Here is a 72089-nt window from a genome sequence, read left to right as displayed (position 1 = left end):
TTGTCAGTGCATCTGCATGCATAGTGAGGCGAATGCTTTTGGAGGCTGTCCTGGTGTCAAGAAGGGTATCAAAGAATTCACTTCTCTCCAAGAATGGAATCAAGGAGAGACTGTCATTCTGCAAGAAATACTGGGATTGGAATGCAGAAGACTGGGGTAAGACTTAGGTGAACGATAAAATGCGCCTTTTGATATGCTAACAGTGATTCATTGTGGAGTTTAATTTCATCCAATGGAGTGGGTGCACTTATAATTTTGCCTATGAAACACTTATAATACAATTAAATTGAATGATCTTAACATCCTCCAGCAGCTACTTTTCCCAACCATCCATGAGCAATTTGGTGATGATGAGCAATGCTTTTTTCAGCATGATGGAGACCATGTCATAAGGCAAAGTGATAACTAAGTGTCTTGGTGAACAAAACATTGAAATTTTGGTTCTATGATCGGGAAACTCCTCAGATCTCAACCCAATGGAGAATTTGTGGCTAATCCTCAAAAAGAAAGTGAACAAACAAAAGCACAGAAATTGTGACACACTCCAGACTTTGGTTAGGTAAGAGTGGGTTGCCATTGTTAAGAATTTGGCTCAGAAGCTATCCATCATGCCAGGGTGAATTGCAAACGTCCTGAAAAATAAGTGTCAACACTGTAAATATCGAGCCTTTAAATAAACTTGATGTATTTATTAATAAAAATGTAAAACCTTATGAAATGCTTATAATTGTCATGCAGAAATCATAAAAACAGAATCCAAAAGATCCAAAAACATTGCAACAGCAAACTTTGTGTAAGTTTCAAAACTTTTATCCACAACTGTACACAAATTCTAGATAAGGACACAAATAACATTCAGATTTGTCAGTTTCTAAAAAACTTTTCACATCATGGTTCTTGCTCTATTATATGTGAGAACCTGCATAAGAGTCCCTTCTCTCACAGACCATAAGACCATGCTTATACTTTGTGGCTTTTATCCATAAATTATGACAGAATGTTCTAACTTTCTGCCAATAATTTGTGTGAATTTTATGAAGCATTTGAGTCACCCGCCAGGGCCGTGGGGTACTCGGTACAGGGTCCGGTTCTTAAAGGGATGTGTCATGGCGGCGACAACCTGGTCCGTGGCCCTGGGCGCCATGTTAAAGGGAAAGTCTTTTTAAAGGGGTTTTTGAAATAAAGAAAGTTTGTGATGCCACCTGTGGTATTCGGTCAGGGATGACCAACGCTGCCCAACGGGGTCCTCTGGGGTGATGTTATGCAGCCAGATGGTATAACTTCCCACAGGTGAAGTAGGTCCCCAGGGCTCCCAGTGAATAGATGGAAGATGGTGAGTGGTGCAGTAAAGAACGATGGATGCAGTTGTGCAGTCTTTTTACCTGGTTTACTGATGGTAGCAGTCAGCCACAGTCCAGGGCACCAGATCACAGGTACAGGCAGGGTCCAGCCTGCTTGGAAGTGAGTTCAGAGTCCATCTTTACAAGGTGGAGTTAAAAGCCTTCCTTCTAGTGCTGTTATTGTAGTCCCTTACTGCCTATGGCTTCTTAGCAAGGTCCTCTCAGTTATCTCTGTCCTTTAGTGAAGTGGGACACAAACCCATATGATAGGTGACTCAAGCCTTTTTACAGGGTCTCTATCATGACCCGGGCTCTATGTGTCACTGTGTCTCCTGGGCATTAGGGCAGATAGGTTACGTGTAGTCTAGCTGTCCTACCGGTTTCTGCTGTGCCTCCTAGAGTATGACACAACCTCGGTCTTCCGGTTACTGGTATCTGCGCTTTATCAGTGAGGTAGCCCAGTCGCAACTATTCTCCCATGTTGTCACTCTCCTGTGCTTCGCTCTCCGGCACGTTAGCTAAAGGATGTTCTTCCTTCTGTATCTCGCTATCTAGGAGCTACAGCACCTCAGGCTGCATGGCCCCTCACCCGTCCTTCTGCCTCAGACTGCTCAAGTCTGCTGTCCGGCACCAACTGACCAACTCTTTCTAACTGCCTAGCAACTGCCTAGCAACTAATTCCTCCTCCTGACCAGAGAGAGCAGCTCCCCTGAAGTTGGGTGTAGAGCTCCCCCTTCTGGCCTGGAGTCAGAACGGTGTTGTATGTGCTTTGTGGTTACCTGATAAAAGGAATCTTCCAATGCTTCCAAGTGTGATATCACTCTCCCCATGAGGAAAGCAATGCAACTGTGACAACCAGGACCCTGGGGCATCACACTTTCACACATTTAGGAAAATAACAGTATAACAGTAATAACAAGTAGCAGATTTCAAAAGCCACAATATAATTATTTTTGTAGTGGAGTCCATAGGGAAAAGCCACAAATTACCAAAACTAGATGAGAATGTAGTTGGTCCAACTGTGGATCCACAGCAGAAGTTTCAAAATAAAAAGTAAATAACTTTTTACTCCTACGATTGTGCGCTTATAGTATTTAGCGTGTTACATCATGGTCCTCCCTGTTGAAAGCAGCTGTTATTCTTTTCTCCGAATAGAATTTCTCCTGATGTTGGTTGTTGGATGTTCCTGACATTCACTTCCTCTATTTTCCACTCATAATGAACTTTAACATTTCCTTTCCGCTGCACTGACAGTCAAACTATCAATGCTGGGAAATCAAGGATGGCATGATGGAGAATAATGGTATAATTTACAAGTTTATTTTTTTTTGTACATGTGAATGAGGTTTCTGCAGGAGCAATGGAGGTGTGATTGACAAATTGGACACCTATACTTCATTACCTCCTTGATGTCTGGGTGGATTTATACATGTTCAACCTCCTACACACTTTCTAGGTACTTGAGTCTCAGGTGTTTCCTGTTTGAGTTCCTAATATTTCATGCCACCATCATTGCAAGATCATGGGTCAAGTGTGAAGGTTTTAGAGCCAGAACAAAATCTCATTTGAGGTATCACACAATTGCACTTGTCAGTTATGATGACAGAAAGTGATAACCACAAAAATGAAATATGGAATAATAAAGTTCTGATTTTCCCTCCTCCACACTCATACAATTGTGCTCAAAAGTTTACATACCCCACCAGAATTTTGCTTTCTTGGCCTTTTTTCAGCAAATATGAATTATAACACCAAAACTTTTTCTTCACTCATGGTTAGTAGAAGCCATTTATTGTCAAACTACTGTGTTTTCTCTTTTTAAATCATAATAACAACCCAAAACATCCAAATAACCCTGATCAAAATTTCATATGCCCTGGGGATATTGGCCTGATAACATGCAGAGAAGTTGACAAAAATGGGTTTGAATGGTTACTAAAGGTAACATCCTCACCTGTGATCTGTTTGCTTGGAATCAGTGTCTGTGCATAAAAGCTAAGTGAGTTTCAGGGATCCAGACAGACTCTTGCTTCTTTCATCTAGCCACTGACATTTCTGGATTGTGAGTCACGGGGAAAGCAAAAGAATTTTCAATGGATCTACTGGAAAAGGTAGTTGAACTGTGTAAGGAGGAGAGACGGCCTCGGCGAGCCTTGTCCTGGACAAGTCCAGAACCACCGGTGTTGTCACCCGAGTTGCAGGGGGGGAGTTTAGTTCCCCGAGCAGATCTTTGAACTTGAGACCAGGGGGTGTGGAGGACATAAAAGGGCCACAGTGCGCAGGAATGAGTTCATTGTGGGTGGGAAGCTATATTGTGCAGGGACTGGATGTGGTGGTGCCCGCCAAGGCCGTTTGACAGATCCGAAGGTGACTGTATCTCGTTCTGGGTTCCTGTCAAAATTTGGTCAGCTCGCTACACCACTAACGAACCAAGACAAGTGCGAGAATGTTGTGGGTTGGATGGCAGACAAAGGCTCCAATGTATTGACAAGCAGCACCATGAAGTCTTTCACACAGTCCAGTCTCAGTAGCCAAGAGGCTAGGCCTCTGAATCCACAACCTGGTCCTTCTTCCTCCCACCATGAAGAGTCCCAGGAGATATATGACCCCAACGCTGGCCACTCTGAGGAACTGTTTACGTTCCCTTGTAATTTGTCAGGCCTCTCAACGTGCACCATTATAGAGGGTCATGAGGAGGTGGAGTGCAGTGATGCCCAAACATTTGAGCACCAATGGCCATGAGAAAGGCACGTTGGGGAAGGTCAATTGATATTGGAAGAGGTGGAGGATAGTCATGAGGCAGAGTTGAGATCCGGTCAGCCTCAAACAGTAGCTCAGAAGAAGGATCAGATTGAGGAACTGGAAGACGACATGGTCGATGATGAGGCCACTGATCCAACCTGGCACGGTGGCATGCCTAGCGAGCACAGCAGAACAGAGAGGGATGGATCCGTAGCAAGAAAACAGGCAAGAAGAGGTAGTGGTTTGCCCAGAGGTAGAATTCGGTCAACTGTCCCACAGAGCCCCCCCCACTAGGCTAGATAACAGGTCAAGGGTGTGTTGTTCCCTTGTATGGCAGTTTTTTTCTGAAAGTCCTTTAGATAAAACAACTATAATTTGCAGCATCTGCCAAACCAAGCTAAAAAGAGGCAAGAACACTGCCAACCTCAGCAATGCCAGCATGCAAAAGCACATGGCAGCCAAGCACCCCAGTAGGTGGGCGGAATGCCTGGGTACCAAATCTGTGTTTGAGGGTGAAACCACTGCCCCTTCCTCTGTGTTATGGCCTACCCAATCTGCTGTCCATGAAGCAGGCACTGATGACTCCTACCCACAACCAGCGGTTGCACACACACAACAGTCAGCTATCACGTCCACTTTGCTTTCCCAGGGCAGTGTTCAGTTGTCACTGCTCCAGATATTTACTAGAAAGCAGAAATATATAGCCACCCACTCACAGGCTCAAATGCTAAACACCCACATTGCCAGATTGCTAGCTCTGGAACTGTTACCATTTTGACTTGTGGGAACTGAGTCTTTCTATGACCTCTTGGTGGTGGCAGCCCCACGGTACTGGATTCCCAGCAGACACTATTTTACCCAGTGTGCCGTCCCCGCGTTACATAAGCACGTGTTACACAATATCAGCAGTGCTCTGGCCAACGCAGTCACAGGGAAGGTCCACCTAACCACAGACACACAGACAAGTTCTTGTGGACAGGTACGATACATTTCCTTGATCACACACTGTGTTAAGATGGTGCAGTCTGGGACAGAGTCAGAGGCTGGGACATCACACATCTTACCCATACCAAGAATAGCGGTTCCAAATTCTGTCAGGCTTTCAGTCTTCTCATATTCCACTTCTTGTCTCTCCTCCCCCTCCTTCTTATCCTCAGCAGAACTAGCCTACCCATCACTCCTCAGCTGGGAAATCTGCAGCACTGCCTTGGGGAAGCGGCAGCACACTCTGCTGAAGCTCATCTGTTTAGGTGATAAAGCTCACAACGCAGCCGAGCTGTTGAAAGGGATAAAAGAACAAACTGATCAGTGGATCTCCCCGCTGAACCTCCAACCAGGTCTGATTCTGTGCGATAATGGGTGGAACTTGGTGGTGAGTTGGTAAGCTCTGCAAGCTGGTATGCATTCCATGCATGGCCCGCTGTTATGGACCTGGTGGTTAGGAGCACCTGGAATGACCTGATGAGTAAACTAGTAATCGGAACAAGCTCTGGGAAAGTGGGATCTCTGCTGACCGCAAACTCTACTCCTATCACACACACTAGAAATAGCCGTGGAGCGTACCTAACTCTCCCTAGACGCCTCTTCACAGCTTAAGAGCTAACTACCCCTAAAGATAGAAATAAAGCCTAACCTTGCCTCAGAGAAATTCCCCAAAGGTAAAGGCAGCCCCCCACATATATTGACTGTGAGTTAAGAGGAAAGTCACAAACACAGGAATTAAACAGGTTTTAGCAAAAGAGGCCAGACTTCACTAAATAGTCAGAGGATAGAAAAGGGAACTATGCGGTCAGCACAAAAGACTACAAAAACCCACGCAGAGTAAGCAAAAAGACTCCCCACACCGACTGACGGTGTGGAGGTGCCACTCTGCACCCCAGAGCTTCCAGCTAGCAAGGGAATATCATGATAGCAAGCTGGACTAGAAATTAGAAGTACTAAGAACTATATTCAGGAAGCAATAACAACAAATAAACTAGAAAAGACTTAGCTTCTGCTGGAGTAGACAGGTCCTCAGAGAAGTCCAAGAGAGATCTGAACCAATACTGATACATTGACAGCTGGCATGAAGTAATGATCTGAGTAGAGTTAAATAGGGAAGCCAGCCTAACAGTAAACGAGGTCAGCTGAGAAAGCAAACCTCAGAGACCAGCAGTTCCGCTCAAAGCCACCAGAGGGAGTCCAAGAGCAGAACTAACCAAAGTACCATTCATGACCACAGGAGGGAGTCCGAGAACGGAATTCACAACAGTACCCCCCCCTTGAGGAGGGGTCACCGAACCCTCACCAGGGCCCCCAGGCCGATCAGGACGAGCCAAATGAAAAGCACAAACTAAATCGGCAGCGTGGACATCGGAGGCAACAACCCAGGAATTATCCTCCTGACCATAGCCCTTCCACTTAACCAGGTACTGAAGCTTCCGTCTCGAAATACGAGAATCCAAAATTTTTTCCACCACATACTCCAACTCCCCCTCAACCAACACCAGGGCAGGAGGATCAACGGAGGGAACCATAGGCGCCACGTACCTCCGCAACAACGACCTATGGAACACATTATGGATGGCAAAAGAAGCTGGAAGGACCAAACGAAATGAGACAGGGTTGAGAATTTTAGAAATCTTATAAGGACCAATGAAACGAGGCTTAAACTTAGGAGAAGAAACCTTCATAGGAACATAACGAGAAGACAACCAAACCAAATCCCCAACACGAAGTCGGGGACCAACGCAACGACGGTGGTTAGCGAAACGTTGAGCCTTCTCCTGGGACAACGTCAGATTGTCCACTACGTGAGTCCAAATTTGCTGCAACCTGTCCACCACAGAATCCACACCAGGACAGTCAGAAGGCTCAACCTGCCCCGAAGAAAAACGAGGATGAAAACCAGAATTGCAAAAAAAAGGCGAAACCAAAGTAGCCGAACTAGCCCGATTATTAAGGGTGAACTCAGCCAATGGCAAGAAGGTCACCCAATCATCCTGATCAGCAGAAACAAAGCATCTCAGATAGGTTTCCAAAGTCTGGTTGGTTCGTTCGGTTTGGCCATTTGTTTGAGGATGGAAAGCCGAAGAAAAAGACAAATCAATGCCCATCTTAGCAAAAAAGGACCGCCAAAACCTAGAGACAAACTGGGAACCTCTGTCCGACACAATGTTCTCCAGAATACCATGCAAACGAACCACATGTTGAAAAAATAATGGCACCAAATCAGAGGAGGAAGGTAATTTAGGCAAGGGTACCAAATGGACCATCTTAGAAAAGCGATCACAAACCACCCAGATGACAGACATCCTTTGAGAGACCGGAAGATCGGAAATAAAATCCATGGAAACATGCGTCCAAGGCCTTTTCGGGACTGGCAAGGGCAAAAGCAACCCACTGGCACGAGAACAGCAGGGCTTAGCCCGAGCACAAGTCCCACAGGACTGCACAAAAGAACGCACATCCCGAGACAAGGAAGGCCACCAAAAGGACCTAGCCACCAAATCTCTGGTCCCAAAAATCCCAGGATGACCAGCCAACACTGAGCAATGAACCTCAGAAATAACTCTGCTAGTCCATCTATCAGGGACAAATAGTTTCTCCGCTCGACAACGGTCAGGTCTATCAGCCTGAAACTCCTGCAGCACCCGCCGCAAATCAGGGGAGATGGCAGACAGAATTACCCCCTCTTTGAGAATACCAGCCGACTCAGGGACTCCTGGAGAATCAGGCACAAAACTCCTAGAAAGGGCATCCGCCTTCACATTCTTAGAACCTGGAAGGTATGAGACCACAAAATCGAAACGGGAGAAAAACAGCGACCATCGAGCCTGTCTAGGATTCAACCGCTTGGCAGACTCGAGATAAGTCAGATTTTTGTGATCCGTCAAGACCACCACGCGGTGCTTGGCTCCCTCAAGCCAATGTAGCCACTCCTCGAATGCCCACTTCATAGCTAGCAGCCGATTGCTCCCGATTGCCAACATCATAATTACGCTCAGCAGGCGAAAACTTTCTAGAAAAGAAGGCACATGGCTTCATCACAGAGCCATCAGAACTTCTTTGAGACAAAACAGCCCCTGCTCCAATCTCAGAAGCATCAACCTCGACCTGAAAAGGGAGCGAAACATCTGGCTGACGCAACACAGGGGCCGAAGAAAAACGACGTTTCAGCTCCTGAAAAGCCTCAACGGCCGCAGGCTCTTCACAGATGTAGGTTGAGTCCAATCATAAATGGCCTGAACTTTAACAGGGTCCATCTCGATAGTAGAAGGGGAAAAAATGAAGCCCAAAAAGGAAACCTTCTGAACTCCGAAGAGACATTTAGACCCCTTCACAAACAAGGAATTAGCACGAAGGACCTGGAATACCATTCTGACCTGTTTCACATGAGACTCCCAATCATCCGAAAAGACCAAAATATCATCCAAATATACAATCATGAATCTATCCAGATACTTTCGGAAGATGTCATGCATAAAGGACTGAAACACAGATGGAGCATTTGAAAGCCCGAATGGCATTACCAGGTACTCAAAATGGCCCTCGGCGTATTAAATGCTGTTTTCCATTCATCGCCCTGTTTAATACGCACAAGGTTATACGCCCCTCGAAGATCTATCTTGGTGAACCAACTAACCCCCTTAATCCGAGCAAACAAATCAGACAGCAGAGGCAAAGGGTACTGAAATTTGACCGTGATCTTATTGAGAAGGCGGTAATCTATACAGGGTCTCAGAGAACCATCCTTCTTGGCCACAAAAAAGAACCCTGCTCCCAACGGTGATGAAGACGGGCGAATATGCCCTTTCTCCAAGGACTCCTTTATATAACTCCGCATAGCGGCGTGCTCTGGCACAGATAAATTGAAAAGTCGGCCCTTAGGAAACTTACTACCAGGAATCAAATTTATAGCACAATCACAATCCCTATGAGGGGGTAGGACACTGGATTTGGGCTCATCAAATACATCCTGGTAATCCGACAGAAACTCAGGGACTTCAGAAGGAGTGGAAGCAGAAATTGACACCAACGGAACATCACCATGTACCCCTTGACAAACCCAACTAGACACAGACATTGATTTCCAATCCAATACTGGATTATGAACCTGTAACCAAGGCAAACCCAACACGACCACATTATGCAAATTATGCAACACCAAAAAGCGAATATCTTCCTGATGTGCAGGAGCCATGCACATGGTCAACTGAGTCCAATACTGAGGTTTATTCTTGGCCAACGGCGTGGCATCAATTCCCCTTAATGGAATAGGATACTGCAAAGGCTCCAAGAAAAAACCACAGCGCCTGGCAAACTCCAAGTCCATCAAATTCAGGGCAGCGCCTGAATCCACAAATGCCATAACCGAGTAGGATGACAAAGAGCAAATCAGAGTAACAGACAAAAGAAATTTAGCTGTACAGTACCAATGGTGGCAGACCTAGCGAACCGCTTAGTGCGCTTAGGACTATCAGAGATAGCATGAGTGGGGTCACCACAGTAAAAACACAGCCTATTCTGACGTCTGTGTTCTTGCCGTTCAGTTCTGGTCAAAGTTCTATCACATTGCATAAGCTCAGGCCTCTGCTCAGAGGACACCGCCAAATGGTGCACAATTTTGCGCTCACGCAAACGCCGATCAATTTGGATGGCCAAGGACATTGATTCATTCAGACCAGCAGGCGTAGGGAATCCCACCATAACATCCTTAAGGGCTTCAGAAAGACACTTTCTAAAAATTGCTGCCAGGGCACCCTCATTCCATTGAGTAAGCACAGACCATTTTCTAAACTTCTGACAATATATCTCTGCTTCATCCTGACCCTGACACAAAGCTAGCAAGATTTTCTCTGCCTGATCCACTGAATTCGGTTCGTCATAAAGCAATCCAAGCGCCAGAAAAAACGCATCTACATTAAGCAATGCAGGATCTCCTGGCGCAAGGGAGAATGCCCAGTCTTGAGGGTCGCCACGCAACAAAGAAATAATAATTTTTACTTGCTGAATGGGGTCACCAGAGGAGCGGGGTTTCAAAGCAAGGAACAGTTTACAATTATTTTTGAAATTCAGAAACTTAGATCTATCCCCAGAAAACAAATCAGGAATTGGAATTCTAGGCTCTAACATCGGATTCTGAACTACATAATCTTGAATGCTTTGTACTCTTGCAGTGAGATGATCCACACAAGAGGACAGACCTTGAATATCCATATCTACACCTGAGTCCTGAACCACCCAGAGATTAAGGGGAAAAGAGAGACAAAACACACTGCAAAGAAAAAAAAATGGGTTCAGAACTTCTCTTATCCCTCTTTTGAGATGCATTAACACTTTGTTGGCCAGCTGTACTGTTATGGACCTGGTGGTTAGGAGCACCTGGAATGACCTGATGAGTAAACTAGTAATCGGAACAAGCTCTGGGAAAGTGGGATCTCTGCTGACCGCAAACTCTACTCCTATCACACACACTAGAAATAGCCGTGGAGCGTACCTAACTCTCCCTAGACGCCTCTTCACAGCCTAAGAGCTAACTACCCCTAAAGATAGAAATAAAGCCTAACCTTGCCTCAGAGAAATTCCCCAAAGGTAAAGGCAGCCCCCCACATATATTGACTGTGAGTTAAGAGGAAAGTCACAAACACAGGAATGAAACAGGTTTTAGCAAAAGAGGCCAGACTTCACTAAATAGTCAGAGGATAGAAAAGGGAACTATGCGGTCAGCACAAAAGACTACAAAAAAACACGCAGAGTAAGCAAAAAGACTCCCCACACCGACTCACGGTGTGGAGGTGCCACTCTGCTCCCCAGAGCTTCCAGCTAGCAAGGGAATATCATGATAGCAAGCTGGACTAGAAATTAGCAGTACTAAGAACTATATTCAGGAAGCAATAACAACAAATAAACTAGCAAAGACTTAGCTTCTGCTGGAGTAGACAGGTCCTCAGAGAAGTCCAAGAGAGATCTGAACCAATACTGATACATTGACAGCTGGCATGAAGTAACGATCTGAGTAGAGTTAAATAGGGAAGCCAGCCTAACAATAAATGAGGTCAGCTGAGAAAGCAAACCTCAGAGACCAGCAGTTCCGCTCAAAGCCACCAGAGGGAGTCCAAGAGCAGAACTAACCAAAGTACCATTCATGACCACAGGAGGGAGTCCGAGAACGGAATTCACAACAGCCCGCATGCTGAACATGTTTGTACAGCGATTTTTAAAAACATACCCTGGCTTGTCTGACCTACTTGCCAAGGTATGCCGTGTCAGCGCACATTTCTGAAAGTCACCTTAGGCTTTCGCCAGTCTAGCTTCGCTGCAGCAGCTCTTTAATTTGCCTCTCACAGTGGAATTCGACCTTCCATATGTTGGCAAGGCTTAGTGAGCAGCAGGGGGCAGTCTCTGAATTCCAGCTTCTCAATGCCCATCAGAGTAACACTCAGCCCCCACACATAACAACTGCCAAGTGGATGTGGATCACTGACCTGTGTGAGGTTCTTCAAAACTTTGAGTACTGCACCAAGATGGTGAGCCCTGATGATGCTATTATGAGAATAACCATCCCGAAGCTCTGTCAATTGAAACATTCTCTGCAGAATATGAAATAGGAAGCTTTGAATGCTGTGCAGGTGGCTATGAAACAAGATAGTACAGTGGCTGATACCACACAGTCCAGCCTCACACAGTATTCTCAGGCCACATTGGGTGATGACGAGGAACAAGAGGAGGAGGATGAGGAGGAACAGGAGTTTTTGCTCTGTGTTACAGAGGGGACTCCCAATCCCAGATTCATGCCTTCATCGTCAAGCATGGATCACCTGAAGAGGAGGAGGAGGCTATGCATCGTGAGGAGAAGAGGATGGTTAATGTTCTTCCTGGTGAGGACACTGAATGTTTGATTTTTTGTAGTCTGCCACACATGACAGAGTTCATATCCAGATGCCTTTCCCAAGACCCTCGCATAAAAGACATTTTGTCCACCATGAAACACTGACTGTGCACCTTTCTTGACCCAAGGTACAAGGAGAAATTTGCTTCTCTGATTTCGGAGGCAGACATTCCATTTTTAGTGAATGCATGCCAGTGGGCTGTAGTGGAAGACTTGCTCAAAAGATTACCCTCAGACAACACTGGTGGCAAAGGTACCGGCTCTTTTCGCCCACAAGGATTACAGGGGAGGGCCACAAACACTAGGTGCAACTTGGAGGGGGAGAAATGTCCACCAACTGGGCCATTTTCATGAGACTGTCCCATCATCACAGGAAGTCAGAGACAGAAGGATCACTAGGGTATATGGATCAGCTGCTCTAGCCAAGGACCAGAACTATCACTGACAAAGGCTACTAGAAATAGCACCAATAAATAGCCACCCAAAAACCAAAGACAGGCAGTAAAGGTTAACCCCTCCATGACCAGGCTGGGGAAAGAGAAGCAAGAAGCAAACCCCGACCTGGATCATAACACAAGGGCTGGATTTCCTCCAACTTAGTAGGGATCAGTGACTTGTCAGCAGTCTGCATTATGAATATCTAATCAGAGCACCACATACACCTTAGGGCACGAGAATCTCATTAACTGCAAACTGAAAATAAAGATTAAAGAACAAACACAAGATGGATTTCATCAACCAAGGTATCATTTTAATCAGTATAACAGCGCCGACCTGACACTGTGTGTAGGTTACCATGTACAATCCTTCCTACAGGTTCCCTTTAAAAAATAGTCCCTATGACACTGGAAGGCCTGTCAATCACAGTAATGCCACACCAAAGATGGCGCCGGCATTACTGTGATTGGCAAGCCAGCCCAGCATGTTCATTGGCTGCAAATATAGCACCAAACATGCTGAGCGGGTCACTCAAATATACTGAGGTGAATCCCTAATTACTCGCCAAGTAACGAATAGCGTACTATTCGTGCGAGTAATGAATAGTGCCGAATGTATTTGTTCATCACTAGTCACCCGTTCAATACAGTAAAGATACATAATAAATAGTATACATTATTAAAGGATGTGCATTTTATCCTTCTCTCAACTGTTCTTCCACAATGCGTATTGTGATTTTCAGATTATATTTTGTATATAGATACTTTCTGGTCACTATGAATGGCACAACATCTAGGGTCTACCTTAAAAGCCAAACGGAATAGTTCAAGGTAACTAGATGTTCTCAACACCTTTCTATATGGTTAAAATCCACTTCAGGGACATTTAAACACATCACTATTTGCTACATTTTACTATGTAGGTCATAGAAAAGTGACACATATAAAGCAGAGAGGTGCAGGAAATTACCATTTCCTGTACTAGCTGTATATGAAAGCAGCTTTCCTAGAGGTTCAACTGATACTAAGCACAGCAGAGATATTCTACAGAAAAGAAAAGACTCGGAGCAGCTGTGACACATTATAATGCTGCTTCACACTAGAATCGGCATTCCACAGCACAAGCAGAAATGATTATCTAGGTTGCATATATTCAATCTGCTATCTCAGTTTTTAGATCTGTTGGGAATTTGTACTGAATTTTTTTGCAGCCTTTATTTTTTTACTCTATTCTACGATAAAAATGTTTCTTACATAATGGCTAATAACTTTTAGAGCTTGTATGACTATTGCCTACTGCTAGCACCACCATTTTCTTTCATTCTGCAGCCAGGTGGGTTCAAACTTTTGCTAATATGTTCAGTTCCTTGTAAAAACAAACTGAGCTTTAAGATTAAAGCACCCCCTGTGGGTCCAGCACGGTGTCTCTGCCACTCTTCCCAGTCTGTGTTGTTTGGCTGACATCATGTCGACAATGCTTCAGCCAATCATTGAGCTCAGTAGTTCATGCTGTCTACTTCTGCTGAGCTTAGTGATAGGCTACAGTGTTATCAATGGGATGTCAGTGCTACAGACAAAAGATAGAGACCGGTTCAGTGGCAGAGACACAGCACTGGACCCATGAATGTTAAGTAAAGCTCAGTTCATTTTTTTTAAAAGTACCCGAGCATATCAGCAAAACTTTGTTCATGTTATGAGCCTTGTGGCTTCATACATTCTTCATATGGTTTTATATAGGAGTTGTAGGATTAGATTCCTTCAGAAGAATTCACCAAAAAAGTTCCCTTAAAAATGTTTCAATTGTTTGTATCCAGTCCTGTTTTGGCACAAAATATATGGCTCTCACAGAAAAATATACCGGTAATATAGATATATGAAGTTAGGGGGTTTTCCAGGACAGGATGATGTATCCTTAGGGTTATTCATCAACATTATCTCTACAGAGGTCTGCACCCCCCCCCAACCAATCAGATGAATGAAAGTGCTGTGGCACACAAGTAAACAGGAGAGCTCCTGTATTACCACCAAGGGCCACTACAAAATATATCAAACTGTGTCAGTTTTGCTGTGCCGCAACTGGAGTGCCCGCCAGGGCCGTGGGGTACACGGAACCGGGCCGGTTCTTAAAGGGATGTGTCACGGTGGCAGTGACCGGGTCCATGGCCCTGGGTGTTGGGAATCCCCTTAGCCAGGTGGGGTTGGAAGTCTTCCTCTCTGCGCTGTGTTGTAGTCCCTTGCTGCCTTAGGCCTCACACAATGTCCTCACTCTCTCTCTCTGTCCCCCTTTAGATAGGACACTACCCGCATGGCAGGTAATGCAAGCCTTTTTACAGGGTCTCTCAGATGACGCCAGGCTCTATGTGTTACTGTGCCTTCGGATATTAATGGTGGAGAGGTGACTTGCAATCAGCTATCCGCCGATTTCTGCTGTGGCATGAAGTTACCCCACAACCTCGGACTTCTGGCTACTGGTATCTGTGCTTCAGCATGGAGGAAGCTCAGTCGCAGCTTCCTTCCAGCTTTTCACTTCGCCTTTGCTCCTTCCTCCTTCACACTCTCTACAAACTGTTCCGTTCCTTGCTTTCCTTTCCAGGAGCTGCAGAACATGGTCTGCACAGCCCCAGCTGTCCTCACAGGAGCTGCAGATCCTCTCGTCTGCACGGCCCCTACTGTTTTCCTGACTGCTTTCAGTCCCTGTCTCTGGCAGACTACACTCACTTTCCCTCCAGCCAGAACATATATAGGGTAGCCACCCACAAACTGGATCAGAACTTCCCCTTCTGGCCTGGAGTAAAAACATGTTGCACGTTTGTGATACCTGTTAAAGGGATCCTTCCTCGCTTCCAAGCATGGCATCACCCTCCTCATGAGGAAGTCAATACCACTGTAATAAACAGGAACCTGGGGTGTTACACAACACATTTAATAAGCTAATTGGAAGATGTGCCCACCATACATATTAAATGAGTGTTGGCCAAATGATGGTTCAACCAATCATTCGGCTGGCAGCCATATCAGCAGGCTCGCCTGTACACAAGAGCGCTCGTGCAGTCGATCGCTCCAATTTTCTCTATGAGAGAGTTGCCTCCAGACATGTATGTCAGTGTCTTATCCCTGGGAGATAATACAATCAGCAGTCTGAAATTGGATCGATATTTCCCATGAAATATGAGCTCATGTACTTATTACACTGTCGGCTGAACCAGATGACATTACACTCCCTGACAAAAGTTATGTTGCTTATCCATGTTATGTAAAAAAAAGCTTATAACCTGATGTTAAATTCATCCATTGGTATAATAAATTATTCTTTTGAAAGCTGAAACCCTCCGAAATGTGGTTTAGGTTAAGAAAATAAATTGGCATCAATGCAGAAATATTGATCAGTTAATGGACACAGAATGGTCAGATTTTGGCAAGACAATTGTTTTGTCGCCCACAGAAAGTAATGTGATATTCAAACAAATAATTAACTTAAAATACAAATATATGTTGCATAACATTGGTGAATTAAGTTGTGGTGCTATTAGAGTCATATTTAATATTTTGTGTGACTTCCATGAGCTTGAAGGACTGCATCCATGCGGTTCAACAATGATTCATACAATTTATTAATGAAGTCATCAGGAATAGCAAAGAATGCAGTCTTACATGCCTCCCAGAGTTCATCTAGATTCTTTGGTTTTGTCTTCCAAGCTTCCTCTTTCATCCTACCCCAAACATGCTCAATGATACTCATGTCTGGAGACTGGGCTGCCCAGTCCTTGAGCACCTTGATCTTTTTTGCCTAGAGGAACTTTGTTGTAGAGATGGATGTATAGATGGAGCACCATCCTGCTGCAGAATTTGACCCCTTTTATGATTTGGAATATAAGAGGTAGCTAATAGCTCTTGATATTTTAGGCTATTGATATTGCCTTCCACCTTGCAAATGTTTCACACACCCCCATACTGAATGTAACCCCAGACCATGATCTTTCCACCACCAAATTTAACTGTTTTCTGGGTGTATTTTGGAACCATACGGTTCCAGTAGGTCTCCTGCAGTATTTGCGGCGGCTATGGTGTAATTCTACTGAAGATTAATCAGAGAAATCCACCTTCTGCCACTTTTCCAGCGTCCATCTGTTTAGCAGGCTGTGGGACTTTGCAAATGCCACACGGTTTTTTATTTGCCTTTTGTTTAGTGCTGGCTTGTGGGCACTGATTCAACCATAGAAGTCATTTCGAGACAGAATCCTACGAACTGTTCTAGTTGACACAGGGACTTGAGGTGACCAGGCCTGTTGGAGCTCTGCTGCAGTGGAAGAGGGGCTTGCTTTGGATTTTCTAACCAACAAACGTTCCTTCTGAGCAGTTGTCTTGCGGGGTCTGCCGGACCTGGGCTTGTCAAACACATCTCCAGTCTCTTCAAATCTTTTTTTAAATCTTTGTACTTGACGCTGAGACACATTAAAAATGCCAGCCACCTCTGCAGTGGATCTGGTCTTCAGCCTCTTGATAATCCAGGCTTTGGTCGCAGGGTGGATTTTTGGCATGTTGTCAGAGCTCAAGTTGCAGTTCAAGTGAAGGTCTGGGGTGCTGAGTTTCTTTTTTATACACACACTAATTAACCGATCATTTACTGAGCACAGGTGAGGATGTAAACTAGGATTGGATGCATTATATGACCAGGCGACAAAACTTTTGTCTTGCCAAAATCTGACCATTCTGTGTCCATTAACTGATCAATATTTTTGCATTAATGCCAATTTATTTTCTTAACCTAAACCACATTTCGGAGGGATTCACCTTTTAAAAGAATAATTTATAACCAATGGATGAATTTAACGTCAGGTTATAAGCTTTTATTTACATAACATAGATAAGCGACATAACTTCAGTCAGGGAGTGTAGACTAATGTGAATGGAGACTTTAGATCTACATTGATCTGATATTGATTTATCACAATAACAGACCGTCAATATTAGGTCCTAGAGAACCCCCTTCAAATTTATCAGTACTTAAAAATATTGGAATCTATGTGAACACATAACACTTTGGCCTTGATTCATCATAAATTTTGGGCCATTTTTAGGTTTGTCTCTTTCAATCCTCATCATTTTTGAGTTTGCTCGACAAAGTGGGAGCGGTTTTCAAAATCCAGATGTTTTTCCTAATGTATTATTTGAGACATTTCCAGAAAATGTTACATTTTTGAGCAATCATAGTCCAGCACCCCAGTGGAGCACAAAATCTGTCTTGTTGAAGACTAACATGCAACATTTTGAAGCCTGAAAGAGTCATGCAGCATTTCACTAAAAAAAGATGTGAGTGAAACAAAAGGGTGAAATAGAAGTTTTAGTTTAGTTATAGACGAGTTCTTGAGGAGACCTTGAACAAACTGCTCCTCTGCGTTTTTCTAAAGTTAGGGTGGGAGGGCACTCATGTCCTGTGGTTTTACCCACATGGTGCTATCAAGAGCTGTAGAAGATGTTGCTTCCTTCACTGTTGAAAAAGCAATTTAATTAGCTACTAACTTGAAGAATACACAATATATCTTCCCAGACGCAGCCCTATTTGTTTTGAAATAGCTGTGGGGTGTTGTCAGGGATAATGCAAGTTCTAATGAATGTTTCCTACATCTCAGTCACCATGCCCCGATAAGTGGACCACAAAATGTTTCAGGAAACTGACATTTTATGACAGACGCTAAAATTAAAACATCAACTGTGACATTAGTAAAAGCTTTCTTTTAACATAGCTACAAATGATAGTTTAACCAAAGCCTTCTGCTTTGCTAGTTTTTTTTATTATGCTAATGCCTATTGCTTTAGTATTTTCGCTCAGCTAATCCAACCTTTATAAGTTATTCCACGCTATCGATGCTAATACTCTATACAATATTACAATCGTTTTTTAACCCCTTACCAATGGCTGGTAGCAGGTGTGTGGAGCAGGCTCATGGAGTGAGCCCGACCCATATTTGGGAGGTGATGGCTGTGATCTTCTGATGGCTGGGAGATCTTCTGAAACCTGGCCTGTGGCCGGGCTTCACAGGAGACTGTGATTTTTTACTATATGCCACAATACTGTGGTATTGCTGCATATAGCACAAGTGATCAGACAGTTGCAGGTTCAAGTCCCCCAAGAGAACTAATATAGAGTGTAAAAAAAAATTTTATACAAAAATATGAAAAAAAATTCTAATAAAGACATTCAAATCAACCCCTTTATCCTCTATTACAAATAATGAAAATAGAAAAGATTTACAAAAATAGCGGTATTGCTGCATCCTGAAAAGTCTGGTCTATCAAAGCCCATTCTTCACCAATTGAAAGCAATGGGTAGTGCAAAAAAACACTGCAAAAACTTACAGTAGGTGTCAGATTTTGCTGTGTTTTTGCTGCCAAAACCTGATAAAGTTGAATAAAATTATTTTTAAATGCTCTAAACTTTATGAACATGCACAAGAGACAAATGTACACTGACAAAAACACAGCAATAAAAGCACAGAAAAAACTAAGCAAAACCTTCTTTTTGTAAGCAGCTTAAACTTTGCATAAAAAAAGCAGCAAAAACGCAATGTGTGAACATAACCTTAGCGCAAGTTCCACGCAGACCTCCCGCAGCGCATGTGCAACAGAGATATCTGTAGGGGAATTTAGGCTATGTGCACACGTTGCTGATTTTGATTAGTTTCCGCAGCGTTTTTGGACTCACAGAATTGCATCAAATCCGCATTGTAGTGCACAAGCAATGTTAGTCAATGGGAAATTGAGAATTGGTGTGCACATGCTGCGGAAAAATACGCGTGGATTTGCAGTGGTTTATTTTCCGCAGCATGTTAATTCTTTTTGCAAATCTGTGGTGTTTCTGCACCCATTGACTACCATTGAGTCAGGCAAATCCACAGCAAATCCACAGGCTTAAAAAGATCTGTGGTTTTGCTGCAGAGTTGTCGAAGAGAACCGCTGCAGATTGGGAGGAGGAAGAGTGTGTGGGCGGAGACTATGTGTTTGGGCGGAGAAGATGTGTGTGTGTGCGGGTGTCTGTGTGTATCTGCGTCTATCTGTGTGTGTGCGGGGGTCTGCGGGGGTCGGCGGGGCTGTGTGTGTCTGTGTGCGGGTGTCTGTGTGTATCTGTGTGTATGTGTGATGGGGTCTGCGGGTGTGTTCGGGGCTGTCTGTGTGTGTGTGGGTCTGTATGTAGGCAGGCATCGTCCGATGAGACTACTAGTCCCATCCGGCTATGCCTGCTACAGTGACAGCTAACCTATGATGGGACAGTAGTAATCCAATTATCCGACTACTGTGTTCAAATGTAAAAAGAAAACACATATACACATACAGTACATACACATACACATACAGTACATACAATTACACATACAGTACACACATTTACACATACAGTACATACATATACACATACAGTACATACTCACCATACAGTTAATCCCCGATGAGACCGCTCTCCAGGGGCCTCCAGTGATACAATGATGGCTGGTATCCTCCCGCAGTGGATCACTCAGCTGTCAGAGGTCACTGGAGTTCAAGCTGTCACTTGTGGCAGCGCTGCTTGGGAAAATTCTCACTCAGCAGTGCCGTAAAGTGAGAACATGAACTCCAGTAAACCCTCGGTGATAACACTGCAGAAGCCATTGTCTCCTGTCAGTGCATCACTGGAGGCCCTGTAGAGCGGTCACATCTCCTGATGTGACAGCTCTATAGGGAAGATTTAGAAAATAGGAGAACCTGAGCCTTCATATATTAAAAAATAGAATTTATTAGTACATAAAACATAAAATAAATACTCAATACAATTTCTATAAATATTACATTTCTATGGATAAAAATGTGAGCCTCAATGGTGAAAAAATTGAGTAGCTGCTATCCTGGACCCAAATGGTGCAGCACCAGAGACAATGTCCTAGTGGACATATGTACACTACTATTCAAAAGTTTAGGGTCACCCAGACAATTTTGTGTTTTCCATGAAAACTCATACTTTTATTAATCAAATGAGTTGCCAAATGAATTGAATATCTAGTCCACACATTGACAAGGTTCGAAAAAAAGATTTTTATTTGAAATAATAATTTTGTCCTTCAAACTTTGCTTTCTTCAAAGAATGCTCCCTTTGCAGCAATTACAGCATTTCAGACCTTTGGCATTCTAGCAGTTAATTTTCTGAGGTAATCTGGAGAAATTTCACCCCATGCTTCCAGAAGCCCCTCCCACAAGTTGGTTTGGCTTGATGGGCACTTTTTACGTACCATATGGTCAAGCTGCTCCCACAACAGCTCAATGGGGTCGAGATCTGGTGACTGCGCTGGCCACTCCATTACAGATAGAATACCATCTGCCACAAATCAGACGGGCTTTGTTGCGGGTAGAGAGGGAAAGGACAATGCTTATAAAGTACTACACCTTATGCACTATGCAAAGGAAAGAAAGCTCCCCTTAGTTTTACTCGGGACTGATGCGGAGAAAGCCTTTGACAGGGTGGACTGGACCTATTTAGAGGAGACTCTGGTTGGTTTCGGCTTTCCACAACAACTAACTTCATCAATAATGGAAATGTATAGGGACCCCACGGCCCGTATCAGAATTAATGGCTCACTGACCAATACATTTTCAATTAAAAATGGCACACGTCAGGGCTGCCCCCTGTTGCCGATTCTTTTTGTGTTGGCAATGGAGCCCCTGCTGAGAGCCATACAGCAGAACCCAGAAATTGAAGGCATCAAAATAGGTAAAACCCATTACAAAACAGCGGCCTTCGCCGATGACCTTCTCGTACTGATGACAAAACCACTCAGGAGCCTTCCTGCCTTGATGAAGGTTTTAGAAGACTATAGCACCCTTACAAATTTTAAAGTAAATCTGTCTAAATCGGAGGCTCTGGACCTCAACGTTCCCCCACATACACTCACTAAGTTAAAGACACTCACTAAGTTAAAGACACTATATCCTTACTCATGGCCTAAACAATTTATTTTGTATCTAGGAATTAAAATATGTAGAAACCATAAAAAGCTATTTGCACTTAACTACTACCCTCTATTCAAAAAGGTTAAATCTACCATAAAATCTTGGAGAGACCAATATCTATCATGGACAGGGAGGAAAAACCTCCTAAAAAGTTTAATACTCCCCAAATGTATTTATCTGTTCCAAATGCTACCCATACATGTACCAGACTCCTACCTCGTTAAGATAAACTCTTTATTCCTTTAATATATATGGAAAAATATTAAACCACAAATAGGTTACCGCACGCTAACACTATCTAAATCAAACGGTGGTAAGGGTGCTCCTGACATAAGGAAATATTATTATGCTGCAGTACTGTCACGGGCAGTTGACCTAATCTGAGACACTCAAAGCAAACAGTGGTTGGCGGTGGAGGGAGAACTTTCGCCTTCACCCATCAGACCACTTTTGTTGACTTATGCTAAGGAGCAGCCACCTCCTGCACACCCCAATCCGCTTACTCGAACCCTTTTTAAAATCTGGGCAAAATTATACAATATTCTTCTCTCACCCTCATCCCCATTACTTACACTTTTGGATATTTTGACACACACAATTAAAACAATAGCCAAAAGGGATATGGTATACCTATTGACCAACTAATGGCAGATGGATTACTCCTTCCATTATCAGAAATTAGTAAACTAACAGGCCTTTCGAACATTAACTTTATTCAATACTCCACTCTCAAAAACTCATTGAAGCAACTACACTATAATTCGGAGTATACTCGAAATCTTACGCCTTTTGAAACTCTGTGTGCTAAAACGTCTAGACCCTCAAAAATGCTTTCCACAATATATCAATCTCTGTTAACCGAAAATCTCTGCTTAAAAAGGGCCTACATAACAAAATGGGATATAACGCGGAAAGAAAAAAGATGACAAATGGTCACACACAATAAATAGAAATACTATAAACTTTATTAATAGCATACCACAATATTAAAACCAGGTGAAAGGAGGGAAGGTAGTAACAGCACAAAAACCTCTGTTATAGAGTTAACAGGAAGGGTGCCACCAGGAATAACAGTCCTACAGGCTTATACATTATCAGAATAGAAAAAATAAGCAAAAATAGGAAACAAATAGTAAAAAACTAAATAAACAAAAATAATAATTTGATCCTACTGCAGTCAGGAATACCAAGCCAAATAACAACAGTTCACATATAAGATAGGTAAATACAAGAACCGCTATAGTGCTAACCTAATTGAAGTCCCATAGCCTATCAAACAAACATAGTAGATATTATTAGAGCAAGGTACTCACCGCACAGAGGACTGTAGTACTGGAGGCACGCTTCCACCCCAACGCGCGTTTCGGCGATCACACCTTCATCAGGGGGCAAAGACAGTGAGTGCACATGGGTTTAAAAAGCTCCCGGACCGGAAATGAGCGGGTGCAACGACCAAAATAGTCCGTACGGCAACAGGAAAGAAAGAAACAGTGACCGCATATACCGGAAGTATAGGGGCGTGGCTATCAAAGTGATTACGCAGTACCGTGGAAACCATGACGCAGAAGCGTCAAAAATAAAACGCTGTAACATGGCAATCAAAACGCAGCAGCGTCAGGAAAGAACGTAACTCCGTGGAAACCACAACGCTAAATAGTTGCGAAATTTCATGAACACCATAGCGCCAGCGACGTCCAATGGGGGCCAAAGGAAGCCGGAGACCACTGGGGCCCCAAGTGATCCGTAGCATCCAAAGGCCACCACAAGAACGCACCGGCGTATAGGATTCACTAAAGCAGCACCCAAAGATGTAATAATTACTGCTAGATGGAATCACTAAGAATGGCCCCATTCAATTGTACATAGACATAAACATAGAATATAAGAACATAAAATAAAAGGACAAATACCAAATAGATACCTATGACACCGACCACAAACTATATATTACTTAATCACCTCTAATCCTACAGAAATACAAGAAGCTCATCCCACAGTTAATGAGAGATTAATACAACGGATTTAACATACAATCTATACATTGCAAATGCAATAAAAGTGATAACAATCACATATATAAATAGCAATAATAGATATAGAGAAAGCATATATATATATATAGAAAACTGTGGTTGTAATAACTGTGGCCGTAGTCAATTGCTCATTTCTGCCTTCTAAATCCTTTTCTTTCTTTTTTCTTCTTTTTAAACTCTTTTTTTTCTTCTCAATTTTTCTTTTTTTCTTTCTTTTTTTCTTTTTTCTTTTTTCTCATAGAACAAAAATCTGGGATATGCCGCAGGGTACTACCAGGTCAACATGTGCTAAAAACAACGAAGTAAGTAAAAAACAAGATTAAAAACAAAGAACTAACAGCGTAAACGTGCAGATACTACCAGCAGGACCGATAACAGCATATACACTTGGAAGAGGAGCAGTTGTATTAATGCCAATCTTACAAAAAGGGAGCATAGCTAATATTGTCATTAAGGCCAGTCGGCTGAACCGTGCCCAGAGTCCATATCCATCTTGACTCGACGCGGGCCAGCCTCTGAAAGGTACCACCCCCACGGATCCCTACTTCAAGTAAATCAATCCCTCTAGCCCTGAGAAGATCAGGGTTACAGTCATGAAAGGTCTTGAAGTGGCGTGGTATTGTTTTGAGGGTGGATGTGTCTTCCACAGTAGCCGCTGCGCCGATGCCCAATACATGTTCCCGGATACGTGTTTTAAGTTGGCGGGTGGTCATACCTACGTACATTTTGTCACAAGGACATGTGACAACATAGATCACATTGGTACTAGTACAGGTAATTTTTTTCTTTATTTTAAATTCGCGTGATCTATCCCAGTTGGCAAATACGCCAATTCTCTCAATGTTTGGGCATGCGACACAGCGGCCACACGGAACACACCCCACCCGAACCGCCATACTATCAAGAAATGTGGTAATCCTCTCACCAGTATAATGGCTATGCACCAGGGTATCTCTGAGATTCCTGGACCGTCTGACTGCAATCCCAGCCCTCTCAGGGAGATATCGTGCAATAACAGGGTCAGCCCTCAATACATGCCATGATTTTTGTAATATATTTTTCATCATCGGAAATTGGGAGTGGTACCTAGTAACAAATCTGACAATATCATGCTCTTGTTTAACATTGCTCTTATATAGTAGTGAATCCCTCGAGGAGTATTTCGCTCTATTGAACGCTTTTTTGATACTGCGTTTACTGTGGCCTCTGGACACTAATCTGTTTTTTAAATCTTCAGCCTGCTCACAGAAGTCCGTCTCAGTAGAACAAAGTCTACGCAGACGGAGGAATTGCCCCGTGGGAACTGATTGGATGACATGATCCGGGTGTGAGGAGGAGGCGTGCAACAAGAGATTGGTAGAGGTAGGTTTCCTGTAAATCACTGTCTGCAGGTCACCACGAACATCCCGTTTAGTCATGACATCTAGAAACTCGATGGCATTACCATCGAATTTGTATGTCAATTTAATATTACTGGTGTTATCATTAAGGGATGTCATGAATTCCTGCAGACTGATAGAAGAACCCCGCCAGATCATAAAAATGTCATCAATGTACCGTGTCCACAGAAGGACACGGCACATTGACTCCGGATGATCTGGCAGGGAGAGGCCCCTCTCCCACAGCCCCAAGAACAGATTGGCGTAAGCAGGGGCAAAGGGGGCACCCATTGCTGTTCCTTGGAGCTGCAGGAAGAAGGACCCCTTAAAAACAAAAAAATTGTGAGTTAAAGAAAATTCCAGGAGATCACAAATAAGTTTTATGATTTCAATTGAGGAGTTGGATGCATCTAAGAAAAACTTGACCGCTCGAAGGCCATCGGAGTGTCGAATACTAGTGTACAACGACTCGACGTCGGCTGTAACTAACAATTCCTCATCCCCGAGACTGACCCCATCCATAAGTCTCAGGAATTCACCCGTATCCTTAAGATACGACGGAAGACTTATAACCAATGGCTGCAACTTAGAGTCGATCCATTGATTTACCTTCTCGAGGTAATTACCTCTGCCAGATATTATAGGACGCCCAGGGGGCTTCTGTCGTATCTTAAGGATACGGGTGAATTCCTGAGACTTATGGATGGGGTCAGTCTCACAATTTTTTTGTTTTTAAGGGGTCCTTCTTCCTGCAGCTCCAAGGAACAGCAATGGGTGCCCCCTTTGCCCCTGCTTACGCCAATCTGTTCTTGGGGCTGTGGGAGAGGGGCCTCTCCCTGCCAGATCATCCGGAGTCAATGTGCCGTGTCCTTCTGTGGACACGGTACATTGATGACATTTTTATGATCTGGCGGGGTTCTTCTATCAGTCTGCAGGAATTCATGACATCCCTTAATGATAACACCAGTAATATTAAATTGACATACAAATTCGATGGTAATGCCATCGAGTTTCTAGATGTCATGACTAAACGGGATGTTCGTGGTGACCTGCAGACAGTGATTTACAGGAAACCTACCTCTACCAATCTCTTGTTGCACGCCTCCTCCTCACACCCGGATCATGTCATCCAATCAGTTCCCACGGGGCAATTCCTCCGTCTGCGTAGACTTTGTTCTACTGAGACGGACTTCTGTGAGCAGGCTGAAGATTTAAAAAACAGATTAGTGTCCAGAGGCCACAGTAAACGCAGTATCAAAAAAGCGTTCAATAGAGCGAAATACTCCTCGAGGGATTCACTACTATATAAGAGCAATGTTAAACAAGAGCATGATATTGTCAGATTTGTTACTAGGTACCACTCCCAATTTCCGATGATGAAAAATATATTACAAAAATCATGGCATGTATTGAGGGCTGACCCTGTTATTGCACGATATCTCCCTGAGAGGGCTGGGATTGCAGTCAGACGGTCCAGGAATCTCAGAGATACCCTGGTGCATAGCCATTATACTGGTGAGAGGATTACCACATTTCTTGATAGTATGGCGGTTCGGGTGGGGTGTGTTCCGTGTGGCCGCTGTGTCGCATGCCCAAACATTGAGAGAATTGGCGTATTTGCCAACTGGGATAGATCACGCGAATTTAAAATAAAGAAAAAAATTACCTGTACTAGTACCAATGTGATCTATGTTGTCACATGTCCTTGTGACAAAATGTACGTAGGTATGACCACCCGCCAACTTAAAACACGTATCCGGGAACATGTATTGGGCATCGGCGCAGCGGCTACTGTGGAAGACACATCCACCCTCAAAACAATACCACGCCACTTCAAGACCTTTCATGACTGTAACCCTGATCTTCTCAGGGCTAGAGGGATTGATTTACTTGAAGTAGGGATCCGTGGGGGTGGTACCTTTCAGAGGCTGGCCCGCGTCGAGTCAAGATGGATATGGACTCTGGGCACGGTTCAGCCGACTGGCCTTAATGACAATATTAGCTATGCTCCCTTTTTGTAAGATTGGCATTAATACAACTGCTCCTCTTCCAAGTGTATATGCTGTTATCGGTCCTGCTGGTAGTATCTGCACGTTTACGCTGTTAGTTCTTTGTTTTTAATCTTGTTTTTTACTTACTTCGTTGTTTTTAGCACATGTTGACCTGGTAGTACCCTGCGGCATATCCCAGATTTTTGTTCTATGAGAAAAAAGAAAAAAGAAAAAAAGAAAGAAAAAAAGAAAAATTGAGAAGAAAAAAAAGAGTTTAAAAAGAAGAAAAAAGAAAGAAAAGGATTTAGAAGGCAGAAATGAGCAATTGACTACGGCCACAGTTATTACAACCACAGTTTTCTATATATATATATATGCTTTCTCTATATCTATTATTGCTATTTATATATGTGATTGTTATCACTTTTATTGCATTTGCAATGTATAGATTGTATGTTAAATCCGTTGTATTAATCTCTCATTAACTGTGGGATGAGCTTCTTGTATTTCTGTAGGATTAGAGGTGATTAAGTAATATATAGTTTGTGGTCGGTGTCATAGGTATCTATTTGGTATTTGTCCTTTTATTTTATGTTCTTATATTCTATGTTTATGTCTATGTACAATTGAATGGGGCCATTCTTAGTGATTCCATCTAGCAGTAATTATTACATCTTTGGGTGCTGCTTTAGTGAATCCTATACGCCGGTGCGTTCTTGTGGTGGCCTTTGGATGCTACGGATCACTTGGGGCCCCAGTGGTCTCCGGCTTCCTTTGGCCCCCATTGGACGTCGCTGGCGCTATGGTGTTCATGAAATTTCGCAACTATTTAGCGTTGTGGTTTCCACGGAGTTACGTTCTTTCCTGACGCTGCTGCGTTTTGATTGCCATGTTACAGCGTTTTATTTTTGACGCTTCTGCGTCATGGTTTCCACGGTACTGCGTAATCACTTTGATAGCCACGCCCCTATACTTCCGGTATATGCGGTCACTGTTTCTTTCTTTCCTGTTGCCGTACGGACTATTTTGGTCGTTGCACCCGCTCATTTCCGGTCCGGGAGCTTTTTAAACCCATGTGCACTCACTGTCTTTGCCCCCTGATGAAGGTGTGATCGCCGAAACGCGCGTTGGGGTGGAAGCGTGCCTCCAGTACTACAGTCCTCTGTGCGGTGAGTACCTTGCTCTAATAATATCTACTATGTTTGTTTGATAGGCTATGGGACTTCAATTAGGTTAGCACTATAGCGGTTCTTGTATTTACCTATCTTATATGTGAACTGTTGTTATTTGGCTTGGTATTCCTGACTGCAGTAGGATCAAATTATTATTTTTGTTTATTTAGTTTTTTACTATTTGTTTCCTATTTTTGCTTATTTTTTCTATTCTGATAATGTATAAGCCTGTAGGACTGTTATTCCTGGTGGCACCCTTCCTGTTAACTCTATAACAGAGGTTTTTGTGCTGTTACTACCTTCCCTCCTTTCACCTGGTTTTAATATTGTGGTATGCTATTAATAAAGTTTATAGTATTTCTATTTATTGTGTGTGACCATTTGTCATCTTTTTTCTTTCCGCGTTATGTGCTTATCGTGATGATAGGTCTTGTTGGTCCTTTTTCACCTATGGTACAGATTTTTGTCAAATTATGAGTTACCATGGTGTTTAGTCATATAAGTTGTTATTCATAACAAAATGGGAGAAGGACCTGGGCCATTTATTTTTTAAAGCACAAGTGCTACATATCTACAAACATTCACATGGTCCTACAAGCTGTGTGAAAACTCAGGAAAACTCCTCTAAAATAATATCTAGGTGGTATATATCACAGATGCAAATTAGGTCCTGGAAAGCAAACACTCCAATCACATGCTGGAGATGTGAAAAAGGAGATTACATACACTTATGGTGGTCATGCCCAATTATAAAATCTTTTTGGTCATCAGTGGAGTCAGTCATTTGAGATATTACTGGGAAAAAACTGAAGCTAACTCCTGAGATTGCACTATTAAACTTCCCTATAGGGCCTGACTACCCTCGCTCCCCTATTCTAGCCTACAATATCATAGCGGCTGCTAAACTGCTGATTCCGACATGTTGGAAATCAACAAACGTACCTTCACACTCCCAGTTGCTGTCGAAAATAGACCAACTATACCGAATGGCTGAGCTAGTTGCCGCAGTAGATCACTCGCAGCCAACATTCGTGGAGATATGGCGTCCATGGGTACTTTATAGGCAGGGCCGTATTTGCCACTAGGCAATAGAGGGCACGTGCCTAGGGCGGCGGGATGCGGGGGGCGCATTTGAGCTAGGTTTTATTCTTTTTTTTTTTTTTTTATAAAACTCCAGGGTCAAGTGCCCGCCCCCCTCCTCCCTCCCTCCTTTCCGCCCCTGTTGTGAAATTGGATTCTGGGCTCCCCCGGTGGCCACTTGTGGAATTGTACTTGTGTGCATCATCCCCTCTGTTCACCTGCTCCTATCAGGATGTGGGAGTCGCTATATAACCTTGCTCCTCTGTCAGTTTCATGCCGGTCAACAATGTAATCAGAAGCCTTTCTGTGCATGTTCCTGCTACTAGACAACTCCCAGCTAAGTTGGACTTTTGTCCTTGTGTGTTTTTGCATTTTGTTCCTGTTCACAGCTGCTGTTTCGTTACTGTGTCTGGAAAGCTCTTGTGAGCGGAAATTGCCACTCTGGTGTTATGAGTTAATGCTAGAGTCTTAAAGTAATTTCTGGATGGTGTTTTGATAGGGTTTTCTGCTGACCATGAAAGTGCCCTTTCTGTCTTCTTTCTATCTAGTAAGCGGACCTCGATTTTTGCTAAACCTATTTTCATACTACGTTTGTCATTTCATCTAAAATCACCGCCAATATATGTGGGGGCCTCTGTCTGCCTTTTGGGAAAATTTCTCTAGAGGTGAGCCAGGACTGTCTTTTCCTCTGCTAGGATTAGGTAGTTCTCCGGCTGGCGCTGGGCATCTAGGGATAAAAAAACGTAGGCATGCTACCCGGCCACTTCTAGTTGTGCGGCAGGTTTAGTTCATGGTCAGTATAGTTTCCATCTTCCAAGAGCTAGTTCTCATATATGCTGGGCTATGTTCTCTCGCCATAGAGAATCATGACAGTTTGACCGGCCCAAAAAAAAGGGTTAAATTACTGGCTGAGAAAGGAGAGAAAAAAGAAGTCTGCTACAATTTTTTTTTTTTTTTTTTTTCCCTCTAGTTCTGAGTGTGCTCTTAATTGAATCACTTGCTAGTCTGCCTATACTGCAGCCTTCCTCTCTTTCTCTCCTTCTTATCCTTGAATGGCTCTGTGTTCACCTGTTTCAAATGGATCTTCAGAGTGTAGCTACAGGTTTGAATAATCTCGCCACAAAGGTACAAAATTTGCAAGATTTCGTTGTTCATGCACCTATGTCTGAGCCTAGAATTCCTTTGCCTGAATTCTTCTCGGGGAATAGATCTCACTTTCAAAATTTTAAAAATAATTGCAAATTGTTTTTGTCCCTGAAGTCTCGCTCTGCCGGAGACCCTGCACAGCAGGTCAGGATTGTAATTTCCTTGCTCCGGGGCGACCCTCAAGACTGGGCTTTTGCATTGGCACCAGGGGATCCTGCGTTGCTCAATGTGGATGCGTTTTTTCTGGCCTTGGGGTTGCTTTATGAGGAACCTCATTTAGAGCTTCAGGCAGAAAAGGCCTTGATGTCCTTGTCTCAGGGGCAAGATGAAGCTGAAATATACTGCCAAAAATTCCGCAAATGGTCTGTGCTTACTCAGTGGAATGAGTGCGCCCTGGCGGCGATTTTCAGAGAAGGTCTCTCTGATGCCATTAAGGATGTTATGGTGGGGTTCCCTGTGCCTGCGAGTCTGAATGAGTCCATGACGATGGCTATTCAGATCGATAGGCGTCTGCGGGAACGCAAACCTGTGCACCATTTGGCGGTGTCTACTGAGAAAACGCCAGAAAATATGCAATGTGATAGAATTCTGTCCAGAAGCGAGCGGCAGAATTTTAGACGAAAAAATGGGTTGTGCTTCTATTGTGGTGATTCAACTCATGTTATATCAGCATGCTTTAAGCATACTAAGAAGCCTGACAAGTCTGTTTCAATTAGCACTTTACAGTCTAAGTTTATTCTATCTGTGACCCTGATTTGTTCTTTGTCATCTATTACCGCGGACGCCTATGTCGACTCTGGCGCTGCTTTGAGTCTTATGGATTGGTCCTTTGCCAAACGCTGTGGGTATGATTTGGAGCCATTGGAGGCTCCGATACCTCTGAAAGGGATTGATTCCACCCCATTGGCTAGTAATAAACCACAATACTGGACACAAGTGACTATGCGTGTTAATCCGGATTACCAGGAGGTTATTCGCTTTCTGGTGCTGTATAATCTACATGATGTTTTGGTGCTGGGATTGCCATGGCTGCAATCTCATAACCCAGTCCTCGACTGGAGAGCTATGTCTGTGTTAAGCTGGGGATGTAAAGGAACTCATGGGGACGTACCTTTGGTTTCCATTTCATCATCTATTCCCTCTGAGATTCCTGAATTCTTGTCTGACTTTCGTGACGTTTTTGAAGAACCCAAGGTTGGTTCACTACCTCCGCACCGGGAGTGCGATTGTGCCATAGACTTGATCCCGGGTAGTAAATACCCTAAGGGTCGTTTATTTAATCTGTCTGTGCCTGAACACGCGGCTATGCGAGAATATATAAAGGAGTCCTTGGAAAAGGGACATATTCGTCCTTCGTCATCTCCCTTAGGAGCCGGTTTTTTCTTTGTGTCTAAGAAAGACGGCTCTTTGAGGCCGTGTATTGATTATCGACTTTTGAATAAAATCACGGTTAAATATCAATATCCGTTACCACTGCTTACTGATTTGTTTGCTCGTATAAAGGGGGCCAAGTGGTTCTCTAAGATTGATCTCCGTGGGGCGTATAATTTGGTGCGAATCAAGCAGGGGGATGAGTGGAAAACCGCATTTAATACGCCCGAGGGCCATTTTGAGTATTTGGTGATGCCTTTTGGTCTTTCAAATGCCCCTTCAGTCTTCCAGTCCTTTATGCATGACATTTTCCGCGATTATTTGGACAAATTTATGATTGTGTATCTGGATGATATTCTGATTTTTTCGGATGACTGGGACTCTCATGTCCAGCAGGTCAGGAGGGTTTTTCAGGTTTTGCGGTCTAATTCCTTGTGTGTGAAGGGTTCTAAGTGTGTTTTTGGGGTTCAAAAGATTTCCTTCTTGGGATACATTTTTTCCCCCTCTTCCATCGAGATGGATCCTGTCAAGGTTCAGGCTATTGGTGATTGGACGCAACCCTCTTCTCTTAAGAGTCTTCAGAAATTTTTGGGCTTTGCTAACTTTTATCGTCGATTTATTGCTGGTTTTTCTGATGTTGTAAAACCATTGACTGATTTGACTAAGAAGGGTGCTGATGTTGCTGATTGGTCCCCTGATGCTGTGGAGGCCTTTCGGGAGCTCAAGCGCCGCTTTTCTTCCGCCCCAGTGTTGCGTCAGCCTGATGTTGCTCTTCCTTTTCAGGTTGAGGTCGACGCTTCTGAAATCGGAGCTGGGGCGGTGTTGTCGCAGAGAAGTTCCGACTGCTCCGTGATGAGACCTTGTGCCTTTTTTTCCCGTAAATTTTCGCCCGCCGAGCGGAATTATGATATTGGGAATCGGGAGCTTTTGGCCATGAAGTGGGCTTTTGAGGAGTGGCGTCACTGGCTTGAGGGGGCCAGACATCAGGTGGTGGTATTGACTGACCACAAAAATTTAATTTACCTTGAGTCTGCCAGGCGCCTGAATCCTAGACAGGCGCGCTGGTCGTTGTTTTTCTCTCGGTTTAATTTTGTGGTGTCTTACCTACCGGGTTCTAAGAATGTTAAGGCGGATGCCCTTTCTAGGAGTTTTGAGCCTGACTCCCCTGGTAATTCTGAGCCCACAGGTATCCTTAAAGATGGAGTGATATTGTCTGCCGTTTCTCCAGACCTGCGGCGGGCCTTGCAGGAGTTTCAGGCGGATAGACCTGATCGTTGCCCACCTGGTAGACTGTTTGTTCCTGATGATTGGACCAGTAGAGTCATCTCTGAGGTTCATTCTTCTGCGTTGGCAGGTCATCCTGGAATCTTTGGTACCAGGGATTTGGTGGCAAGGTCCTTCTGGTGGCCTTCCCTGTCACGAGATGTGCGAGGCTTTGTGCAGTCTTGTGACGTTTGTGCTCGGGCCAAGCCTTGTTGTTCTCGGGCTAGTGGATTGTTGTTACCCTTGCCTATCCCGAAGAGGCCTTGGACGCACATCTCGATGGATTTTATTTCGGATCTGCCTGTTTCTCATAAGATGTCTGTCATCTGGGTGGTGTGTGACCGTTTCTCTAAGATGGTCCATCTGGTTCCCTTGCCTAAGTTGCCTTCTTCTTCCGAGTTGGTTCCTCTGTTTTTTCAAAATGTTGTTCGTTTGCATGGTATTCCGGAGAATATCGTTTCTGACAGAGGGACCCAATTCGTGTCTAGATTTTGGCGGGCATTCTGTGCTAGGATGGGCATAGATTTGTCTTTTTCGTCTGCTTTCCATCCTCAGACTAATGGCCAGACCGAGCGGACTAATCAGACCTTGGAGACATATTTGAGGTGTTTTGTGTCTGCGGATCAGGATGATTGGGTTGCTTTTTTGCCTTTGGCGGAGTTCGCCCTCAATAATCGGGCCAGCTCTGCCACCTTGGTGTCCCCGTTTTTCTGTAATTCGGGGTTTCATCCTCGATTTTCCTCCGGTCAAGTGGAATCTTCGGATTGTCCTGGAGTGGATGCTGTGGTGGAGAGGTTGCATCAGATTTGGGGGCAGGTGGTGGACAATTTGAAGTTGTCCCAGGAGAAGACTCAGCTTTTTGCCAACCGCCGTCGTCGTGTTGGTCCTCGGCTTTGTGTTGGGGACTTGGTGTGGTTGTCTTCTCGTTTTGTCCCTATGAGGGTTTCTTCTCCTAAGTTTAAGCCTCGGTTCATCGGCCCGTACAAGATATTGGAGATTCTTAACCCTGTGTCCTTCCGTTTGGACCTCCCTGCATCCTTTTCGATTCATAATGTTTTTCATCGGTCATTGTTGCGCAGGTATGAGGTACCGGCTGTGCCTTCCGTTGAGCCTCCTGCTCCGGTGTTGGTTGAGGGTGAGTTGGAGTACGTTGTGGAAAAGATCTTGGACTCTCGTGTTTCCAGACGGAAACTCCAGTATCTGGTCAAATGGAAGGGATACGGTCAGGAGGATAATTCTTGGGTCACTGCCTCTGATGTTCATGCCTCCGATCTTGTCCGTGCCTTTCATAGGGCTCATCCTGATCGCCCTGGTGGTTCTGGTGAGGGTTCGGTGCCCCCTCCTTGAGGGGGGGGTACTGTTGTGAAATTGGATTCTGGGCTCCCCCGGTGGCCACTTGTGGAATTGTACTTGTGTGCATCATCCCCTCTGTTCACCTGCTCCTATCAGGATGTGGGAGTCGCTATATAACCTTGCTCCTCTGTCAGTTTCATGCCGGTCAACAATGTAATCAGAAGCCTTTCTGTGCATGTTCCTGCTACTAGACAACTCCCAGCTAAGTTGGACTTTTGTCCTTGTGTGTTTTTGCATTTTGTTCCTGTTCACAGCTGCTGTTTCGTTACTGTGTCTGGAAAGCTCTTGTGAGCGGAAATTGCCACTCTGGTGTTATGAGTTAATGCTAGAGTCTTAAAGTAATTTCTGGATGGTGTTTTGATAGGGTTTTCTGCTGACCATGAAAGTGCCCTTTCTGTCTTCTTTCTATCTAGTAAGCGGACCTCGATTTTTGCTAAACCTATTTTCATACTACGTTTGTCATTTCATCTAAAATCACCGCCAATATATGTGGGGGCCTCTGTCTGCCTTTTGGGAAAATTTCTCTAGAGGTGAGCCAGGACTGTCTTTTCCTCTGCTAGGATTAGGTAGTTCTCCGGCTGGCGCTGGGCATCTAGGGATAAAAAAACGTAGGCATGCTACCCGGCCACTTCTAGTTGTGCGGCAGGTTTAGTTCATGGTCAGTATAGTTTCCATCTTCCAAGAGCTAGTTCTCATATATGCTGGGCTATGTTCTCTCGCCATAGAGAATCATGACACGCCCCCCTCTCCCTCCCTCCCTCCTTCCCGCCCCCCTCCCTGAAGACGTAATACTCACCTTCCTCCAGCGGTGGCTGCAACTGCGTCTCAGCGCCGGCAGCACATCCTGTCTTCACCGGTCACATGGTACCGCTCATTAAGGTGATGAATATGCGCATATTCATCACCTGAATGAGCGCTACCACGTGACCGCTCATACAGGAAGGAAGACGCTGCAGAGATGCCGGGAAGTTCTGCGCTGTGCGGTGAGAGGTGAGTATGACAGGGAAAAAGGATGGGGGAGCCATGCACGCAGGGTGGGAGGATAGGGGAGCCATGCACGCAGGGGAGAAGGATGGGGGACCCATGCACGCAGGGGAGAAGGATGGGGGAGCCATGCATGCAGGGAAGAAGGATGGGGGAGCCATGCACGCAGGGTGAGAGGATAGAGGAGCCATGCATGCAGGGGAGGAGGATGGGGAGCCATGCACGCAGGGGAGAAGGATGGGGGAGCCATGCACACAGGGGAGAAGGATGGGGGAGCCATGCACCAGGGGAAAAGGATGGGGGAGCCATGCATGCAGGGGAGAAGGTCGGGGGAGCCATGCAAGCAGGGGAGGAGGATGGGGTAGCCATGTACGCAGGGGAGGAGGATGGGGTAGCCATGTACGCAGGGGAGGGATAGAGGAGCCATGCATGCAGGGGAGGAGGATGGGGGAGCCATGCACGCAGGGTGGGATGATAGGGGAGCCATGTATGCAGGGGAGAAGGAAGGGGGAGCCATGCATGCAGGGTGGGAGGATGGGGGAGCCATGCACACAGGGTGGGAAGATGGGGGAGCCATGTACATAGGGTGGGAGGATGGAGTATAAATATGGAGTATAAATACTGGGCCCTATATGGGGGACACAGTGTAAGAGGACAGTGTGAAGAGGGGGCCGGTTTGGTAAGGAGAGGTCAGTGTGAAGAGTATGTACCATAAGAGGGACAGTGTGGGGGTCATATTTTGTGCAGACAATATAGTGAGGGGCAATTTTTTATTCAGGAGCATTATAATGACACTTGTATCTTTAAGGGCGTCATGTGGAGATTTTCTGCAAAAGTGAAGAGAAGATGGAAGTCTGCAGAGACGGCTGTGGATGAGAAAACTCATCATGGGATCTGGACAAGATGAAGAAAAGAAGACCGGCTCCAGAAACGACGTCATCTATAAGGTACCTGGATGTAAATGTTATTTGTGATGCTAACTCTCATGTTTTTATTTATGTTAGGAGCATTAAAGGGGTTGTCCAGGTTTGTGATGAGTCTGCAGTCATTCTTTGTGACTGCAGACTTCTGAATTCTCACAGTGTGCTCTGCACACTGTCAGGAATCTGTCATGCTGGTGATTCACATACATGCGGTCACGTGCTGACTAGACGTGTGTGGCCTCACTCAATGAAAATGAACTAAGCGAGGCCGGGCACGTCTAGTCGGAATGTGGTCAGAAGTATACAAATCGCATACTTGTGCTGACATGACCGTCCACCGGCAAGGGAGAATCCTAAAAGTGTGCAGTGCATTAGCTGTGAGAATTCAGAAGCTGCTATGTCAGGATCCAGCTCTGCAGGTTCCAGTAGTCGTCACATGGACACTTCACTCATATACGATTTTCATACTCATGGTCCTGTGACACCGAGCTTCTCTTCCCGCTTCTCTCAGTTTTTCACTGAACATTGAGAGCATTAGGGAGAGGAGCTCGTGGGCACATGACTGAGTGTGCAAATCGCATATGTGCTTGGCGGAGGGGGGGCACCAAAATGAATTCTTGCCCCTGGTGCCAGAAACCCTAGATACACCTCTGCCGGTATGCTCCTGCGAGCGGCGATTACCAGGTCCGGTGGAGGGAGGTCTGTGCACAGGCAGTGAGGCAGGGACTGAGGGTGTGCACAGAGAGAATGGACACCCGGAGACTGCCCGTTCCTGTCTACGCCATAGCCTGGAGCCCTCATTATTAGGGTTGAGCGACTTTTATTTTTATAGGATCGGGTCGGGTTTCACGAAACCCGACTTTCTCAAAAGTCGGGTCGAGTGAAATCGGCCGATCCTATAAAAAAGTCGGGGTCGGGGTCGGCCGAAACACGAAACCCAATGCAGTGCAATGGGATACTATGGTTCCCAGGGTCTGAAGGAGAGGAAACTCTCCTTCAGGCCCTGGGATCCATATTTAAGTGTAAAATAAAGAATTAAAATAAAAAATATTGATATACTCACCTCTCCGACGCAGCCTGGACATCGCCGCTGGTAACCGGCATCTTCCGTTCCTAAGAATGGCGCTTGAAAGACCTTTCGATGACGTCACGGCTTGTGATTGGTCGCGGCCGCCCACGCGACCGCTCAGCGACCAATCACAAGCCGTGACGTAATTTTCAGGTCCTAAATTCCTCATTCTAGGAATTTAGGACATGAGAATTACGTCACGGCTTGTGATTGGCCGCTGAGCGGTCACGTGGGCCGCCGCGACCAATCACAAAGCCGTGACATCATCTAAGGCCCTGAACGCGCTCATTCTTAAGAAGGAAGGCTGCCGGAAAGAAGCCGAGGGTGAGTATATTCCTATTAGGTATATACTCACCCTCGGATGCGCCCTGCTTCTTTCCGGCAGCCTTCCTTCTTAAGAATGAGCGCGTTCAGGGCCTTAGATGACGTCACGGCTTTGTGATTGGTCGCGGCGGCCCACATGACCGCTCAGCGACCAATCACAAGCCGTGACGTAATTCTCATGTCCTAAATTCCTAGAATGAGGAATTTAGGACCTGAAAATTACGTCACGGCTTGTGATTGGTCGCTGAGCGGTCACATGGGCGGCCGCGGCCAATCACAAGCCGTGACGTCATCGAAAGGTCTTTCAAGCGCCATTCTTAGGAACAGAAGATGCCGGTTACCAGCGGCGATGTCCAGGCTGCGTCGGAGAGGTGAGTATATCAATATTTTTTATTTTAATTCTTTATTTTACACTTAAATGTGGATTCCGATACCGATTTCCGATATCGCAAACATATCGGAACTCTGTATCGGAATTCCGATACCAGATTCAGAAGATCGCCGACCTCATGGACGACCCCACACAGGGGTCGGGTCGGGTTTCATGAAACCCGACTTTGCCAAAAGTCGGCGACTTTTGAAAATGGCCGACCCGTTTCGCTCAACCCTACTCATTATCATAGGAATATGTCAGTTAATAAATTGTTTTTCTAAAGCTTTATAGTGTAGTTTTAGGTCAGGGAGGGATGGATAGGGATGAGCTAGCAAGGTGCAGGGACAGGTAGTGATGCCTACTTGCGGACATGTGCGGCAATTACGGTTTTGCACTTACGGTGATACAAAAAACACTGCTAGCAGTGTTTTTTTCCATTGCTGCAAGTACCGCATTTGCCGGATCGCGGCAAAACCGCAAGTGCCGCACATGTCTGCAAGTCCCATAGGGAATGAATGAGGCCGAACGCAGTGTTGCCGTAAGTGATCCATTACGCAGCAGATCTACTGCAAAAGGCGACTTTCACATCAGCGATTTTTGCCAAAGTCACTGCCGATAGTGTCATACTTACCAATGGGGGAGGCAGCACTAAAAGTGCCTAGGGCAGCAGAAACTCTAAATACGGCCCTGTTTATAGGTCTCGTTGTTATATGGAAATCGAAGATTTAACTTAAATGCCATCTGATGGTATTATATGGTGCTCCCTTCCCATCTCTTCCTCTAACTTTACCCCCCCCCCTAGCCTCCTTAGTCTCTTCTCTAACCTCTTGTCTTTATTCCAGTACTAATAATCACCTTTTCGCTTTCGAGCAGATAGCAATTTGAGGACAAGCTGTATTCGGTGCCTTGTCCCACAGTTTAACTGTTTAATGATGTGACTAATGACTAACTCTCATGCCAGGCACTAAATTGTCAACTAACGGAATGCAGAGACCACCTTTAACAATTTAAATTTATGCCTAAGATACTCTGTATTTGGTGTAAGCTCTTATACTTGTCTGTATGTTAATACTCTATACTTGTTACGATTTGTTATAAATTGTTATCCTTTTGTTGAAATTTAATAAAAAGAACATTGAAAAGAAAAAGAATACCATCTGCCTACTTCTTCACTAAATAGTTCTTGCATAATTTGGATGTGTGCTTTGGGTCATTGTCCTGTTGAAGGATGAAATGGCTTCAATCAAGTGCTGTCCACAGGGCATGGCATCGCGTTGCAAAATGGAGTGATAGCCTTCATTATTCAAAATCCCTTTTACCTTGTACAAATCTCCCACTGTACCAGCTCCAAACAACCCCAGACCATCACATTACCTCCACCATGCTTGACAGATGGGGTCAGGCACTCTTCCAGCATCTTTTCGGTTGTTCTGCTTCTCACATATGTTCTTCTGTGTGATCCAAACACCTCAAACTTGGATTTGTCTGTCCATAACACTTTTTTCCAATGTTCCTCTGTCCAATGTCTGTGTTCTTTTGCTCATATTAATCTTTTCCTTTTATTAGCCAGTGTCAGATATGGCTTTTTCTTTGTCGCTCTGCCCTGAAGGACCGCATCCCGGAGTCACCTCTTCACTGTAGACATTGACACTGGCGTTTTGCGTGTACTATTTAATGAAGCTGCCAGTTGAGTACCTGTGAGGCGTTGATTTCTCAAACTACAGACTCTAATGTACTTGTCTTGTTGCTCAATTGTGCAGCGGGGACGCCCACTTCTCTTTCTACTCTGGTTAGAGCCTGTTTGTGCTCTCCTCTGAAGGGAGTAGTACACACCATTGTAGGAAATCTTCAGTTTCTTGGCAATTTCTCGCATGAAATAACCTTCATTTCTAAGAACAAGATAGACTGTCGAGTTTCACATGAAAGTTCTTTTTTTTCTGGCCATTTTGAGAGTTTAATGGAACCAACAAATGTGATGCTCCAGATTCTCAACTAGCTCAAAGGACGGTCAGGTTTATAGGTTCACTAATCAGCCAAACTGTTTTCAGCTGTGCTAACATACTTGCACAAGGGTTTTCAAGGGTATTCTAACCATCCATTAGCCTTCTTACACAGTTAGCAAACACAAAGTACCATAAGAACATAGGAGTGATGGTTGTTGGAAATGAGCCTCTATACACCTATGAAGATATTGCATTACAAACCAGACGTTTGCAGCTAGAATAGTCATTAACATTAACAATGTATAGAGTGTATTTCTGAATCATATAATATTAGCTTCATTAGAAAAAAACTGTGCTTTTCTTTCAAAAATAAGGATATTTCTAAGTGACCCTAAACTTTTGAATGGTAGTGTATAAAGCCCTATGATGACAACAAGGAAAAGTCATAAGCCATTAACCCACATATAATGAGGCAAAGTAAGGTAAGGCAAACCAGTCAAAACATATGGCTAAGATAGGCTATGAGAGCCCCAAAATAGGTCATGCTGGAGCGCTGCACCAAAAACACATAAAGCATAAGGTAAATCAGGGGTTAATTACCCATAGTAATAGTCTCTACGGTCCAGTCCAGGGGGCTACCACTGAGAACAGTATACTCCCTGTTCTGACATAATCCATTTAATAACAAGTGTCCCATGATGATCTCCCATGTAGAACAGTTACATCAGGAGATGTGACTGCTCTCCAGGGCCTCCAGTGACATACTGACAGGAGGTAATGGCTTCTGCAGTGTTATCACTGAGGGTTTACTGGAGTTCTTGCTCTCACTTTACGGCACTGCTGCTTGAGAATTTTCCCACGCAGCAGTACCACAACTGACAGCTTGAACTCCAGTGACCTCTGATGGCGGAGTGATCCACTGTGGGAGGACACCTGCCGTAATTGTATCACCAAGACCCCTGGAGAGCTGTCACATCTCCCGATGTGACAGCTCTACATGGGAGATTGTCGTGGGACACTCGTTATTAAATGGATTACGTCGGAACAGGGAGTATACTGTTGGTTTATTATTTTATTTTTTTTACAGGTGATCGAGGGCATCGGGGATTAGCTGTATGGTGAGTATGTACTGTATATGTGTGTATGTGTTTTTTTACACTTGAACACAGTAGCCGCATGATGGAACTACTACTGTCCCATCATCGGCTAGCTGTCACTGTAGCAGGCATAGCCAGACGGGACTAGTATCCCATCGGATGATGCCTGCCTAAATACAGGCCTGCACACACACAGCCACGCACACACCCACAGACCCACGCACACAAACAGATGCATGCTGATACACACAGACACCTGCACACAGACATGCACATCTTCTCCGCTTACACATAGTCTCCACTCACACACTCTTCCTCTTCCCGATCTGCAGCGTTTCTCACAGGTAACTCTACAGAAAAAACGCAGATCTTTTTAAACCTGCGGATTTGCTGTGGATTTGCCTGACTCAATGGTAGTCAATGGGTGCAGAAACACTGTAGATCTGCAAAAAGAATTGACATGCTGCGGAAAATAAAACGCTGCAAATTTGCACGTATTTTTCCGCAGCATGTGCACACCAATTCTCAATTTCCCATTGACTAACATTGGAGGTGCACTACACTGCGGATTTGATGCAATTCGGCGTGTCCAAAATCGCTGCGGAATTGTATCAAAATCTGCAATGTGTGCACATAGCCTAATAGATCTAAATCTATTCAGATACATGCATTACTGCCTGGTACTATTTAGGCCAAGTAAGAAGAAGGTATTGTGGTAGTTGGTGATGAGAATCCAAGTTCTCCATACCTACAAGTCCCTGACAAAAGATTGGAACACATAGATATCACCTTCTACTGGTAGTGCAGCTCAGGCTTTGGATCTATGTCTTTAAAAGGAATCTGTCACCTGGTGTTTACTCTCTAACCATAGAGTAGCATGATGTAGGAACAGTAACTCTTGAAATTCAAGTGATGTGTCCCTTACTGGTCAGTATTTGGCCATTTTTTATAGAATTACAATTTTCTCCGCTGCAGCTCTGACTCTTGTGCCTTTTATAACCCCACACACACCACTGATTGGTAGCTTTCTGTGTACACTGTGCATTGATAGAAAGCTGCTAATCAGTAGAGGGGGTGTGGTTACACGAAGCAGGAGGACTAGGAGGCAAAGGGCAACTAGTCCTATTGTGATCATCTCCTGCTGATAAAACGTTTATTTTATTGAAACAACAACAAAAAGCCTAGTAAGTCATACATCACTGGAATCAAGGTCTTAGCCCCTACATCATCTTATGCTTGGATTAAATAGCTAAAACCTACAGACAGATTCCCTTTCAACAAAGGGATATTACAGAGGAATTCCCTGTTCATGACCTCTTGTACAAGCCAGAATAGAGATCCTCTCCTAAAGAGTGGCTCACAAGCCCATCTGAAGTTCATTTGAATGGAGTACATTTTCCATATAATAGCAATTGCAGATGGGATATTGCAGGTTTCTCTGAAGACAGACATGTGACAGAAGCTGATGCGCCAGCAGGTTTTCCTTTAAAAGAGTTTATTTCCATGGAACAACCTTTTTAATCATGGTGTATAAGCTTTTTGGAGGGGGCATTAAGACAGTTTGCCAATGAAATTAGTATGAAGTTGGCGTCAAGAAGACTAGTGTACAACATTGATGGAAAGTTCTTACTAATTTGCAAGAACATGAAAGAGGATGTAGGTTTATCTAAGTAACAGGCGTCAGCAAAGCCTAGTACACTTTCTGTGAAAACTCTAAATTGTAAAGAAGTGAAGAACATTTCTGGGAAAATATGATATGTAGTTTTGGTTGGTTTGGTTCAGTTTTCCTACATCAAAGGGGATTTCCACCTATATAGTAGCACAAAAATAACTAGCTATTCAGTTCTTCGAAGTGAGTGCTATAGTTAGCTGCATGCTGTATCTCTAGTTACATGTAGTCTTCATCCTTCACAATGTGACTATAGTGATCAACCAGAACTGTACTGCTAATTTCAGACCTGTCTCTAATCTTCCCTACTTTTCTAAACTCCTAGAACACTTGGTCCACTTTCCTCTAATCCGCTATGTGTCAGATCACTCTCTTCTTAACTCTTTACAATCTAATTTCCGCTCTTTACACTCTACTGAAACTGCCCTCACTAAAATCTATAATGATTTACCAGCAGTGAAATCTAATGGTCACTACTAGTGATGATCGAATAGTGAAATATTCGGATTTGCAAAAATCGTCACAAATAATTTCTAATATTCGTTGTAGTGCAGCGGTAGCACACTTATGTAGTGAGGAGGCAGTGACCACAGTAAAGTTCCAAAAACAAAAGTCTCATTAATATTCAGAGTACTAACGAAGTAGAAGCAACAAACTGATATCCTCCGGATCGCAGCCGGAAAGCAAAAAAACAGTCCATAAATGTCCAGATGCTCAGGGCAACTGCACCACCGTATCAAACAGTGGGGTGCCAGGAGTTTGCTCTGCTTGGCCTTGTGTTTCCTCACACAGACGAAGCCTTCTTGCAGAGTCTACTACTCCACAGGTTGCAAATTCCAACACTGACACACCCAACCCTTCCAGCAGGGTTTTTTTTCTTCAACTCGACTCTGTGGCCATGGGCCACTTGTAAGATCCGGGATGGAGGAAACAGACTGGCCACACTACCTTGCTGCAGTCCATTTAAAAAATAAAAGCCTATACCGGGTTTTCCTGAATAAATCCTTGGTCAAATAAATTGACCAGGTTCAGCTTACTTTTATTCTGCCTTGTGACTCACAGGCGTCCTGCTGTGACCACGAGGCACTCCAGTGGTTTATATGCTTCTGAGCGCATCCTAGGGGGCACATGGCGACCCTCGCAAATCACATCAGCCACTGCCTAACATACCCCATCCTCTGTTCAGACTTGTGGGGTTGAATATTTGCTACCTTACAGGGAGCCCTGGATAGGGCATCTGCATTTCTCTGTGATTTTCCCACCCGATGTTCCACTGAGAAATTGAAATTTTGCAGTGACAGAAACCATCTGGTGACCCGAGCATTCCCTTCTTTTGTGTTTCTCATAAACATGAGGGGTGAATGGTCCGTTACCAAACGAAACTGATGGCCGAGCAAATAATAGCGTAGAGACTCCAAGGCCCGTTTAATCGCCAAGCACTCCTCCACTACACTAGAATTTTTCTCCCCCGTGGTCAGTTACCTGCTCAAATAGGTAATTGGATGCTCATCTCTGTTCACCTCTTGCGACAGCACCACTCCTAGGCCTACCTCTGAGGCATTGGTTTGCACGATGAAAGTTTCTTTGAAGTTGGGGCTGATGAGGACTGGCTGTCCATGCAATGTCGACTTTAGGGATTGGAATGCTTCCCCTGCTTGAGGCTTCCACAGGACCATAACTGACTTTTTACCTTTCAACAGGTCAGTTAGGGTTTCTAATTTCCCCGCAAAATTGGGTATAGACTGGCGATAGTACCCAATGATGCCGAGAAAAGCTCTCACCTGTTTGGTACTCAATGGCTTGGGCCAGTTTTGGATGGCCTCGATCTTGTTTATTTGGGGTTTGATAACCCTGCAGCCGATCACATAACCTAAGTACTGGGCTTCCGTGAGTCCTATCATGCATTTCTTTGGGTTTGCTATTAACCCCACGATTCTGAGAGACTCCCGCACTGCTAGTACCTGGGACAGATGGGTCTCCCAGTTGGTACTATAGATGACTATGTCATCTAAATACGCCGATGCGTATTTCCGATGAGGCTCTAACACTATGTCCATTAGCCTCTGGAATATGGCTGGAGCTCCATGTAACCCAAAAGGCAAGATAACATAATGAAATAGATCCTCCGGCGTTATAAATGCGGTCTTCTCTTTCGCTGATTCTGTTAGCAGGACCTGCCAGTACCCTTTGATGAGGTCAAGCATGGTGAAGTAATGGGCCTTTCCTAGACTCTCAATTAGCTCGTCCACTTGGGGCATTGGCTAGAGGTCAAACTTTGACACCTAATTTAACTTTCTGAAGTTATTACAAAAGTGTAACGACCCGTCTGGTTTCGGTATCAGAACAATGGGGCTATCCCACTCACTCCGGGACTCCTCGATGACTCCCGATTGAAGCATTTGTTTCTCGTCAGCCGCTATCAGTAAAAGGCAGGAAGGAAATAAAAAGCCCAATAGGGTCTTATCTGGGGATAAGAAGGTAAATTCTATTCAAATTTACTCACCAGATCGAGCCCTAACACAGGCTCATATAGATGTAAGCTGCTGCAGATCCACCGGTCTCCTCGTGACCAACCAAAGTAAAAAAAATGGGATACAGGGGTAGATTCTTCTCTGCGCTGTTTGAAAAATTAAAAGTCCAAATAGGTAATCCCATGAAAAAGTGGCTTTATTCAACGTGTTTCGGAGCAACACGGCTTCTTCATCAGGATAAGACACGGAATGTACAAGGCACTCCAGCGGTCAAATATGCTTCTGAGCGCATCCTAGGGGACACATAGCAACTCTCGCAAATCACACCAGTCGCTGACTCACACCGTGTATTCGTACCAAATAACAAATCCAAAGCAAGTCAATGGGAAAGCAGAATAGTTTTCTGCTGGACCTAAGAAACCAGTCTGGAGGCATGAGAAAAAAGCTGAAATTGATGGGAAAGAGCTAAAACTAAATGGGAACAGCATAGAGAAGATGGCTGCATGCCTTTCTGACTCGCATATGGTATCTGGGAATAATGTTGTCAAACTATTGTGCTGGTTTTGCAAATTTTTTAAAAGACTTAACAAAGCAAACCAACATTTTTTTAACCCCTTCGCAACATGCGCCGTACTAGTGCTGCTCTGCAGGAACTGCAGAAAATTACTATTTGGGTGCACGGCAGGGCTTGGCAGGTAAGGAGTGACGTTTTGGAATGCAGGCTTTGATGTAATGATCTGTGGGCGTCATGTCATGTTTGGAGAGCCCCTGATGTGCCTAACCAGTGGTAAACCCCCACAAGATGCCCCATTTTATTTATTTTTCAGGGGTAAAGTGAGCATTTTGAACCCACAGGTACTACACAGAATTTGATAATATTAGATCATCATTTTTAAAATGTTCAATCTTTTCACAAAAAAATGTTGTTTTATCCCCACATTTTTAATGTTCACAATGGATAAAAGGAGAAAATGGGGTGAAGCTACCGGATTGAGTGGCGGGCATGCGGTAGATTTGCATGAGTTTCGGGACCGCCTTCAGATTTGCATGAGCAATGATGAAACTGCTTGTGCAAATTATGTTATTATGCATGTGGAACGCCCGCCAGGGCCGTGGGGTATTAGGTATCGGGTCCGGTACTTAAACAGATATTTCACGGCAGCGGCGACCCGGTCCTTGGCCCTGGGCGCCCATGTTAAAGGGACGGTCTATAAAGGGGTTAGTTGAATAATAAAAGTTTGTGATGCCACCTGGGAGGTAAGAAGGCTTTAACATTGCAAGAACATATTGACATAAATATATAAATAACTTTTCAAAAATTAGAACTTTTGCTATAATATACCATGGATGGCAACTACCCTTACGGGTATACTACTTTAAGGTTTCCTTTAATTAAAGTGCAAACATATTCAAGTCAATAACACAATAATTTGTAAACAATAGCAACAATGCGAGGGACCCATTTCGTGAACCCCCAATGTAGGCTTGGGCGGGCTACAAGGCATGGCATCCAGACCCTATCTTCTGCCATGCCAAACGGGTTTTTCTTCAGGTCTCTGCAAAACAAATCAACTTTCAAGGCAACATTAGCAACAGTTTCTTTAAAGATTCTTTGTAAAACCAGTAGAAAGCACCTTATGAGGTGCCAACTATGTACAAGAAAGTTTTGATCATGCCTAGTTCATGACTATAGCGCTGTTAAACTTGAGCAACCGTAACATAACCAACCAGGTTAACTTTTATCTATTTACAGTCATATTCAAGCTTGCAGCATCAAAAACTGTTTGTCTTTTTTGCCAGGGTAGCTCCTAGTGGCTACTGTTTCTTGACCGAGAGAAGCATTCTGCAAATGTCACAACAGGTGACATGATTTTAATTCAGTATCTGGGGTCTGGGCTTTGTCCTGCATAGCGGTACTGTCGGTGGCTACGGTAAGATCAGTCACTGGAGCGGGGTCAGTAGCTGTTGCTGGAGTGGGTTCAGTCACAGGAGCAGGGTCGTTCTCCATACCTGTTTCTGATGTGATCTTTCCGGGGCTCGTCTGCTCCACTGCTGAAGTTGCAGTCGCCGGTCGCACGACAGGCCACGGCTCTCCCAGTGCGGTCTTTCTGCGCAGGGCCTCCTTCCATCTCTTCACCGCGGTCAGCTACGTGCTCAGGAGCTGGCGGCTTAGCTCCTCCACCTGTGCTCCTAGGATGTCTGGATCCTACAGTGGCGGTAAGTCTGGGTCCTCCTCCCCTTGTCTGGGACAGTCCTCAGCTGCCTCTCCACCCTCCGGGTGGTCACCGGTCGCCATCTTTTCCTCCGGGTCCTCAGCTGCACACACGCGCTGCTACTGCTCTGTTTTCCGGGGGTGGAATTTCTTCTTCCTCAGCTTCCCACCATTACAGGTCAGGAGGCGGACCTCCTGGGCCAATGGACATGTCCTCATTGTATAGTAACATCTGAAGGGGGCGTTCCTGACTTTTTGCACCGCAGTTAGTCCCCGCCCATGATGGCACACTTCTTTTCTCCTGCGCTCCTCGTGGCGCTCTTTCTGGCGGCTGTTTTTGGCGGTTATTTTGAAAAATAAAGTGCGCACACCGTGTGATGCAGTTATGGCGATGTTTTGATGGCGATGTTTCAAAAGCTCATTAATGTCTCTGGTACACAATTCAATAAAGTCTCTCTAGTTTCTCAATAAAGCACAGTCTCTTAGGCGCATAAGACCCATTTGCTGGGTCCTGTCCATCCTGTTCGTGACGCCAAAAGAGAATGCCCGCTAGGGCCATGGGGTACTAGGTATCGGGACCCGGGACTTAAAGGGATGTGTCACAGCAGCGGCGACCCAGTCCGTGGCCCTGGATGCCCATGTTAAAGGGACAGTCTTTAAAGGGGTTAGTTGAATAGTAAAAGTTTGTGATGCCACCTGTGATATTCAGTCAGGGGTGACCAACGCTGCTTAAAGGGGTCCACTGGGGTGATGTTATGGCAGTAGGGATGGTAAGGCTTCCCATAGGTGAAGCTGGGTCCCCAGGGCTCCCAGTGTAATAGATGAAAATGGTGAGATGTGTAGAAAGAAACGGAGTACACAGGGTTGCAGTCTATTTACCTCTTTACTGTATGATTCAGGCAGCCACAGTCCAGGGTACCAGATCACAGGTGCTGGTGGTGGTCTGGCTGGCTTGGAAGCATCTCAGGAATCCCCCTAACCAGGTGGAGTTGGAAGCCTTTCTTCCAGCTCTGTGCTGTTGTAGTCCCTTGCTGCCTTAGGCCTCACACAAGGTCCTCACGTTCTCTCTGTCCCCCTTTAGGTAGGACACTAACCCGTATGACAGGTGACTCAAGCCTTTTTACAGGATCTCTATCATGACCCGGGTTCTATGTGTCACTGTGTCTCCTGGGCATTAGGGCGGACAGGTTACGTGTAGTTTAGTTGTCCTAACGGATTCTGCTGTGCCTCCTAGAGTATGACACAACCTCGGTCTTCCGGTTACCGGTATCTGCACTCTATCAGGGAGGTAGCCCTCTCACAGCTATTCTCTCTTGTTGTCACTCTCCTGTGCTTCACTCTCCGGCACGTTCACTAAAAGCTGTTCTTCCTTCTGTATATCGCTATCCAGGGGCTGCAGCACTTCAGTCTGTATGGCCCCTCACTCGTCCTTCTGCATCAGACTGCTCCAGTCTGCTGTCCAGCACCAACTGTCTAAATCTTCCTAACTGCCTAGCAACTGCCTAGCAACTAACTCCTCCTCCGACCAGAGAGAGCAGCTCCCCTGAAGTCAGGTGTAGAGCTCCCCCTTCTGAGCTGGAGTCAGAAAGGTGTTGTATGTGCTAATTACCTGTTAAAAGGAATCCTCCATCGTTTCCAAGTGTGACATCACTCTCCCCATGAGGAAAGCAATGCCACTGTGACAACCAGGACCCTGGGGCGTCACACATGATGACATGGAAAGCTCACTAGTCTTGGCCAACTAAAGGTCCATTGACTAGTCAAATCCCTCATTAGCATAGCAAATGGGGATAATATAAATATTTATTTTAAACCTCATTTGTACTGAATAACAATATACAGGGGTGGTTAGGCACGGAATTTACTCATAAATAGGTAAATGCTGCTGGCAGGGCCGGCGTCAGCACCTGGCGTACCCGGGCAAGTGCCGGGGCCCTGGCAAGACGGGGGGGCCCATTTATGGCAGTAACATACAAGTACTGTACACACACATGCGCTCCTGGGGCCCCGCAGCCGGACTACATCCCTGCTGTGTGTGACTCTTAGGTGACAGACTGTCATTCAAATCCCTCTCCCAGCCAGGACTCGGAGCCTGGCGGAGCACATCAATCATCCCCGCCGCGCTGGCAGCAGGCGGCACAGAGTCTCTGAGGGTTTCGCTGGCACTGCGCAATACTCACCTCCGCCGTCACCATGGATACATAGAGAGTCACTTCCGGGCCGGCGGTTATCTGTCCTGTCACTTCCAGGCAGGTGAGAGTATCTAGAGCTCGTCATCCTAAGAGGCAACAAGAGCTCAAAAGAGGATCATCCATTCCACGTCCACCGTTCAGGACAGGTCCAGCGGCACTCGGCAGCGCCAAGCAGAAGACGAGCAGCAGCTGCAGTCAGGTGCATGGTTGGTGCATGCACAAAGGGGGCAGCGGCGCCACGTGAAGCAATGACTGAGTGAGTGAGCCTTCGGTCCCAACGCATTGCGGGGGCGAGGGGATGCAGCCTGCTGCCTGGGAGCCGACTCCTGAGGACAAGGTACGAGTACGACCCGTACAGGTGGCGGCAGGAGTGGATGGTCTCTGCAACTTACTTGCAAGACAGTACTGTCTGGGTCCTCTGGGACTTGTGTGCAGCCAGCTACAATATGGTATGTTAGCTATGCTGGCTGGGACTTGTCATAGACTACCTTATATTCTAAATGGCTGGCTGTGTTATACTACATGGCCGGTGTAATGTTATATACTACGTCACGGGGCTGTGCTATACTACATGTGCTGTGCTGTTTACTACGTGGGCTGTGCTATATACTGCATGGGCTGTGCTATATATACTACGAGCGCTGTGCTGTATACTACGTGGGCTGTGTTATATACTATATGGGCTGTGCTGTATACTGCATGGGCTGTGTTATATACTACGGGGCTGTGCAATGTACTACGTGGCTGTGCTATATACTATGTAGCTGTGCTATAAACTACGTGGCTGTGATATATACTATGTGGCTGTGCTATATACTATGTGGCTGTGCTATATACTATGTGGCTGTGCTATATACTACGTGGCTGTGCTATATACTACGTGGCTGTGCTATATACTGCGTGGCTGTGCTATATACTACGTGGGCTGTTATATACTACGTGGCTGTGCTATATACTACGTGGCTGTGTTACATTCTACGTGGCTGTGCTATATGCTACGTGGGATGTGTTAGATGCTACGTGGCCTGTACAATATACTACATGGTTGTGTTATATGCTACGTGGCTGTGCTATTTACAACGTGGGCTGTGTTATATGCTACATGGCTGTGCTATATTTCTGTGCTGTATCTGTGCATCATGAATCGTGGTATGTGTTAAAGAGGGGGCCCACTGAGACTCTTTCGCCCGGGGCCCTCAAAAACCTGGAGCCGGCCCTGGCTGCTGGGTTGGAGGGCATGGGGGACCTGACAGGTTCCCTTTAAATTGCAGACTCTCAGCTTTAGGCTGCCGTCACACTATCAGTATTTGGTCAGTATTTTACATCAGTATTTGTAAGCCAAAACCAGGAGTGGAACAAATAGAGGAAAAGTATAATAGAAACATATGCACCACTTCTGCATTTATCACCCACTCCTGGTTTTGGCTTACAAATACTGATGTAAAATACTGACCAAATACTGCTAGTGTGATGGCAGCCTTAATTTGAGGGTAATCACAACCTAATTGCAGTAAGGGTGTAGGCATTACAGCTCTTTAATATGTAGATGACTCTTGTTAAAAGAACCAAAAGTAATTGGGCAATTATCTCAAAAGCTCTTTAACGGGCTGCAGGGGCTTTTCCCTCACGAATGCATCTTCAATTATGCAAGAAAAAAGTCTATAGTTGATTCCATTTGTGGGAGTTGCATTTGTAAGCTGTTGCTGTGAATCCACAATATATGAACAAAGGAGCTTTAAATGGAGGAGAAACAGACCCTCATTAAGCTGAGAAAAAGAACTGAGAGAGAAAAAATAGTAGGAGTGGCCAAATCAACAGATTGGTACATTCTGCAAATAAAAGAGCATACTGATGAGTTTGGGAACACAAGAGGTTGGTACACAAAATGAGAATGCTTGGTCTGGGGGAAAATGTGTGCAAATGGGTAAGTAACTGCCTAAGTGATAGAAAGCAGAGGGTGGTTATAAATGGTATATTCTCTAACTGGTTTGCTGTGACCAGTGGGGTACCGCAGGGGTCGGTGTTGGGACCTATTCTCTTCAACATATTTATTAACGATCTGGTAGAAGGTTTACACAGTAAAATAGCAATTTTTGCAGATGATACAAAACTATGTAAAGCAGTCAATACAAGAGAAGATAGCATTCTACTACAGATGGATCTGGATAAGTTGGAAACTTGGGCCGAAATGTGGTAGATGCGGTTTAATAATGATAAATGTAAGGTTATACACATGGGAAGAAGGAATCAATATCACCAGTACACACTGAACGGGAAACCACTGGGTAAATCTGACATGGAGAAAGACTTGGGGATCCTAGTTAATGATTAACTTACCTGGAGCAGCCAGTGCCAGGCAGCGGCTGCCAAGGCAAACAGGATCATGGGGTGCATTAAAAGAGGTCTGGATACACATGATGAGAGCATTATACTGCCTCTGTACAAATCCCTGGTTAGACTGCACATGAAGTACGGTGTACAGTTTTGGGCACCGGTGTACAGTTTTGGGCACCGGTGCTCAGGAAGGATGTAATAGAACTAGAGTGAGTACAAAGGAGGGCAACAAAATTAATAAAGGGGATGGGGGCACTACAATACTTAGAGAGATGATCAAAATTAAGATTATTTAGTCTAGAAAAAAGATGATTGAGGGGCAATCAAATAACCATGTAAAAGTATATAGGGGGCAATACAAATACCTCTCCGAGGATCTGCTTATACCAAGGAAGGTTACGGTCACAAGGGGGCTTTCTCTGCGTCTGGAGGAGAGAAGGTTTTTCTACCATCATAGAAGAGGATTCTTTCTGTTACTGCAGTGAGAATCTGGAATTCGTTGCCTGAGGAGGTGGTGATGGCGAACTTAGTCGAGGAGTTCAAGAGAGGCCTGGATGTCTTCCTGGAGCATAACAATATTGTATCTTACAGTTATTAGGTTCTTTAGAAGGACATAGATTTGGGAATTTATTCTGACGGAATATAGGCTGAACTGGATGGACAAATGTCTTTTTTTCAGCCTTGCTAACTATGTTACTATGTAAAAAAGCCTGGATGTCCATGGAAGACAACAGTGGTGGATGATCGTAGAATCCTTTTCTTGGTGAAGAAAAAACAAACACTCTCTGGGAATTATGTATTTTAGTATCAAAGTCTGCCATAAAGAGAAGAAGATAAGAAAAAAACATCTGCACTCTAAAATGCTTTAATATGCAAACATTGAATATATGAAATTGGAACTGCATTACTGCTATAGAAAATATGATAACTATAAAGGTACTTGGAGAAAAAAATGGCCAATTCATGAGAGCCCAACAGCCAGCAACAAGGCAAATCCCTTTGTTGGTACCCAAAACCTAATATGCCTCTCCCAGACTGAAAGCCACCAATTTTAAGGGCAGGCAGGACTTCACCAGCTCTAGCTGGAAACATCTTAGGCTGATGGGAGGAGTGCTCAATCAGAGGGAATGTACTACAAATATAAAAAAGACTGACCAGCACCTCCAAACAGAATAAGACAAGTGTGAACAGGTGCAAGCTTAGACAACCAAGTCGATAAAGCTAAGAAAAAATAGTGCACTCTTCTCTTGTGCTCCAGCAGCACACAGTGAACAGGAACTTCCTGGTTCCTTTCTTTTTTTATGTGTTATTGGCAATATACCACGATTGCTGGAGGCAGAAACTCATGCACTATTAAATAGTAGTAAATAGTAGTTGTTGCAATATCTACAATAATAAGAATTATTTCAACATACAACTACTGCTTTTCGTACTCCGAATACTTCATGTCCTTCTCCAGAATACTGCTTCTACCGTATTTCTTATGTAATCCTGCATATCTTGGCCCTTATTTAATTGAACATAAACCGACATATTTGGAGCACCTACTGATGCCCTCCCAGGGCGTAGATGCCAAACTTATTACAGGAAACCAGGACAACTCCCATACTAAATTAAGCCTATAGAGAAATCGAGTATGACGCCCCCAAAAAATAACTGATCAAAATGCCACAACTAGTGAAAAAATGTATAAACTTTATTACACAATACAAAAAAAGTCTAAAAACTCAATAGAAGTGATAGGAAAATGGTGATGACACAACAAACGGAAGCAGCAGTACCATACAATTAAATATTTGCACTATGTAGCAAAAAAGGGCCTCTGTTCATAAAGTGCACACAATAAAGTATAGGTGTCTATGTGGCATATTGTACTACCAGTCTCCTAATGAGTCTGGATACATAGCATTGCATAATTAAAGGCTAAGTCACAGTTAAGCAAGTATATAGAATTGACGCTGCAATAAAGTGCAGAGTGCTTGAAAAAGTGCTTACAATAGTGCTTACCCATGTGGATATGGTAACTGCTGGGTCCGTGGCCCCGACGCACGTTTCGCTATAATAGCTTCCTCGGGAGACTTGTGTGCGTTGCTACTCCAAGGGGGCCCCTTTTAAAATGTCCAAAACAGCTGATGATGATCAGCATCGCTCCATGGAGCGCATGAGAGGTGGGTCCCGGGTCGCAAACCAAGACCAACCAAACAAAAAAATGTAAGCCCATCCACCAATGTGAGCCCATCCAGGAACCAATCTATCAATCAAGAGATTACCTTGACGTTGGTGGATGGGCTCACATTTTTTGGCCAAATTGCTAAGCATCTCCTGTGTTTTTTTATAGATTTCACAAGCCATTATGCTATTCACATTTCATGTATCACACATTCCCTTGCTTTAGTACAGTTGAGTGCAGCCATTTATCTATTTGCTATGTAAGTTGTTTTTGGTTATGCACCAGTTCAGACTAGTTCTCTGTTCAGTCAGTGTACCATTACTTCCTTCTCTTATCAGCAACATCTTTATCTTGAATTTCCAGGATGGGTAGTTCTGGTAGTCAGATTTGGCACTGTGAACTTCACAGAGCGGCAGCTGGTGGCCATTTTTGCTTCTTCTTCTTAGTACACTGATGTTCTCTTTCCTCTGGGCGGTTCTCTAGGTCTTTGGATTTCTAGGTCCCTGTCAGCTGCAGTAAAGGCCTGGAAAAGCATCACAATGGAGGAAACTCTGCCTTTGGTGACCTCCATGGCTTCCAGAATTCAGGACAAAGGATTCTCTACAAAGTACCATAAATAAAATGTTCTTTTTTAATTTGTCCAATTACTTTTGAGGAGGAAAAATACTTGCAATTCCTAATTGCTTCACAGGATGTTTCTGTTCAACCCCTTTAATTAAACCTGAAAGTCTGTACTTCAATTGCATCTCAGTCATTTAATTTAAAAAAAAAGTGTCATGCAGAGTCCAAATCACAAAGATTAGATTACTGTCCAAATATTTCTGGACTTATCTGTGCTAAACAAGGAAGAATGGGAGAAGAGGAAGCATTAAAACACTTTGTTGAACGCCCCCATAAACATTACTGTATATTAGTGTGGCACAAAATTACTGAGTTGTGATTTGTTTTGGTAATGATTATTATGTATACTTCTTTATGGTATCTCCATAGTAAAAACAGCTGGCAGAAAACGTAACACTTTAGGGCTGGGGTGTCAAACTGCATTCCTTGAGGGCCACAAACAGGTCATGTTTTCAGGATTTCCTTGTATTGCACAGGTGATAATTTAACCACCTGCACAGATAATGATTCCTGCACCTTGTGCAATGCTAAGGAAATCTTGAAAACACGCATGGTTTGAGGCCCTCGAGGAATGCAGCTTTAGGGTATGTGCACACATTCAGGAATTTGCATCACTTTGGACCACTGAGTCCAAAGTGCTGCCGGCTATTGAACGCAGGTGAATCCGCATGCGTTCATTGAACTGTGCAGAATCACCTCGTCCAATACATTGTGTGGATGAAATTTATCTTGCAGAGACTCGTGTCTCCGCAAGATAAATAGACCTGCTGCAGTCTGGAAAGATGCGCTGCATGTCCGTCTCCGCATGGGATATGCGGGCGTCTGTGCAGGCATAGTGGGCATAGGATTTCTAGAAATCCCATAAACTATGCTGTAATATCTGGCCGCTGCGGGATGGACGATGTGCAAGCGCGCAGCGTCCAACCCGTAGTGTTTACTGATCGTGTGCACATACCTTTAGAGTCTGATAACTTTCTAGTAATTTGTTCCAACTTCTTCCCATTTTAATTTAAATCTAAACTTCTTAATTGTCCTTGAAAAACACATTACAACTTGTCTTGCCAAAAATAAGGCGTTTCATAGATCCATCAACCCAGGACCAAACTATGTGCATGTGATAGTTTGCGTTAAATAAAAAAAATGTACAGCTCTGGCGAAAATTAGGAGACCACTGCAAAATGTTCAGTTTGTCTGATTTTTCTCTTTATAGGTATATTTTTAGGAAAATGTAAATTGTTATTTTAGTCTATAAGCTTCTGACAACATGTCTCCAACTTTCAAAGCAATAATTTTTTTTATTTTTTTTTCTGAAAAGGAAAAATGGTCAAAATGAAAAATAAAAAAAACAGTGCTTTCAGACCTCAAATAATGCAAAGAAAACAAGTTCATAATCATTTAGAAACAACAATACTAATGTTTTAACTCAGGAAGAGTTCAGAAATCAATATTTTGTGGAATAACCATGATTTTTAATCACAGCTTTCATGCGTCTTGGCATGCTTTCCACCAGTCTTTCAAACTGCTTCTGGCTCAAAAATTTAAGCAGTTCTTCTTTGTTTGATGGCTTGTGACTATCCATCATCCTCTTGATTACATTCCAGAGGTTTTCAATGGGGTTCAGGTCTGGAGATTGGGCTGCCCATGACAGGGTTTTGATGTGGTAGTTTCTTAATTTTTGCCAGAGCTGTATATTTTGATCTATTTAGTTAATTATTAGTTACCACCAACAATTATGTGGTAACTAAGATCATATCTGTTACTCAATCCAAAAGTTGATTTTCTAAATAATTTAAATATAAATTTTAAAATATTCTATACTGACTGAACTGATACAGAAAAGTGTAGTTGACGCTCTAACTTTATGTAACTGCTTGTCCACTTAGCCAATAAGAAGATGATTCTTCCTGTGGTCGAATGTCATTGTTTTCATTGTTTTCTTAAACTATCCTAACAGCCAAAAAGGGGAAGGAAGTTTCTGGGTAGTTAGGATTTTACAAAGAGAATTTGGAGTCAGACCCAGTTGAGTATGTGCAAGTTATTGTGCAAGGGTTTAGAAACAGTTATCATGATGAGAATCCTAAAACCCTGCTCTCCTCTCTAACATATATGTGTTTCTCTATCTTAAAAGCCCAGAAAAGGAAATGGTGACTGTTTTCTCAACGGTAAAGGAATTACTAGTTACAGGAAGTAAATATATGACTGATAAGATCCTGCTGCCTTATTCACTAAATTGCAAAATTACTTGTTTTACATTTTAAGCTTTTGCTTGAACCTCAAACTGTGCAAGAACTCTCATTAAGCTACGGCATACTTTATAAGTTACTAAAATATTTCTTTCTGACTTGTGTATGTAATTCTACTCTTTCTAGCCAATTAATTTGTGATTCAATTATTCAAAACTCTAATGTGAAAAGAAGGTAAAGCAAACTAGTATTGGTGGGGTCAGTGTTACTTGTCCACTCTATAACACAATAATAGCTATCATAAAGTGGTCCATATTAAAGAAGCACTCCCATGAATCTGTAATTTGTTTCATTAAATCTATATACAAGTAGTGTTGAGCATTCCAATACTGCAAATATCGGGTATCGTCCGATATTCGTTGTATCGGAATTCCGATACCGAGTTCCGATATTTCTGCGATATCAGAAATCGGAATCGGAAGTTCCCACAGTGCAAAAATGCAGTCTAATTGAGTGTGGGCAGTGCGTGGGCGGAGACTGCGTGTCTCTGTGCACGCGGGGTCTGTGCGGGACCGTGGGTGGTCTGTGCGTGCCTGCCGGGGGGTCTGTACGGCCTGCTGGAGGGGTCTGTACGGCCTCTCCGGGGTCTGTGTGGCCTCTCCGGGGTTTGTGCGGCCTCTCTGGGGTCTGTACGGCCTGCCGGGGGGTCTGTGCGGCCTCTCCGGGGTCTGTGCGGCTTGCCGGGGGGGTCTGTATGGCTTCTCTGGGGTCTGTACGGCCTGCCGGGGGAGTCTGTGCGGCCTCTCCGGGGTCTGTGCGGCTTGCCGGGGGGTCTGTGCGGACTGCCGGGGGTCTTTGTGTCTGTGCAGGCATCGTCCGATGGGACTACAAGTCCCATTGGACGATGCCTGCTACAATGACAGTGATTAACCCATTAACCAATGATGGGACAGTAGTAGTCCCATCATCCGGCTAATGTGTTGAATGTAAAAAAAAATACTCCATACATGCTACATACATTCTACATACATACTACATACATGCTACATACATACATGCTACATACATGCATGCTACATACATACATGCTACATACATACTACATACATACATGCTACATATATGCTGCATGCTACATACATGCTACATACATACATGCTACATACATACATGCTACATACATACATACTACATACATACATGCTACATACATGCTACATGCTGCATACATGCTACATGCTACATACACACATGCTACATACATGCTACATACTACATACATACATTCATGACGTGGGATCCCCCTATATTTTATAGCCAGAAAGGCTACGCAGACAGCTGTGGGCTGATATTCATAGCCTAGAGAGGGGCCATGGATATTGGCCCCCCCGGCTACAAATACCAGTCCGCAGCCGCCCCGGAAATGGCACATCTGTAAGATGCGCCAATTCCGGCACTTAGCCCCTCTCTTCCCACTCCCATGTAGCGGTGGGATATGGGGTAATAAGGGGTTAATGTCACCTTGCTATTGTAAGGTGACATTAAGCCGGGTTAATAACGGAGAGGCGTCAATAAGACGCCTATCCGTTATTGATCCAATAGTAAGAAAGGGTTAATAAAACACGCACACATTAGGAAAAAGTATTTTAATATTCTTCATTTCACCATACTTCAGCGCCTGCAAAAAACGTAAAATAATAAACCATATACTCCCTGTTCGCCGTAGTCCAATTAATAATGAGTTTCCCACGACGATCTCCCCTATATATACAGCATTATACTTTAAGTGCTATTGGTGAACGTTCCCTTTAAGAGAGAACCAAGTCTCTTGGAGGTAATGCAACTTCTCAAGCTGCGAGTTCGTGTAAGGCAGGGACTCCTGTACTGTTTCCAGGAACAGTTTTCTTCGCAAAGAGTCCTTTTTCTTGTAAAACCAGTAGGGGGCACCTTTAAGAAGGTGCAAACTATTTACAAAACAGTTTGTGAGTCATTCACCGTCCATGATTCGGTAGTCTTTGCAACATGGGTGAACAAGGAGCAAAAAGGAAAATAAAAGCAAAAATAAAAAGCAATAGGGATCCCGGGTAAACAAAGGGATCCCTTTAAGAATAACCCTGGTCGGGTATTAGCAGCAAAAACAAGCAAGAAGACAAACAGTTAAGTGAACTATACACATATCCATGGCATCGAGGTTTACTCTTGCTCTGGCGGCCGTAGCTCCGCATAGACCTCGCCCGGCAAGGTGGTCGGCGAGCTCGGGGCCTTTAAGAAGTGCTCCATACCCGGGGCCTGATCCCAGGGTGTAAGGCGCTGGAGTTTATAGGTCCCAGGGAGAGGGGGTGCCGCGACGGGGTCTATCAGCAGGTCCTCTGCTGGCGGGAAGGGTCGTTCTTCATACCTGCTTCAGATGCGGTCCCTCCGGTGCCGATTTGCTCCGTCTCCGCTGGGATCTGGAACGCTGGTTGCAGGGCCTTGTGCTGCGGCGTTGTCATCCCCGTTTGCAGCATCTCGCTTTCCGGCAGGGCCTTGCTTTCTGGCTTCGGAGCGCTGGAACTTCTTTCTTGCTTCGAACCAGACGAGGCTGCCGACAGACGTCTGGTGAGGCTCCCGATGAAGGTCTTCTTCCACCCGGCCTCAGTGCTCAGCTGCGTCCGCCAGAGTTGGTCGCTGAGCTCATCCACTCCGGGCTGCAGGAAGTTAGTATCAGCGGTGGAGGCCCGGTCATGGTGTCCCTCCGGGTAGCTGGGGGATTCCTCTGCTCCGACCCCACGCTCCGGTTCCGGGCAGCTCGCCATGGCATCCTCCACGTGGTTCGCTTCTTCTTCCTCGTCCTTTTCCCGCTCTCTCCTTCGTGGGCGGTTTCGCTTTCTTTGTCTCTGCCCACCATTGAGGATCAGGAGGCGGATCTTGGCTGCTGACGAGCACGTCCTCAAAGGGCCGAGATATTTAGACTGGGCGGCCATTGCCTTTCGCGCTCTTCAGCTTGTTCACGCCCACTTCCACGCCCTTCTTCTTCTCCTGCGCTCCTCGTGGCGCTGTAATGGCGGCGGTTTTGGCGGGAACTTCTGGCGGCAGGTGACAATCCGCAGTCTTTGCAATAAGTCACAGTTCAAGCACAATAAATCACAGTTCCAAGGCACACATGACCTGATTCTTCAGGCTTAAGTAGATCCTGTTCGTGACGCCAAGTTGGAGCGCCCCCACTGCCGCAGGGCCGAGGGGTACCCGGTACCGGGCCTCTCTGTCTCGGTTCTGGGAGTGTCACGGTGGCTAGACCCAGTCCGTGACCCTGCTGAGGGGCGTCCAGTGAAAGTTGAGAATGTTGTGGTATGGTGCAGGTCGCGGTGAATAACGAGGACACCAGGTTGCAGTCTCTTTACCTCTTTACTGAAGGCTTCAGGATCCTCAATCCGGAGTACGGTTAACAGGGCTGTCTGAGACCGGCCGGTCCGATGGCACCTCCAGAGTTCCCTTTGCAGGTGGAAATCTGTGCCTACCTGCTAGCGCTTGTGTGTTGTAGTCCTTCCCTGCTTAGCACCACGGGATAGTCCTCACAACTGTTGTGTCTGTTTCTGAAGTTCCCTCACAACTGATTCTGATGTTCTTCTTCATCCCCCAGATGATATGGCTAGGACGCACCCGTATGACGGGTAGGCCTGGAGGTCTTCCGGGACCCTAGAGTCGCCCTTCTTCAACTGTTGCCCCCTATGTCTGCTTAGGTGATTTTGGGTGAGACAGCCCGCCTATAACTGACTGTCCTGCCGTAGGTTTGAATTAAGGCCTGGAGCTCAATACTTCCTCGGCGTTTCCGGCCACCGGCTACGCGCCTCAGTAGGATGTTGCCTCGGTCTTGCAGCACGACTCCTACTGGTGTTATCTCCTTGTTGCGTTGATCTCGTTTCTCACTCTTCACAATAAACCTCGCTTCTTGTCCTTTCTTGGGGTACCGCCGCAATGAAGTGCAGGCGCGGTCCCGTAACGTTCTTTCTGTTTGCTAGGCCTCTGTCAGGATCCCACCCCTGACAGGGACCCCCCTGAATCTTCCCCTGCAACACCCTCTGCCACAGGATGTTGCCTGGTTCTAACCCAGTCAGCTTTTGACTAACTTCCTATCTAACCCCCAGTTTTACCAGATTGTGAGGAGTGGCCTAATACATAGCACCCTTAGCTCCCCCTGGAGGCCAGACTGTGAAGTGTATTGGTGTCTGTGATACCTGGTCAGGTGAACTCCTTCAGTGCCATCAGACGTACCGACACCCCCCTTAGCGGCGGAGCATCAGTACTGCAATGACCAGGACTCTGGGGCGCTGCATACACATACATAGGGAGTGTCCTGTCAGTGAGGAGCAATGAGGCGGGAAGGAAGAAGCTTCCAGGGACCAGCCTTAGACTAGTCAACTTATCAAAATATAATCTTTTCTAAACTCTGCAGTATTTCAGAGTAAAAACTACAATGCAGCAATAATATCTGTGGTTCAGCCAGCAAGAATCTACTGTCAAGTTCTCTTTAAACCATGTAAATAGGACACACACATCTCAGCAGACCTGTGCTGAAGGCTGCAATGTACGGAAAAACTGAGATGTAGTATATGCGGACTGCAGGGGTATGGGCCGGGCTGCAGAGGAAATGTAGGGTGATGACACGTGCAGCTGACAGGATTCAAAGAAGAATGAGCGAGCGAGGAGGAGTGTGGGCTTGGTGACAGTGCTGAGCCCAGGGTAGCATTGCTGCTGTCCCTGCCGCCACAGCTGTACTGTGCAGTGCCGTGCTTTGCTGCCTCCTAACTAGCAAATGCATGGGGCTGAGATGAGCACAGTTGGCATGAATGGGTATTACCATATCTACCTTAGATCTACAGGACTCAGTGCTCCTTCGCAAAAAGGCTCATACATTAGAAAACAAATTTTAGCCTCAACCCGCCATGTATCCTGGAGGATTATCTGCAACCGGAACCACCAATCAGTAAAATAAATGGGCTCCAGTGTTCCTGGGGTACGCCGCCATCCCTTTCACTGTCTACACAGGCACAGTGGCTTGTCCATCCGGGCGGCTGGGCTTTGTAGTACAGCTTACTAATATTTAAGTTATTGCACAAAACAATTATCAACCCTTTTAGTAACATATTATTATTACTTTCACTGCTTATTTCCTGCTATTTAAAGTGTTCATCTTAAAGCACCACTCCAGCGTTCTCTTTTATTGCTGTGCTGGAGTGGTGCTTCTAATCTAAGTTCTCTGCCCCTAGAATTATACTTACCAGATGTTGTATTCCTCTGTTATCAGCACCACTCCGGCTGTCTTCAGCAGTTTGTGATCTGCCAGATCCCTCCAGTGGCTGCTGGGTGATCTGGAAGTTACAACTCAATGTAAGTCTATGAGAGCCAGAAGGATACCTCACCTCACGGGCTTACATTGAGAGCTTGTGACCGTTACCTCTGACTTACAGGATGGCGGTGCAGGACCGGAGTGGCGCCTGTAAGAGCTGAAGATGGCAGCTGGTAATTATAATACTAGGCTCAGGGATCTTACATTAGTGACACAACTAGAGCAATGAAATAAAAATAAAAAACAAATCACTGGAGTGGCGCTTTAAGCTGTGAGAAATGTAAGAAAGAAATGTAACCAAAATTAGTGTCCAAAGGAACCTGTGCCATGAAAAAAACAGTAGTGCTATAAATTAAATAGCTTTATACTGTGCTTCTGGCTGGCATATACAAGTCACACGCTGCGACTATTGACAGGAAAATGGCAGTTTTTTATGCCATTTTCATGTTTTTTTATGTTTTCTGCAACTTTTCTATCCTTTCAATTAAATGGGTAAAAAAATCAACACAAAACGCTAAAAGAATTGACATACTATGAGAAAAAAAAACACACCGTAGTTTAAAAACATACACAAAAAGCACTTCTAGTAAAACACTGCTTTTTTTCTGCACACAAAAAAATACACAGAAAAATGTATGTGACCATAACCTTACAGTCACTTTGTAAACCATCATCAATGCATGTGAAACAAGATCTCGCAAAACCTAGACCTGTGAATTTCCCAGGTCTAGATAGCGGTGAATGTAGTCCTGATCCCAAGGCCGGGCTCAGATGAGCGAATGAAAAATTATCTGATTTTCATCCAGAAAACTGGGATGATTTTTATCCATATTGTCTACCGTGCGCCATCCATGTGTCCGTACTTTACATCTGTATGTGCCATCGGTGTGATGTCCATATTTATACAGCAACATTTGAAAATCTACGTGATTAAATGCAATTTTCTCTGTTAACGAAGGCAGTGTAGTAAAGATGGGATGATCTGTATGGGAGCTGATATTTTTTTGCGCACCCATAGACTTGAATTGGCGAGGCTCATCTGACATGGGAAAGGAAAGATTTGTTTCACACAGACACTGGGCGTATGTAAAAAAAAACTGCACAGCCCAATTAAATAACATTGGTCAACATTGGTCAGTGTTCTGTCTGATTTTATTCTCGTCTCTATCATGCTCGTCTGAATTAGCCCTTATACGGTTACCATTCATTAACATGTAGGGAACATTTTCTTTGTGCAGAGGGAGCGATCAAACGTCACTTTGTCAAACAAACACTATTGCGGAAGCTTCGTCACATCGCTCATCTGAAGCTGTGACAGTTTCTGTCAAAGGGTCTTGTAAGTCTGACTAGCTCCACACTGCTCCCACCTGGTTGTAGTGCGTTACTGCACACTTGTTTTTCTCCTTTAGTTTTATTAGTAGTAGTTAGTTTTATTAGTAATTGGGCTCAAAATATAATGACAAGTAGTGATAACCGTATGAGTCAAGTATTAGAGATGGTAAAGAGGCAAATATAACAAAAAGAATGCAAAGGTAACACATGGCACCATCCTTTCTGCCACATAAGGCTTTTAAAGCTGTGGTGTTTTGTGTCTCTTTTTGGTGTGTCGTGCTCTAAATAAAGCTGCTTTGTTTTTGATACTTCCTGATATTATGCTTTGACAAAACTTTGATACAGCTATGTGCAGATTATATGAGTTTTTTATACACTAAAACACGTGTGCATTTTTACCTAAAACATGAATTTTTACCAAAGAAAATTGACATGTTACGCACCGCAGGTCAGTTTACACTAAGCTAAAAAAAAGCACAGTGTGCATGAGATGTCTATAAATCCCATCCATTTCACTGTAAGACTGACCAAAAACTCATTGAGACCACACAGCCTAAGGCCGGTTTCACACGTCAGTGTCTCCGGTACGTGTGGTGACAGTTTTCTCACGTACCGGAGACACTGACTCACTTAGACACATTAAAATCAATGTGTCTCTGCACATGTCAGCGTCTTTTTACGGACCATGTGTCCATTTGAAAAACACGGAGACATGTCAGTGTTCGTGGGAGCGCACGTATCACACGGACCCATTAAAATCAATGGGTCCGTGTAAAACACGTACCGCACACGGATGCTGTCCGTGTGCTGTCCTTGTGCCGTGCAGGAGACAGCGCTACAGTAAGTGCTGTCCCCCCAGCTTGTGGTGCTGAAGCCGCCATTCATTTCTTCTCTCCAGCAGCGTTCGCTGGAGAGAAGGAATGAAAAATCATTGTTTTTCAGTGACGCTGAGAGGAAGCCTCGAGGGAGCCGGGTGAGTATTTTATTTCCAGCGGGTGGGCGCACAGGGGGTGGGAGGGGGGTGGTGACAAGGATCTTTATTTTAAACACAAAAAAATAAAAAAAACAATGATTTTTCATTCCTTCTCTCCAGCGAACGCTGCTGGGAAGAAGGAATGAATTCCGGCTTCAGCACCAGATGCAGGGGACAGCGCTTATCTCTAGCGCTGTCTCCTGCATGGTTCGTGTGGTACCCAGTCGGCACACGGGCAGCACACGGCTGCCGCACGTGTGCCACACTGATGTGCCACGTGAGCACACGGACACGGATAACTCCGGTACCGATTTTTCCGGTACCGGAATTATCTGGACGTGTGGGACAGGCCTAAGGCGTTTTTTTCTGCAGCCAAAATCTGCTCTCTGTGCATTAAAAACAGTGCATTTGAAAGGCCCGTTTTTTTTCGTTTTTGCTGTGTTTTCTCTATGTTACTTACTATTTTTGTGGATGCTAATTGTATGCTTTGTCTCCATTACATGTCTAAAAGAGTTAGGTTAAAGCTTCATTCCCACATTGATCTTTTGGTGAGTTTTGGATGTTGCAGTTTTTGTAAAATATGCAAAAGTTCAAGAATTTACATGCTGCAGATTTTAAAAACGCTTCAACTGCACTTCTCAAATTCAGTCTGAAAAAAAAAAAAATAAGCGCATGATATTTCGAAATTTCAGAGCTTTTGCTAGTACTTCAAAAAAGTAGCTTTTTATTTCTATAAGAACAACTGTAGCAAACACATTGCATGTGAATATCAGCTTAGGATATGTTCACACATTTCTTTTTTACAGCTTTTTTTTTCTGCAGCCAAAACCTGTTCTCTCTTTTAGGTTTTACAGCCTTTTTTGCTGCTTTTCAAGCTGCGTTTTTCAGGATCCCAAATTTCAGGATTTGCTTTCACCTTGCAAACATGAAGAATACAAGGTGTTAGGCCAGCAATTCAAGAAGTGCATGAACCCGTAAAACATTTTTGGAAAAATGTGCAATTTGATCAAATTATTTAGTGGAAAAAATGTTTATGTCTGAAAAAATAGTGAGTATTCTGACCAAAAAAGCAATGTGGAAGTAAAAAATTAACATTTTACTTTTTTGCCCCAAAATTTGCTTCGGAACCAATTTTTTTTATTTTCACAAGGGTATCGGGAGAAAATGGACCACAAAATTTGTTGTGCAATTTATCCTGAGTATACCAATACCCCATATGTGGGGAAAGCCACTGTTTGGGCACATGGCAGGGCTCAGAAGGGAGGGAGCACTGTTTGACTTTTTGAATGCAAAATTGGCTGGAATCAATGGTGGCGCCATGTCAGGTTTGGAGACTCCCTGATGTACCTAAACAGTGGATCCCTCCCAATTCTAACTCCAACCCTAACCCCAACACACCCCTAATCCTAATCCCAACTCTAAACATAACCCTAACCACACACCCCTAACTCTAAACCCAACCCTAACCGTAATCCCATCCATAACCACAACCCTAACCCTAACCCAATCCTAACTTTAGCCCAACCCTAACCCTAGCCCCAACCCTAACCTTAGCCCCAACCCTAACCTTAGCCCCAACCCTAACCCTAGCCCAAACCTAACCCTAACTTTAGCCCAACCCTAACCCTAGCCCCAACCCTAACCCTAGCCCAACCCTAAATTTAGCCCAACCCGAACTTTAGCCCAACCCTAACTTTAGCCCAACTCTAACTCTAATGGAAAAATGGAAATAAAAACAGTTTTTATTTTATTATTTTTATATTTTTACTTAACTAAGGGAGTGACAAAGGGGGGTTTCATTTACTATTTTTTTATTTTGATCACTGTGATAGAGTCTATCATAGTGATCAAAATGAACCCATAGGAAAAATGTCCTATTGTTGCCGGGTGCCGGCCGGCAGATCTCGGCGGGTGCCTTGCGCATGCGCCCGCCATTTTCTCACGGAAGAAGATGCTGGAGGCCCCAGGGACTACATGGGGAGTTGCAGGGACACCGGAGGTAATGAGGGGATCGCGGAGCCCCATTTTTCTCTCCTCTAATGTGCGATAACATCAGAGGATAGAGAAATTAAATGGGAAATCGGACTTTTTTTGCGGTCGCCGTTATTCTGTTAATAACGGTGATCGAAACACTGGGGTCGGTAAAAACCAACCCAAATAATGTTCTCTGGGGTCTCGGCTACCACGGCAGCCAAGACCCCAGAGACATTCCGACTCTGGGGGGTGCTATATACAGTACAGACCAAAAGTTTGGACACACCTTCTCATTTAAAGATTTTTCTGTATTTTCAAGACTATGAAAATTGTAAATTCACACTGAAGGCATCAAAACTATGAATTAACACATGTGGAATTATATACTTAACAAAAAAGTGTGAAACAACTGAAAATATGTCTTATATTCTAGGTTCTTCAAAGTAGCCACCTTTTGCTTTGATGACTGCTTTGCACACTCTTGGCATTCTCTTGATGAGCTTCAAGAGGTAGTCACCGGGAATGATTTTCCAACAATCTTGAAGGAGTTCCCAGAGAGGCTTAGCACTTGGCCCTTTTGCCTTCACTCTGTGGTCCAGCTCACCACAAGCCATCTCGATTGGGTTCAGGTCTGGTGACTGTGGAGGCCAGGTCATCTGGCGTAGCACCCCATCACTCTCCTTCTTGGTCAAATAGCCCTTACATAGCCTGGAGGTGTGTTTGGGGTCATTGTCCTGTTGAAAAATAAATGATGGTCCAACTAAACGCAAACCGGATGGAATAGCATGCCACTTTTAGATGCTGTGGTAGCCATGCTGGATGAGTATGCCTTCAATTTTGAATAAATCCCCAACAGTGTCACCAGCAAAGCACCTCCACACCTCCTCCTCCATGCTTCACGGTGGGCATGTAGAGTCCATCCGTTCACCTTTTCTGCGTCGCACTAAGACACGGTGGTTGGAACCAAAGATCTCAAATTTGTACTCATCAGACCAAAGCACAGATTTGCACTGGTCTTATGTCCATTCCTTGTGTTCTTTAGCCCAAACAAGTCTCTTCTGCTTGTTGTCTGTCCTTAGCAGTGTTTTCCTAGCAGCTATTTTACCATGAAGGCCTGCTGCACAAAGTCCCCTCTTAACAGTTGTTGTAGAGAGGTGTCTGCTGCTAGAACTCTGTGTGGCATTGACCTGGTCTCTAATCTGAGCTGCTGTTAACCTGCGATTTCTGAGGCTGGTGACTCGGATAAACTTATCCTCAGAAGAAGAGGTGAGTCTTGGTCTTCCTTTCCTGGGGCGGTTCTCATGTGAGCCAGTTTCATTGTAGCGGTTGGTGGTTTTTGCAACTTCACTTGTTGACACTTTTTCAGACTGATTGACCTTCATTTCTTAAAGTAATGATGGTCACTTGCTTTTCTTTACTTAGCTGCATTTTTCTTGCCATAATACAAATTCTAACAGTCTATTCAGTAGGACTATCAGCTGTGTATCCACCAGACTTCTGCTCAACTCAACTGATGGTCCCAACCCCATTTCTAAGGCAAGAAATCCCACTTATTAAACCTGACACACCTGTGAAGTGAAAACCATTTCCGGTGACTACCTCTTGAAGCTCATCAAGAGAATGCCAACATTGTGCAAAGCATTCATCAAAGCAAACGGTGGCTACTTTGAAGAACCTAGAATATAAGACATATTTTCAGTTGTTTCACACTTTTTTGTTAAGTATACAATTCCACATGTTTTAATTCATAATTTTGATGCCTTCAGTGTGAATTTACAATTTTCATAGTCATGAAATACAGAAAAATCTTTAAATGAGAAGGTGTGTCCAAACTTTTGGTCTGTACTGTACTTATTTCTCATCTCCATAAATAAGCGGCGCTGAGGCATAAGCACCCTTAACTGCCGCCGTTAAAAGATGTATCGGCGGACATTAAGGGGTTAACTAAACTGTACTCTTTCTAACATCCATGCTCATACAGTGGGAAAAAGAGTATTTAGTCACCCACCAAAGTTCTCCCACTTAAAATATGAGAGAGGCCTGTAATTGACATCATAGGTAGACCACAACTATGAGAGTCAAAATTGGGAAAGCAAATAAAAAAAATCACTTTGTCTGATTTGGCAAGATTTATTTTTCAAATTATGGTGTAAAATAAGTATTTGGTCATCTCAAGTTATTCTCAATATTTTGTTATATATCCTTTGTTGGCAATGACAGAGGTCAAACGTTTTCTGTAAGTCTTCACAAGGTTGGCACACACTGTTGGTGGTATGATGGCCCAATCCTCCATGCAGATCTCCTCTAGAGCAGTGATGTTTTGGGCCTGTTGCTGGGCAACACGGACTTTCAACTTCCTCCAAAGGTTTTCTATGGGGTTGAGATCTGGAGACTGGCTAGGCCACTCCAGGACCTTTATATGCTTCTTACGAAGCCACGCCTTCGCTGCCCTGGTGGTGTGCTTCGGATCATTATCATGCTGAAAGAGCAATCCACGTTTCATCTTCAATGCCCTTGCTGATGGAAGGAGGTTTGGACTCTAACTCTTAAGATACATGGCCCCATTCATTCTTTCATGTACATGGATCAGTCATCCTGGTCCCTTTGCAGAGATACAGCCCCAAGGCATGATGTTGCCACCCCCATGCTTCACATTATGTATGGTGTTCTTTGGTTGCAACTCAGCATTCTGTCTCCTCAAAACATGACAAGTTTTTTTTCTACCAAACAGTTCTACTTTGGTTTCATCAGACCATATGACATGTTCCCAATACTCTTCTGGATAATCGAAATGCTTTCTAGCAAACTTCAGACAGGCCCGGACATGTACTGGCTTAAGCAGGGGGACACGTCTGGCCGCTGCAGGATCTGAGTCTCTGGCCGTGTAGAGTGTTACTGATGGTAGCCTTTGTTATGGTGGTCCCAGCTCTATGCAGGTCATTCACTAGGTCCCCCTGTGTGGTTCTGGGATGTTTTTGTGATAATTTTGACCCCAGAGTGTGAGATCTTGCGTGGAGCCTCAGATCAAGGGAGATTATCACTGGTCTTGTATGTCTTCCATTTTCTTATTACTGCTCACACAGTTAATTTCATCACACCAAGCTGTTTGCCTATTGCAGATTCAGTCTTCCCAGCCTGGTGCAGGGCTACAATTTTGCTTCTGGTGTTCCTCGACAGCTCTATGGTCTTCATCATAGTGGAGTTTGGAGTGTGACTGTTTGAAATTGTGGACAGGTGTCTTTTATAGTGATAACAAGTGCCATTACTACAGGTAATGAGTGGAGGACAGAGGAGCCTTTTAAAGAAGTTACAGGTCTGTGAGAGCCAGAAATCTTGCATGTTTTAGGTGACCAAATACTTATTTTCCACCATAATTTGCTAAATAAATCTTGCAAAATCAGACAGGGTGATTTTCTTGATTTGTTTTCTCAATTTTGACTCTAAGGCCGGCGTCACACTGGTGCATTGCATCGGATGCAAGATCATCGGATGCGATATGCTAATGACACTCGGCTCCTGCTCGCAGCAGAGCAGGAGCCGAGTGTCATGCGTCTGTGCTCCGATTCTCTCGCACAGGGAGGATCGGAGCACAGCTGCGGAGTAGGCGGAGAAATGAATTTCTCCATCTCCTCCATTGCTGGGGCGCGCTTACAATGCACATCACTCGGATGATATCCAAGTGATGTGCGTTGTCTCACTCGCACCCATAGACTTATATGCGTGCGAGTGAGCCGAGAGTTTTCCTCGGTCCGAGACAATCGCAGCATGCTGCGATTGTCTCGGATCAAGGAAAACGGCCGACAAAAAGTCGGCTGGTGGGAGCTGCCCCATAACTTAACATTGGGCTGAGTGCAATGTGATTTTTTATCGCATTGCACTCGACTGTTTAAAACGCCAGTGTGACGCCGGCCTAATAGTTGTGATCTACCTATGATGTCAATTACAGGCCTCTCTCATCTTTTTAAGTGGGAGAACTTGCACAATTGGTGGCTGACTAAATACTTTTTCCCCCCACTGTATAATGATACCAAGACGATATGGTTTAAACTTTGGAAAATTACAAAAATAAATGGGTTTCAAATCCTACTGTACCTGCGTGTTTTTTCTTCAAACATGCTGCAAAAACTGATGTCAGCATTTTTGCTACTTTTTGCATTTACTTACTGCTTTCTATGGCTGAAAAATGCTGAAAAGGTGAGACAGAAACTGTGAAAGAATTGACAAGGTGCGGTTTTCAAAAATGCAGCAGTTTTCCAATTCAGTCAGGAAAAACAAACGTGTTTGCATGAGATTTCTGAAGTCATATAGCTTGTATCCGTACTGTAAAAAGCAGCTTTTAATTTTCATAAGAAAAACACATACAAAAAATGCAGCAAACACGTGTGAACATAGCCTAACAGTCTACTAACCCATGTGTAGCACTCTTGTAAGAAGATGAGCGCGGGAGGTGGCCATACGTGTGTGCAGCTGTACTCATTGTAGTTTTAAATAAGTAGGGAAACAACCAGTTCAAAAACTCAACAACAACTTTATAAACTGAACATTTCTGCACATAATTTTATGAATGTAGATTAAGACTTTTTTTTCCCATTACATATTTTCTCCATACAGGTAGACAAAATTACTGGCACCTAAGGCACTACATTCTTTATTTAACTGTGTGTTTCATTTCTTTCAGCTCTGTATGTGTGTAGATTCAACCCACTATAAGGCAGAAAGATTTGAAAAAAACGAAACACCCAATTTAATGATAAAAAAAAATCTAACACATTAGGTGTCAAAAATTGCAGCTCCCTGTGTCTCCACAATGGAAACTGGAGAAAAAAATGTTTTATCTACATTCCTGCTACTACTACGTGCAGGAAGGTACAGTTTCACAGTTAGAACCAGAGGCAGCAGAGATAGAAGCAGAGAGCCGGTGCTGCAGTCACATCTCGCACAGCTCCAATAACCATGGATCCAGGGGGCTACGATGCAAGAAACTAGTGAGCAACTACAGCATTGCTTTCTGTGACATCCTGTTCCAGGAATGGTGAAAGACGCTATGAGGCGTGAGAGCATCCCTAGCCTCCTGTGATGCCCTGTTTGAGACTTCTCTCAAATGAAACTTCACAGGAAGTAAAGTAAAGAAAACACATTTAATGTTTAGCAGATAAGGAGAAGTGTGATGTGTTCTATAATAAATCTAATTAAAAAAGTGGTTAGGGTGTATAAGATAGGTATTTAGAAAGAATATTTTAGGCACCGGACCACCCCTTTAAAGCAAATTTATACTATAAGATCTGTGGCTACATTTGTGCCAATCGGCAGTTCTCTAACAGCCCATTTACGCAGGCCGATCACACTTGCAAAGTACACAGAATAATCAGTAACAAACAGTTCTCTGCCCGTGGGTTATTATTATTTATGGAGGATGATGTGCTGCCGAGAATGATGTTTTTTTCCCTCAGCCAAAAGATCGTTTCAACAGAAAAATGGGTATTCTGCTCATTCGAGAGGTGACAAACATCAACAGCCTGTTTACACTGCATGATTATCGAGAAATGGTTTCAGACAGATGTGTAGTGTAAATGCACCATAAGGGTAAGTACACACGGCATCTTTTTCAGCCAGGTACACTCTGTAATGCTCCTGAAAAAGCACTAAAAAAGTTAAAAGGCATGAACATACAGAATATGAATAGCAATGTAAAAATGCTTCATGTTTCTAAAGAGGCAAGTGGGTTAAAAGAAGTGGCCTGACCGACCATTCTTCAGGCAGCTCCCT

Source organism: Ranitomeya variabilis, chromosome 3, assembly GCF_051348905.1.
Source record: "Ranitomeya variabilis isolate aRanVar5 chromosome 3, aRanVar5.hap1, whole genome shotgun sequence".
Classification (NCBI taxonomy): domain Eukaryota; kingdom Metazoa; phylum Chordata; class Amphibia; order Anura; family Dendrobatidae; genus Ranitomeya; species Ranitomeya variabilis.
Note: the sequence above shows the minus strand (reverse complement) of the source record.